This window comes from Carya illinoinensis, chromosome 8 (assembly GCF_018687715.1).
Source record: "Carya illinoinensis cultivar Pawnee chromosome 8, C.illinoinensisPawnee_v1, whole genome shotgun sequence".
NCBI lineage: Eukaryota > Viridiplantae > Streptophyta > Magnoliopsida > Fagales > Juglandaceae > Carya > Carya illinoinensis.
This window is the reverse complement of record NC_056759.1, coordinates 38,094,528-38,166,356: the sequence shown is the minus strand read 5'-3', so window position 1 is coordinate 38,166,356 and position 71,829 is coordinate 38,094,528. Positions and strand designations below refer to the sequence as shown.

At 37.2% G+C, this 71,829-nt stretch overlaps 4 protein-coding genes across 10 annotated transcripts; 1 reads left to right on the top strand and 3 right to left on the bottom strand.

The window, feature by feature from the left end:
• The first annotated feature begins 12,897 nt into the window (after nt 1-12,897).
• Nucleotides 12,898-16,482, top strand: LOC122318963 (SRSF protein kinase 1-like). 3 transcript variants are annotated; one of them, XM_043136761.1, is made up of 5 exons: nt 12,898-13,102; nt 13,204-13,498; nt 14,140-14,934; nt 15,883-15,930; nt 16,012-16,482. In XM_043136761.1, the coding sequence occupies exons 2-5, from the start codon at nt 13,316-13,318 to the stop codon at nt 16,327-16,329; spliced, it is 1,344 nt and encodes a 447-aa protein (XP_042992695.1). In that variant the 5' UTR covers nt 12,898-13,102; nt 13,204-13,315; the 3' UTR covers nt 16,330-16,482. The 3 variants fall into 3 exon arrangements, with proteins under 3 accessions (XP_042992695.1, XP_042992694.1, XP_042992697.1); XM_043136763.1 differs by having other exon boundaries at nt 12,934-12,952; XM_043136760.1 differs by having other exon boundaries at nt 12,898-13,498.
• Nucleotides 16,483-33,071: 16,589 nt separating this feature from the next.
• LOC122318038 lies at nt 33,072-35,526 on the bottom strand. 2 transcript variants are annotated; one of them, XM_043135166.1, is made up of 3 exons: nt 35,331-35,526; nt 34,855-34,931; nt 33,072-34,620 (listed from the first exon to the last, which is right to left on the bottom strand). In XM_043135166.1, the coding sequence occupies exon 3, from the start codon at nt 34,531-34,533 to the stop codon at nt 33,415-33,417; it is 1,119 nt and encodes a 372-aa protein (XP_042991100.1). In that variant the 5' UTR covers nt 34,534-34,620; nt 34,855-34,931; nt 35,331-35,526; the 3' UTR covers nt 33,072-33,414. The 2 variants fall into 2 exon arrangements, with proteins under 2 accessions (XP_042991100.1, XP_042991099.1); XM_043135165.1 differs by lacking the exon at nt 34,855-34,931 and having other exon boundaries at nt 35,331-35,525.
• Nucleotides 35,527-49,416: 13,890 nt separating this feature from the next.
• LOC122318037 lies at nt 49,417-53,031 on the bottom strand. Of its 4 annotated transcripts, none has more exons than XM_043135164.1 (7): nt 52,712-53,031; nt 51,983-52,199; nt 51,540-51,766; nt 50,825-50,906; nt 50,628-50,670; nt 49,943-50,078; nt 49,417-49,830 (listed from the first exon to the last, which is right to left on the bottom strand). In XM_043135164.1, the coding sequence occupies exons 3-7, from the start codon at nt 51,714-51,716 to the stop codon at nt 49,726-49,728; spliced, it is 543 nt and encodes a 180-aa protein (XP_042991098.1). In that variant the 5' UTR covers nt 51,717-51,766; nt 51,983-52,199; nt 52,712-53,031; the 3' UTR covers nt 49,417-49,725. The 4 variants fall into 4 exon arrangements, with proteins under 4 accessions (XP_042991098.1, XP_042991097.1, XP_042991095.1 ...); XM_043135163.1 differs by having other exon boundaries at nt 50,628-50,682; nt 51,987-52,199; nt 52,712-53,030; XM_043135161.1 differs by having other exon boundaries at nt 50,628-50,682; nt 52,712-53,028.
• A 2,586-nt stretch (nt 53,032-55,617) lies between these two features.
• LOC122318036 (WUSCHEL-related homeobox 13-like) lies at nt 55,618-59,428 on the bottom strand. Its single transcript, XM_043135160.1, has 3 exons — nt 58,816-59,428; nt 56,497-57,027; nt 55,618-56,027 (listed from the first exon to the last, which is right to left on the bottom strand). The coding sequence occupies exons 1-3, from the start codon at nt 59,093-59,095 to the stop codon at nt 55,948-55,950; spliced, it is 891 nt and encodes a 296-aa protein (XP_042991094.1). The 5' UTR covers nt 59,096-59,428; the 3' UTR covers nt 55,618-55,947.
• Between the last annotated feature and the right edge of the window lie 12,401 nt (nt 59,429-71,829).

Below are 71,829 nucleotides of genomic sequence, written 5' to 3'. Positions count from 1 at the left end.
TCAGTTATTTTATTTTAATTTGTTTGCGTTTTTAAAATTGGTTTTTAATTTAATTTAATTTATTTGATGTTGTGTTTTATTTCTTTAAGTTGTTTTGTAGTTTTAATCTTTTCCGGCAGTTTGTTCGTTTTCCCGGAGTGAGGATTGGACCTCATCTCTTTTCACATCTTTTTCCTTTTTCCTCTTTTTCCTTTTTTTCTTTTTCCTTTCTTTTTCTTTTCTTCTTTTTCTTTTTTTCTTTCTTTCTTTCCTTCTTCTCCCACTCGACCGAACCCCCCCTGTGCTCTCTCTCTCTCCTCCCTCTCCCTCACGCCGGCGTCACCTTCCCCAGCCCCTACCGCCGCCGTCCGGCCACCGTTCGGCCTCCCACCGGTCCCATTCTCTTCCTCTCCCTCCGGTGCACCACCCCTCCAAAACCCACCCCCAACCGGCCGGCCGTTTGGCCGGAAAAGCTCCAAGAAGGGCGCACGAATTTTACTCCGATCCGCCGCCGTCGCTCCACCTCCGGCCACCATTTCTTCACCACTTCATCACCGACTCCTTGCCGTCCTAACCCACCCATTTCCGGCCTCCAACAACCACCGGAACAGCTCCCACGAGCTTAGTTTCCGTTTTGGGTAATCCGGCCATTCTACCGCCACCCACGGCCAACCGTCACTTCCAATAGCTTCACAACCATCCCTAGACCATTCCCTATCAATCTCGTGCCCTAGTTTGTCCCCGTTCAAAAGTGGGTTTTTCAAACCCACGGCCACAGTGAATTTTCACTGTGACGTTGCTGTTTTTCCGCCGTTTTCAACACCGCTTGTTTTCTAAAATTGCCATATAGCGCTGTAAGTAATTTCCAAACCCTATTTGCAGATTTTAATATATATTGCTCATTCAATTATTTACTGTTGTTGGTTGTTGATTCCGGACTGAGTCCGAGGAGTTTCGGGGGTCGGATGGATGGAGGACGGAGTTGCCTGTTTATTTGTTTTATGTTGTTGGATTATTTTATTATGCATTGTTATGACATTACATGGTGCATGCACGTGTATTTTTGTTTATGTGTGAAAAGCCTGTGTTTTGGCGTGAGTGGTTTTGCGGGTGCGTGTGTATCACGAGCCCAAGCCGGGATGCGGAATAAACTGAGTGATGTCCCATGAGTTGTCGAGAGAGATGACGGGAGCGGGGCTAGGGGGTGCTTGGCCCTTCGCTGGCGAGGGCTAGAGGATGCTTGGCTACGCACGCGCGGGGTGCGGAACTGGGCATCGCTCGTTAGGTGTCACATGCGTGGTGGTACTCTACGGTGTGACACTGGAGCCAGGGTGTGCGGATGACCCCTAGGGTAGGTCATGGTGCATACGGTTAAAATTGGATAATGGTTTATGAGGCCAAATGGGACTTTTGGCGTGTTTTTCAGAAAGGATATGCTTTTGGGCCAAATGGGTTTTTGGCGTGTGTGGAAAACTTGGGTTTTATGGGCTTTGTGCATTGGGCATGTTTCATGCATCTTGTTTGAGTTTTATGTGTTTTTATCTGGTAGTGTTTGGGTTTTACTTACCTGCGGTACCATTCGTGGTCCCGTAGCTTTTGGTTCAGAGTTAGAAGACGAAGAGGAGGAGGCTGAGCCCGAGGATGCGGCTCCGCCGGGTTGCTGATGCTATCTTTTATATTTGTTTAAAACTGTATTTGTGTTTTGTAATATTTATCTATGTACGTTTTAAACAGCTTGTATTACGTTAAGAAAAATTCTGGTACTTAGTTATGACTTTCGTTATCCGCTGCGTGTTTCTCTGTACACATCCGCTGCCTTACACACACTCGGCACCCGTCGATGGGATGGTGACCCGGGTTGTCACCATCCGAACCTCTCAATTTCCCCGTGTTCGGGCGTGGGGATTTGGGGGCGTCACAGGTGGTATCAGAGCGGTTTGGCTCTGGGTAAAACCACATGTCCCGTAGGTAGTACCAGAATGTTTTTTTTTTAAGTTGTGTTTTGAAAATTATGTTAAGTATAGTTGTTTTATTTGTTTTATTTGTGTGAGCTTGTTTGTTTGTTTTTATTTATTTAGTTATGTTTTGGCATGCTGGTTTCTTTTGTTTCTTGCTGTGTAGTGCTGTTTTGTTTTGATGGTTTTATTTGTTTTCTTAAAGGAGGGTCAAGAGTAGTGTTGTGACAGGAGTATGGGGAGACCAGGGAGACCAAGGAAAAATACTCAGGAACCGCAAGAAAATACCTCCAGAGATGACTCCATAGCCGAAGCAATTCGGCAGATGACGGAGTTTATGCAACAGAGTGCGAGGTCCCAACAGGTAGGGCCTTGGCCACCACAAGGACCTTGGCCACCACAAGGGGGTCCTTGGCCACCATCAGGAGGGCCTTGTCCACCATCAGGAGGACCTTATCCACCGTCAGGAGAACCTTGTTCGCAACAAGGAGGGTATTGGCCACAACCAGGAGGTCCTTGGCCATATCAGGGAGGGCCTTGGATGTATCCAGGAGGGTCCAGTAGCATGGTGCAAGCCGGATGCACCTATGAGCGCTTCCTAGCGCATCGGACTCCACACTTCACGGGAAATGAGGATCCAATTCAGGCTGGAAAATGGATCAAAGATCTGGAGAAGACTTTTGAGGTGTGTGGGTGCACTGAGGCACAGCAAGTACTTTACGCCAGCTACCTCTTGCAAGGCACTGCTTCTGATTGGTGGGATACCAAGAGGGTGCTGTTGGAATCTGAATTGGGATCTTTCGCTGCGGTGACTTGGCAGCGTTTCAAGAAAGAGTTCAATGACCGCTTCTTTCCCGCATCGGTAAGGAAGCAAAAGGCAAGAGAGTTCTCCAATCTGGTCCAAGGGGGCGCGACAGTGGAGCTATACGCCCGGAGAGGTGGACGATGAGGCACCAGCGACCCATGATGCTGGAGTAATCACAGGTATGGATTAATTTAATTTTTAAGTTGGATTTAATTTTTGGTGCATTTGGTTTCTTCGTTGTTTTTTTGGATTTCATGGGTTGTGTGTTTGGTTCAGGAAGAGTCCGTTTGTATGAGTTTTATGCTTGTACTTTGTTTGATTCCGGTGCTTCACGATCGTTTGTGTCTTCCACGTTTGCTCGGGTGTGTAACTTGGTCACGGAACCGTTGCCGAAGGCTATGGTAGTGGCTCTACCCGATGGCGAGATGGTGTGGTGTTCCAAGGTTGCTTTGGGATGCCCGTTAAATTTTGAGGGAAGATTCTTGGATGCTGATTTGGTGGTGTTCAAGCTGTTGGGTTTTGATATTATCCTCGGAATGGATTGGCTATACCAATATTCTGTGAGTATTAATTGCAGAAGTCGGATAATTAGCTTTCAGCTTCCAGATGGTGATTGTCTGGAATTTGTGGGGAGTAGGTTAAAAGAGAAACAGATAATTATATCGGCGATTCAGGCAAGACGAGAGATTGCATGGGGAGCGGATGCATTCTTGGTGCAGATGGTGTCCACGCCGTCTGAGAAGAAGTCTTTGGCAGACATTCCAGTTGTGGAAGAGTTCCCTGATGTATTTGTGGATGACTTGCCCGGACTACCCCCTGTTCGGGAGATGGAGTTTGTCATAGATTTGGAACCTGGAGCGGCTCCTGTGCATAAAGCTCCTTATCGCATGGCACCGGCTGAATTGAAAGAGTTGAAGACTCAGTTGCAAGAACTGGTAGAGAAGGGATTTATTCAGCCTAGTACGTCGCCGTGGGGTGCACCAGTTTTATTTGTTAAGAAGAAAGATGGAACCCTCCGTATGTGCATTGACTATCGGGAATTGAACAAGGTGACCATCAAAAATAAATACCCTCTCCCGCAGATTGATGATTTGTTTGACCAACTTCAAGGAGCAGCCGTGTTCTCTAAGATTGATCTGAGGTCGGGATATTACCAGCTGAGAATCAGAGACCAAGATGTGCCTAAAACTGCTTTCAGGTCGAGGTATGGGCATTATGAATTTAAGGTGATGCCGTTTGGGTTAGCTAATGCCCCTGCAGCGTTCATGGATTTGATGAATAGGGTGTTTCAACCTTACCTGGATTCCTTTGTGGTAGTATTTATCGATGATATACTGATTTATTCCAGAGATGTTGAAGAGCATGTGTATCATCTTAGCCTGGTACTAGAGAGATTGAGAGAACACCAGCTATACGCCAAGCTCAGCAAGTGTGAGTTCTGGTTGGAAGAAGTTAAATTTCTTGGGCATGTAATTTCCCGGGGTGGAGTGGCAGTTGATCCTAGTAAGGTAGAAGCCATTTTGTCATGGCCACGCCCAACTACAGTACGCGAGATCAGGAGTTTCTTGGGACTCGCCGGTTACTACCGAAGGTTTGTAGAGGGTTTTGCTCGCCTATCCGGACCTCTCACAGCTTTGACTCGGAAGAATACAGACTTTGTTTGGTCAGAGAAATGTGAGAGAAGCTTCCAGGAATTGAAGAACAGGTTGACAACGGCACCAGTGTTAGCACTCCCAGAACCGCATAAGCCATTCGTAGTCTTCAGTGATGCGTCTAAGTTCGGTTTGGGTTGTGTCCTTATGCAGGAAGGACGGGTTGTAGCCTATGCATCTCGTCAGCTTAAGGACCATGAGAAGAATTATCCGACGCATGATCTAGAATTGGCTGCGATTGTTTTTGCACTCAAGATCTGACGGCATTTCTTGTATGGGGAAGCTTGCGAGGTATTTACCGACCATAAGAGTTTGAAGCATTTGTTTTTCCAGAAAAATCTGAATATGAGGCAGAGGCGTTGGCTGGAGCTAATCAATGACTATCAGTGTGAGATCAAGTACCACCCGGGGAAGGCTAATATAGTTGCTGATGCTTTGAGCCGGAAGTCTCATTTGGAGGATGAAGCCGAACCGTCAGAAATGGATTCGTTACTTTATGGGATGAGAAGACTCCTTATAGAGAGTTCGCAGCAAGTAGAGATTTTGTCTTCAGTTCTTGACATTCGGGTAATAGATTTTGAAGAATTGAAGGCTCTTCAAAGAAAGGATCCGAAGCTGTTGAACATCAGGAAAAGAGTCCGAAAATCTTGAGGGCCGTTGCACTATAGCATGGATAGTGATGGGGTACTTCGGTTCCGAGATCGCAGAGTGGTCCCGAAGGACTCAGATTTCAAAGAACGAATCATGGCGGAAGCTCATGCGGCCCCGTATTCAGTTCATCCCGGCAGTACAAAGATGTATCGTGACTTGAAGAAAAATTACTGGTGGGATGGAATGAAGAAGGACGTTGCCTTATATGTGGAGAAATGTCACACGTGTCGTCAGGTAAAGGCCGAGCATCAGAGACCTGCAGGCATGCTCCAACCCCTCCCTATTCCTGAGTGGGATGACATCACGATGGACTTCGTAGTGGGTTTGCCGAGAACGCCTAGTGGGAAGAATTCTGTTTGGGTGATCGTGGACCGGTTAACGAAGAGTGCTCATTTTCTGTCTGTTAACAACACCGACTCTTTGGGTAAGTTGACCCGTTTGTATGTCAAGGAGATAGTGCGGCTACATGGCATACCAAAGAGTATAGTGTCGGATCGAGACCCGAGGTTCACATCGCAGTTCTGGAAGAGTTTGCAGGCAGCTTTGGGTACTAAGTTGAAGTTCAGCACTGCTTATCACCCGCAGACAGACGGCCAGTCAGAGCGCACCATACAGACCCTGGAAGACATGCTGCGAGCATGTGCCCTGGAATTCCAAGGAAGCTGGGAAAATCACTTGCCGCTCATTGAGTTTGCCTACAATAACAGCTACCATGCGACCATTCAGATGGCTCCATATGAAGCTCTTTATGGGAGAAAGTGTAGGTCGCCCTTGTGTTGGGATGAAATTGGGGAGAGTAGGGTATTTGGACCCGAAATAATTCAAGAAATGCAAAGCCAAGTCCGGATCATTAAAGATAAAATGGCGGCAGCTCAGAGTCGCCAGAAAAGCTACGCTGATACCAGGAGGAGAGAATTGTCATTTGAAGTGGGTGATTGGGTTTATCTTAAAGTCTCTCCCATGAGAGGTGTTAAGCGTTTTGGTAAGAAAAGGAAGCTAGATCCGAGGTACGTCGGCCATTTTCAGATTCTGGAGAGAGTAGGGTCCGTCGCCTATAGAGTTGCTTTGCCAGATTATTTTGGGGATGTTCATGATGTCTTCCACGTATCATCCCTGAAGAAGAGCTTTGGGCAGCAAGAGCCACGTTTCGTCGACCCGGCAGGTATTCAGTTGCAACCGGATCTCACTTACGAAGTTGTTCCGTCGCAGATTTTGGATTGGAAGGAGCAACAGTTGAGGTCCAAGACGATACCTTTAGTTAAAGTGGCTTAGGGAGATCCGTTAGCTCAAGACTTCTCTTGGGAGCGAGCAGCGGACATGAGGGAGCAGTACCCGTATCTGTTCGAATGATGAAGGTATGTATTTTAATCTTGATCTCAGTTGGATTATGGGCGTTTATGTGGTTTGCTTTAAGTTGGTGGTTGATTTGCAATTTCGAGGACGAAATTGTTTTTAAGGAGGGGAGGATGTGATGACCCGCTTTTAAGTGTATTTTTGCTGAAATAATTGTTTTTATTTTAATTAATATATCAGTTATTTTATTTTAATTTGTTTGCGTTTTTAAAATTGATTTTTAATTTAATTTAATTTATTTGATGTTGTGTTTTATTTTTTTAAGTTGTTTTGTAGTTTTAATCTTTTTCGGTGGTTTGTTCGTTTTCCCGGAGTGAGGATTGGACCTCATCTCTTTTCACATCTTTTTCCTTTTTCCTCTTTTTCCTTTTTTTCTTTTTCCTTTCTTTTTCTTTTCTTCTTTTTCTTTTTTTCTTTCTTTCTTTCCTTCTTCTCCCGCTCGACCGAACCCCCCCCCGTGCTCTCTCTCTCTCCTCCCTCTCCCTCACGCCGGCGTCATCTTCCCCAGCCCCTACCGCCGCCGTCCGGCCACCGTTCGGCCTCCCACCGGTCCCATTCTCTTCCTCTCCCTCCGGTGCACCACCCCTCCAAAACCCACCCCCAACCGGCCGGCCGTTTGGCCGGAAAAGCTCCAAGAAGGGCGCACGGATTTTGCTCCGATCCGCCGCCGTCGCTCCACCTCCGGCCACCATTTCTTCACCACTTCATCACCGACTCCTTGCCGTCCTAACCCACCCATTTCCGGCCTCCAACGACCACCGGAACAGCTCCCACGAGCTTAGTTTCCGTTTTGGGTAATCCGGCCATTTCCGGCCATTCCGCCGCCACCCACGGCCAACCGTCACTTCTAATAGCTTCACAACCATCCCTAGACCATTCCCTATCAATCTCGTGCCCTAGTTTGTCCCCGTTCAAAAGTGGGTTTTTCAAACCCACGGCCACAGTGAATTTTCACTGTGACGTTGCTGTTTTTCCGCCGTTTGCAACGCCGCTTGTTTTCTAAAATTGCCATATAGCGCTGTAAGTAATTTCCAAACCCTATTTGCAGATTTTAATATATATTGCTCATTCAATTATTTACTGTTGTTGGTTGTTGATTCCGGACTGAGTCCGAGGAGTTTCGGGGGTCGGATGGATGGAGGACGGAGTTGCCTGTTTATTTGTTTTATGTTGTTGGATTATTTTATTATGCATTGTTATGGCATTACATGGTGCATGCACGTGTGTTTTTGTTTATGTGTGAAAAGCCTGTGTTTTGGCGTGAGTGGTTTTGCGGGTGCGTGTGTATCACGAGCCCAAGCCGGGATGGGTTATTATCTCGGTGGAGCTCCTCTGGTCACTCGGGAGCGGAATAAACTGAGTGATGTCCCCTGAGTTGTCGAGAGAGATGACGGGAGCGGGGCTAGGGGGTGCTTGGCTACGAACGCGCCGGGCGCGGAACCGGGCATCGCCCTATTCACCGACTCTGTGGCCCTTCGCTGGCGAGGGCTAGAGGATGCTTGGCTACCCACGCGCGAGGCGCGGAACTGGGCATCGCTCGTTAGGTGTCACATGCGTGGTGGTACTCTACGGTGTGACACTGGAGCCAGGGTGTGCGGATGACCCCTAGGGGAGGTCATGGTGCATACGGTTAAAATTGGATAATGGTTTATGAGGCCAAATGGGACTTTTGGCGTGTTTTTCAGAAAGGATATGCTTTTGGGCCAAATGGGTTTTTGGCGTGTGTGGAAAACTTGGGTTTTATGGGCTTTGTGCATTGGGCATGTTTCATGCATCTTGTTTGAGTTTTATGTGTTTTTATCTGGTAGTGTTTGGGTTTTACTTACCTGCGGTACCATTCGTGGTCCCGTAGCTTTTGGTGCAGAGTTAGAAGACGAAGAGGAGGAGGCTGAGCCCGAGGATGCGGCTCCGCCGGGTTGCTGATGCTATCTTTTATATTTGTTTAAAACTGTATTTGTGTTTTGTAATATTTATCTATGTACGTTTTAAACAGCTTGTATTACGTTAAGAAAAATTCTGGTACTTAGTTATGACTTTCGTTATCCGCTGCGTGTTTCTCTGTACACATCCGCTGCCTTACACACACTCGGCACCCGTCGATGGGATGGTGACCCGGGTTGTCACCATCCGGACGTCTCAATTTCCCCGTGTTCGGGTGTGGGGATTTGGGGGCGTCACATTTCTAACCTGAAGTTCTAAAAGATATTATGTACACATGCATTAACTTGCACAATATAATCATTGAAGATAAGCGTCATCATCTATATCTTGGAGCTGACCACTTCAATTATGAAGCCAACGATGATATTCCATCTGAACCTATTTCATAGGATAGTATTCCTGAATTCATGGAGTTCATTGTGCAACATCATCATATTAGAGATAGAGGTACTCATTCTCAACTCCATGCCGACCTTATCGAGCATTTATGAAATATACATGGTCGAGCATAATTTATGAGCTAGAATATGGAAACACCTTGTGGTGTATTGTAGTTCTCATCAAAATGTGGTCATATTTTTTATTTCCTTTTTGATTGTTTTAATGGGAATGAATTTACCTTGTTAATTTTCAGATTTAGGATGATAAAAAGTTCAACTCATAGTTTAGCAAGAAGTGGCATACCGAAGAGAGAGAGAGAGAGATAAAAGTGGCATGACTGGATTTAGGATTGATAAGCAGTTCAGACCATATGATAGATAGAACCTCTATTAAATTAATATGAATTAAGAGAGGGATGATTTTATAAATTGAAATTCACAAAAATTATCCTTTTTTATGGTTTTGAAAAGCAAAGAAAATAAGGGAAATGCTACCAAGAACCCAATTCATAGAACTTTTAGAGACATCCTAACGCCCACAAAGATGTAATATATAATAAAACTAACAATAGATTTTTTTTACTGCAATAATATGTAATTGTTGTGTTCTATGTTGGTACAAGTCAAGCCTTCTGTAATTGGTTCAATAGCTCAGGTAAATCCAAAGTCAAGTAAAAGGAAAATCCAAAATCAACGCATGCGTAAAAGTTGCTTGCTAAAAGAACATGTAATTATTTGTTATATATTGCTAAAATTCAAGCCCTCCTTCATTGGCTCAATAGTAAGGTTACCACAAATTCAAAGCATAGTTGCATAAAAGGTGCCAACATCTAGGAATCCAGAGTTGCTAAAATCTTATGTATGATGTATTGTTGTTTCAGAACTACCATATATTACATATATTTATTTTGTCCGGCATATGCTAGCTTTCAAATAGTATCCCTTATTGTATGTACATAAGGTTTTTTTTTTTTTTTTTTTTTTTTTAATGGGAACTTTGTTTTGAAAATTCTCCCCTCATATTCCAGGTGTTTTTACAGAACTTATTCAGCAGATGTAAGCAAAAGGTGTACAGGTAAGTGTTTTGCATTTCTATGATATCTTTGGTTATAGCTCAATTATCTAGAGGCAATAAAAGGTATTAATGTCCCATCAAGCTCATCTCACCGAGTGTCTAAATTGATTTAACCAAGCATGCACAATCAAGCATGCATGAGAGAACATAACCAAGTATAGAAAAGAAAATTGCTATAGACACAAAAAAATTATATAAAGTAAACTCATAAATTGATGTAGGTTTATGGAATCCGTTAGATCTACTTTAAAATAAAAGTAACTTTATAATCTAACGTATCACATCAAGTCACATATATTTATGAGTTTATTTTTATATAATCCTTTTGTGGCCAAAGTATTTTCCACAAAAAAATCGTTTGTATATTTGTGTCCCTATTTTCTTTTCTTTCTCATATATATTAAAACTTCATAACCAAGCATATAGTGGCAACATAGTCTCACAACAAAGTTTATTTAGCAACTAATTTGCGTAACCTCTACTCCTATTTTGCATATACATTACAGTCTGCTCAATCTTATACAATCTATGTTTATATGCTCAATCCAATACACTGAGGATGCAAATCATGAAATATACAAACAATATATTCATATAAATTATCACACACTAGGAATGCAAATCACACACATATACCATCAAAAAGTGGTTCAATCCAACACAATACCCCTTATTGAAAAATGGTTTACTAAGAGCAAAAGTCCCTTGCATTTCTTCTTAAAACTAGGGTTGCAGGAGATTTGGAAATGAGACGAACCTGAAAGGATGCAAAGGTCGTGCCAAGTTGAAATAATACACCAGTATGGAGCTCTAATTTTGTGTGAAGAAAAGAGGAGAGCACCAATCGGTGCACTACCATTATAGAAAGAAAGAGAGAAAGGGGGAGAGCAAAAATTGCGGGGAGGAAAATGAGAAGAAGCTCGATGAATCTGAAAGGAGAGAAACTGATTATTTCCACTATGATGCGTGAAGGATTTGAGAGATGAAGAATTAGTGCATTGCGAAAACAAGAGAACGAGAGAAAAGATGCTGGGAGGAAAATGAGAGATGGAAATGAAAAATAAAAGCTCATTCGGTTAAATTGGAATAAAATATATGGTTGATGAGTGTACAGTAGCTTTTTAAATTTAAAGTAAGACTAATATTCATTGTAGCTCAAAACTTGTCATAGATGTGTTTAGCTAATCCAATGCATGTGTATTTAAATAAATTTATCAAATTTTACATTTGGCTGGTCTTTTGATGAACCTAATGACAATGCTCTAATATAATACTTGAATTAAAAATAATGATTGAAAGAATTAAAGATCTTAATAAAAAAACAACAATTAATGAAACAAGATAAGAAGCAATGATTAATAAATATTTAGTCTTTTTTAGTAACAAATGGCAATAGATGAATGGAATGATCATTGTAATTTCTTAAGAGATAAGATTAAAAGAATACATAATCATTTGAGTATCCTTGTTTTATAAATAAAAGAAGGGTAAAGATTCAGTTATACAACTTTTTAACAAAGAAAGGCTATAAAATAAATAAATAAATAAAAGAGTATATTGAGAATCTTGTGTTGTTAAGTTAAGAAAAATCTGTTATTTAGCTCGTTAATGCTAGGAAGCTCTAAGGGTGATCCCAATGGTATTCCTTCAATATCTTAATCTACTAATTCAATCTTAAAAGGAAATCCTTGTTTAGAAATTCTATCTTAATGAATTCCTTATTCAGATCTGATTCATCCAAATCATCAGCTAGTATACCTATAGAACCTAATAATATCAATCAAGAAAATTATAATATATTAAATATAAAAATAAATTTACAAGATTAAAAAATGATTATGAATCAATATAATTATTAATAAAAGATACTATTAAACATCATAATGATTGAATAGGCAAATGGTGAGAATTTTTTTATATTAATCAAAAGACAAGAATAAGAGTTTAAAAAAAAAATCGAGTTCAAGATGGAGTCGTTTTTTAATTTTAAGTTGAGCAAGAGTCAAATTTGAACAACATTAATAATTAATGAGTTAAGTTCAAACAATATTCAAATTTATTCCAACTCTAGTCAAATTCAAATAAGTAAGCATGCTAATCGAATTTGAATAGAATTCAGATATCCTCGTTAAGCTCCACTTGATTGGTTTACAACCATATTCCAAAATGTAAAAAATAGAATAATACTACTAAAAAAAAATCTGTAGACCAACGATCTTTTTTAAAAGAAAATTGGAACCCATCGTCACGAAAAATAATATATTTCGTATTTGATGGCTTTGCTACTTTCACAAAATCTTTTAGCTTCATTCAATCATAGTTTGTCTCATACTAATGCCTTTCAATCATCTTTGTAAGTTGTGCGCTATTTTTTATCTGATGCGAGTGTGGTTGGAAGCTAGCCCTAGATGATCCATCTGTTGAACTTCTTTGATACGTGATATATAGCTCAATACGGAACGGGAGGGAGTATGGCCACTTTGATTTGGTACATGAACTTGATTTAGTTAAAGAGATAAGATTAAAGGAGCACCGACAAGGGACCGCTTGTGAAACACAGACCATCAAATCACTTTATAATAGAATTAGATGGATGTGAGAAAAAACAACAACGATCATCTCTACCTATTGTGTTGTCAATTAATAATCTTGTTTTGATAACTGTTCCTAAATTTTGCCTTCAGAATACCATTACCTCTGGTTTGACATCTTATCTCAATTCAATTTATTTTATTTTATTTAATTATTATAATTTTTTTAAATTTTTAAATAAAATAAAATAAATAATTTAATTTTTTTAATTTTAAAACAAAAATAATTTTAATAAAATTTTATTTAATTTTTAATTTTAATCTCAACTAACCTTACCTGAAAATAGTCAGTAACATAAGTGAATTATTTTTTTGTGTTACCTTTGAGAAATATTAAACAAGAGATGGGATATCCTGCATTGAAATTCAAAGTATTTAATTGCCAATAAGCAATTAGGAAACATAGAAGATTTTGGATCATTTTCTTTTTCAAAGTAAAATAAAAATAAAAAATAAAGAAAAAGGTGAGAATAAAAGAGAGAGAAGCAAAGAAATAGGCAAATAGACCCACCGGCTATAAGAAGGCAAAGAGGAAAGGGGAAGGAAGGAAGAGGAGAAAAAGGTGGAGAGGTAGAAAAAGTCCCTCAGTTCCCATGGAAGGCCACAAACACAAAAAGAAATATCAATAAAAATTATTCGTAACATTGAAAATCCAATAACAAAGAAAGGAAAGAGTATCCACATAAACATACATCATCACCTGCAAGTTTGCAACTGCAAGTTACATAGACGACTCCCACCTTGTTTTCTTTACCTTTTCGTTTTGGTCGACTACTCTTCTCCGTATCTCATATCTATCCATTTCCTTTCTCCTCGCCCAGGATTTTTTTTGTTACTGTAGAACCGGAAAGAAAAGGAAGGGTGTAGAATTGGATCAAAGCCAGACAATTAATCAATTATATATCAGATCACACGGTTCAGAGAAAAAGAGAGATGTCGTGTTCATCGTCGTCAGGTTCGGAGGAAGATGATGAGGGAATGGAGTCGTACAGGAAAGGAGGGTACCACGCCGTCAGAGTTGGGGATCAGTTCGCGGGTGGCCGCTACATCGCTCAGAGAAAGTTGGGTTGGGGTCAGTTCTCCACCGTCTGGCTCGCCTACGACACTCGAACCTCTGTACGTTCCCTTTTCTTTTCTTTCTTTGTTTTTGTTTCTTCTTATTCAAATTCGTGATTTTTAATGGGTTTGGAATGTTTCCATCCTTTCGTTATTGATTTCCCTTGGCATCTCTATGTCTTACCTTGTTTTTGTATTCAATATACGTTATCGATGGCTGTGTGAATCTTTTATCGGTTGATCAAAATTGTTGGAATATTATGATTCATGGATCATGTTTGCTGTTTTTATGGACCGGATTATTGCAAGAGATTCGTTCCTTACCCTTTTTCGCCCTACGACAATGCAAATTGCAATCTTAATTGGTATGATGAGTGACACGACACGACACGAAACGAACCTGGGTTTTAAGTTTCGAAGGAGATACGAGGATTTGAGCGGTTAAAATGATCAATCTTGTAGGGATACCAATTGATCTGAATTACGCAACTTAGCACGGTCACAGCTCTTAGTCCAGTGGTATCCCAGATAGTTTCTTCACACACACATACCGGCGCAAGCATTGTTTTGTTCGATCATGCAATATGTAGCAATATCATTTTTTGACGAGTCAGAGACACTGCGTCTTTTCCTTCTGTGGCAAGCTTCACTCTTTGCATTTATTTGTAGTCTCATTTACCTTTTTATTTTCCATTGGTCAGGAATATGTGGCTCTCAAGATCCAGAAAAGTGCAGCACAATTTGCTCAAGCTGCTCTTCATGAGATTGAAATCCTCTCAGCTAGTGCCAATGGTGATCCTTCAAATTCCAGCTGCATTGTGCGACTCATCGACCACTTCAAGCATACTGGCCCAAACGGGCAGCATGTATGCATGGTCCTTGAGTTTCTTGGTGATAGCTTACTCCGGCTGATCAGGCATAACCGATACAAAGGCCTTGGATTGAATAAAGTTAGGGAGATCTGCAAGTGCATTTTGATAGGTCTGGATTACTTGCATAGAGAACTTGGTATAATCCACACTGACCTAAAACTTGAAAATATTCTTCTCTTTTCCACCATTGATCCTACCAAAGACCCAGTTAGGTCTGGGCTAGCACCAATTCTTGAAAGACCTGAAGGGAATCCAAATGGTGGAAATACAATGAATATCATTGAAAAAAAGTTGAAGAGGAGGGCTAGGAGAGCCGTTGCAAAGATATCAGAAAGAAAAGCTTCCATGGGAGGAGTGGTATTCGAAGGAGCTGAAAAATCACAGAAAAACCTGGATGGGATTGATGCGAGATGCAAGGTTGTGGATTTTGGAAGTGCATGTTGGGCCGATAAGCAGTTTGCAGAAGAAATCCAAACTAGGCAGTATAGAGCTCCTGAAGTTATACTACGAGCAGGCTATTCCTTCTCTGTTGATATCTGGTCATTTGCTTGCACTGCCTTCGAACTTGCAACTGGGGACATGATGTTTGCTCCCAAGGGTGGAGAGGGCTTCAGCGAGGATGAGGTAAGGTGGTTTTTTGTGGTCTTCAGAGCTTGATCCATTACAATATGATGCACCATAGAAATTAGGAGCAGATTAGTTCAACTAGATAACTTCACAATTTATCTTGGAGGTTATGAGTGGAAATGGGAAGTTAAGGGAACAATAAGGTGAAGGATAGGAAAAAATATGTGATACCATTACTATCTGTACATATTTGTGCGGGCACACGTCTGTTCACATGTGTCTAACCTCTACCTTATATCCAGTTAGTTTAATTTTTGGTATTGTCTGTCACCCACTTTAGTTAGGCAGCATGCTTTTGTTTTGAGTAATGAGCACATAATAAACTTCACATGCTCTTCCCCCGGCCCCCCTTCTCTTTTTAATATCCCTTGCTTCTTGTATGGAAGAGCAGCCAAGGACATAGTTGGTGTGGTGGATGGGAACAGAAATATCAAAGAAAAAACAAATTTCATATATGCACAGTAGCTATTTATGCCAAACAGAGTCATAAAGAAATGTCAAACAGGACTTTTAACATTATTTTCTAGGCATGGCATAATGTTTGAATTACCAATTTTATAGCATGTCACAGTGAACCAATTTTGAAGTTTCATGTTTTTTCGTGGGTGGGTGGAAAGATAAGCAGCGTAAAGTTTCGTACTGTTCTTTTGTTGTACACTTGTGAAATTAGATTGTTTGATGATCTATATTGATGATTGTGCTGGAGTTGGGATTTAGTCTAGAAGCAGTGTATGCAAAGAGTTAGTATAACACATGACCTTTTTTTGTGTTGTTGGTACTTGGTACGCACGTAATAACTTGCACTGAATGATCTAAAAATACACATTTCCATATCAACAATACCATATTAGTCATCTAAATGGTAACTCCAATGTCAGCTATTGCTATTATCTCTCTATGGTTTATATAGCAAGGTAATCGAACTTTTCATTTCATTTGTTTCAGGACCACCTTGCTCTAATGATGGAACTCCTTGGAAAGATGCCTCGAAAGGCGAGCACATTATTCTGCCACTACCCTCACATAGTTGTCCAGTAACTTTGTTTTTTATTTGTCTTGTGCTTTGATTGACAGGTAGCCATTGGAGGAGCACAATCCAAGGATTACTTTGATAGACATGGTGATCTAAAGAGGATTCGGAGGCTGAAATTTTGGCCACTTGATCGGTTGCTGGTTGAGAAGTACAATTTTTCAGAGAATGATGCTGGGGAGTTTGCAGAGTTTCTTTGCCCCCTTCTCGATTTTGCACCAGAGAAGCGACCAACTGCTCAGCAGTGTCTGCAACACCCATGGCTCAATCTCAGGAATTCAACAGAGGATGAGATGAAAAATGAAGCTAATCTGGGAAACGTGAATATTGGGATGAGCAACCTGGAGATTAAGATGGGTTGAGTGAACTGGGCATGAAAAATATTGGTACAGCCACACTTTTTTTTTCCAGAGTCCCTCCCTTCATCTGTATGACTGACTATTGATTGTATTTTTTTTTTTTGGTTACACTTCTAATAAGATTTATTTTTCTAATAAGATATATTTTTTGATTTACTCTATAAGATGAAAAAGCGGTGATGATTCTTTAAAGGGTATGAGAGATTTGACTGCAACTGTAAATGCCCTCTGGGAGCTAACCGGAACTAGATATTTATGTTATTCACGTGTTTAAGTCGATACGACAATCATGGATGATTGTTTTATTTTATTTTTTGCACTATAATGCGATACGATCTATTGGTGTTGTGTACGCAAGAAGAAAAGAAAAAAATAAAAATATAACTGGCTTGGTTTGTGTGTAAGAGGTAGCTTGATTCGGATCAGAGATAGTGTGGACTGAGAGGAGATGGTAGTTATTTGCTTTGATTCATATTGGCTTGGTTGCATTGCGTGTGGTGGCCGACCGTGCTATATGGGTGTCCGTGTGCTTGGTGCTTCTTCAGGTTTGGCCATTATCAGGAATTTATATCAATTGCTGTGCGAGTCAGGCTTAGCTGAAATGTCTTGGCCATGCACGCATTTATAGAGAGTTGATCGTCCCCAATAGTTTATTGCTACGTTCAGATCAACGGGTCCATTTGGGTTGGTGTCGTTTTCCTACCTTTTAGATTCCTGCTTGTGCGCTTAGTGAGGTAAAAAATAACTTAGAATGAAGTTGCTATGCCAACAAACCAACCATAAACAAACTTGGTAGTCTAAAATCACAGCCAGTACCTTAAAAAGAATTTTTGCCATGAAGATGATCTCAATTTGGTTGATTCTACTTGGATGTCATCTGTCAAAGAATCCAAAGTCCAGGTGATAACTTTCTTCAATACAAGAGCGTGGTAGAGGATTAGATGGATTGCGAAAGAAAGAAGCTAACTCGTTTGATTTCACTCTCATAAATTATGCTTGTTCAGCCAACCATGGTAGTACCATATCTTAGTCTAGCACATCTTATCAAAGTGAGAACTGGGCCCACGTATAATCAACGAATTGACTCGATCAATTATTGGAAATTTCCTTTTCTTCCAAGTCAATTATACTAAAATACTTAAGAACCAACCGAACCCAACCTCCAAAACAATATCACAACTCTAAAACGTATATGGTGCGCCACGCTGCCTTCTAGTACATCGTTATAATATCCTAATAAAACTCAGAACCCGAGCAACAAAGAAGATTTTAAATGCATTTCAATGGAAGGTCAAAGCTTTGTTAATTTCATCTTTTCTTAGAAGGTAATGAAAACTGGACCAGCACTTCCAGCTAACAAACGGTATATAAGCTATAATTTTTGTAGTGGCCAATATCTTCAATTAATAGCCAAGTGATATCATTTCAATGTCATGGATTGGTCGTACCAGCTTTGGAACTGGCTATGAAGTATTTATTTATATGCGAATGAATTGAATTGGGTAGGGATAGATCAACTACCAACAAAGCAGCACTCCACCATACAGCTCCCCTATCACTCTGCATTTGTCACATGGATCAGCATATTGATGTTTGAACAACTTTGTACTACACTTCATTGATTTTTATTTCTTCTTCCAGCAATAAAAAGAAGTAAACATGGAACAATCCGTACAGTGCGTTTGGTGCATAATCAGTGAGTAATTCATAGAAACCGATTTTAGCGATCCCACGTCCGAGGGAGATGACACTACTCTGAGCTTTTTGTGAATAGGCTCTAATATTTTGCCTCTCTATTCAACCAATGATAGATCCTCATATGCTCTATCTCCATTGTTATCTTCAACATATTACTGAGAGGATTGTTGAAGCTTGCAGAATCATATAGAAGGTCTGGAGTTAAAGTCTCAAGAAGCTAAACAGCAACAAAAAGGCTTGCATGTAATTGGTAGTTAAGTTAGTCATCCAATCATGAATATTAGTGGTCCAGATGGCAAGTTGTAAATAGTCCTTGTGTCTATTTAAATGAATTGATTGTATAGCACTGTAATTCAATTTCATACAATAATGAGAAGCACTGATTTTCTTCTTCTCTGATCTCTCTGTTTTCAAGATCGCTATATACAATTTTCTATACATTTTACATTGTATCATCGTGTATAATTCATTTTTTGTTGTCCTCTTAAGTTTTTTTTTCTTCAATCTTTCTATTTCTTTTTCACTTCTGTGGTGGATTCTAACTCTTCTGCACATTTTGAGTCTTCTGCGCATTCTGCTTATATGGCAAATGCTGATAGTTCTTCGAGAAACCCATCGGATGATTCTTCAAGTTCTTATTACTTGCATCCATCTGATAATCCTAGAGCACTCTTGGTTTCCGAGATCTTTACTGGTGAAAATTATATTGCATGGAGTAGATCCATCTCCATAGCTCTTACAATAAAGAACAAGATTGCATTCATAGATGGTACTCAGCCTCAATCCAATCTTGATGACTCTCGGACTCGAACTGCTTGGTTGAGAGCAAATAATCTTATTCTATCTTGGCTAATGAATTCTATAGCCAAAGAGATTCAAGGGAGTCTGTGATGACCCGCTTTTAAGTGTATTTTCGCTGAAATAATTGTTTTTATTTTAATTAATATATCAGATATTTTATTTTATTTTAACTGCGGTTTTAAAGTCGGTTTTTAATTTATTTTAATTTATTTGAGGTTGTGTTTTATTTCTTTTAGTTGTTTTTGTGGTTTTAATCTTTTTGGCGGTTTGTTTCTTTTCCCGGAATGAGGACTGGACCTCATTTCTTTTCACATCTTTTTTTCTTTTTCTCTTTTTCCTTTTTTCTTTTTCCCTTCTTTTCTTTTTTCTTCTTTTTCTTTTTTTTCTCTTTCTTTTCTCTCTCCTCTCTCCCCCGACTCGGACCCCCCCCCCCGTGCACTCTCTCTCTTCTCTCTCTCTCCCTCACGCCGGCGTCAACCTTCCCCAGCCCCTACCGCCGCCGTCCGGCCACCGTTCGGCCTCCCACCGGTCCCATTCTCTTCCTCTCCTTCCGGTCTACCTTCCCTCCAAAACCCACCCCCAACCGGCCGGCCATTTGGCTGGAAAAAGCCCAACAAGCACCCACGGTTTTCACTTCGATCCGCCGCCGTCGCTCCACCTCCGGCCACCATTTCTTCACCACTTCATCACCGGTCCCTTGCCGTCCTAACCCACCCATTTCCGGCCTCCATCGACCACCGGAACAGCTCCTACGAGCTTAGTTTCCGTTTTGGGTAATCCGGCCATTTCCGGCCATTCCGCCGCCACCCACGGCCGTCCGTCACTTCCAATAGCTTCACAACCATCCCTAGACCATTCCCTATCAATTTCGTGACCTAGTTTGTCCCCGTTCAAAAGTGGGTTTTTCGGACCCACGGCCACAGTGAATTTTCACTGTGACGTTGCTGTTTTTCCGCCGTTTGCAACGCCTCGTGTTTTCTAAAATTGCCGTATAGCGCTGTAAGTATTTTCCAAACCCTATTTTCAGATTTAAATATATATTGCTCATTCAATTTATTTATTATCTGTTGTTGGTTGTTGATTCCGGACTGAGTCCGAGGAGTTTCGGGGGTCGGATGGATGGAGGACGGAGTTGCTTGTTTATTTGATTTATGATTGTTGGATTATTTTATTGTGCATTGTTATGGCATTACATGGTGCATGCACGTGTGTTGTGGGTTTATGAGAAAAGCCTGTGTTTTGGCATGAGTGTGTTGCGGGTGCGTGGGTATCACGAGCCCAAGCCGGGATGGGTTATTATCTCGGTGGAGCTCCTCTGGTCACTCGGGAGCGGAATAAACTGAGTGATGTCCCCTGAGTTATCGAAAGCGATAATGGGAGCGGGACTAGGGGGTGCTTGGCTACGAACGCGCCGGGCGCGGAACCGGGCATCGGCCTACTCACCGACTCCGTGGCCCTTCGCTGGCGAGGGCTAGAGGATGCTTGGCTACGCACGCGCGGGGCGCGGAACTGGGCATCGCTCGTTGGGTGTCACATGCGTGGCGGTACTCTGCGGTGTGACACTGGAGCCAGGGTGTGCGGATGACCCCTAGGGGAGGTCATGGTGCATACGGTTAAAATTGGATAATGGTTTGAGATGTCAAATGTGTCTTTTGGCGTGCGTGGAAAACTTGTGTTTTACGGGTTTGTGCATTGGGCATGTTTCATGCATCTTGTTTGAGTTATATGTGTTTTTATCTGGTAGTGTTTGGGTTTTACTTACCTGCGGTACCATTCGTGGTTCCGTAGCTTTTGGTGCAGGAGATGAGGTTGAGGAGGAAGAGGCTGAGCCCGAGGATGCGGCTCCGCCGGGTTGCTGATGTTATCTTTTTATTTGTTTAAAACTGTATTTGTGGTATATGTAATATTTTATCTATGTACGTTTTAAACAGCTTGTATTATGTTAAGAAAAATTCTGGTACTTAGTTATGACTTTCTTATCCGCTGCGTGTTTCTCTGTACACTTTTGCTGCCTTGCACACACTCGGCACCCGTCGTTGGGGTGGTGACCCGGGTTGTCACCATCCGGACGTCTCAATTTCCCCCTGTTCGGGCGTGGGGATTTTGGGGGCGTCACAGGTGGTATCAGAGCGGTTTGGCTCTGGGTAAAACCACAAGTCCCGTAGGTAGTACCAGAATGTTTTTAAAGTTGTGTTTTAAAATTATGTTAAGTATAGTTGTTTTATTTGTTTTATTTGTTTATGTTTGTTTGCTTGTTTTATTTAGTTATGTTTTGGCATGCGGGTTTCTTTTGTTTCTTGTTGCGTGGTGCTGTTTTGTTTTGTTGGTTTTATGATGGTTTTATTTGTTTTCTTAAAGGAGGGTCAAGAGTGGTATTGGGACAGGAATATGGGGAGACCAGGTAGACCAAGGAAAAATACTCAGGAACCGCAAGACAATACATCCAGGGATGACTCCATAGCCGAAGCAATTCGGCAGATGACGGAGTTCATGCAACAGAATATTAGGCCACAACAGGCAGGGCCTTGGCCACCACAAGGACCTTGGCCACCACAAGGGGGTCCTTGGCCACCATCAGGAGGGCCTTATCCACCATCAGGAGGGCCCTATCCACCGTCAGGAGAGCCTTGTCCGCCACAGGGAATGTATTGGCCACAACCAGGAGGTCCCTGGCCATATCAGGGAGGGCCTTGGATGTATCAAGGAGGGTCCAGTAGCATGGTGCAAGCCGGATGCACCTATGAGCGCTTCTTGGCGCATAGGACTCCACACTTCAATGGGAATGAGGATCCACTTCAGGCTGGGAAATGGATCAAGGATCTGGAGAAAACCTTTGAGGTGTGTGGATGCACTGAAGCACAACAAGTACTCTATGCCAGCTACCTCTTACAAGGTATCGCTTCTGATTGGTGGGATACCAGGAGGGTGATGTTGGAAGCTGAACTGGGATCTTTCGCTGCGGTGACCTGGCAGCGTTTCAAGAAGGAATTCAATGACCGCTTCTTTCCCGCATCGGTAAGGAAGCAAAAGGCAAGAGAGTTCTCCAATCTGGTCCAAGGGGGCGCAACAGTGGAACAATACGCCCGGAGGTTCATAGAACTTGAGCGGTTTGCTCCTCATCTTGTTGCCACAGAGGAGCTGCGAGCTGAGCGTTTTCAGGAGGGACTACGCCCTGATATACGCCGTTTGGTGGTCAGCCATCGGATATCCACTTTTCAGGAGTTAGTGGATGTGGCCACCCTTATAGAGCGGGAAAATAATCTGTGTATGGGATCCCCTTCAGGGCAAAAGAGGCGAAGTTTTTCTGGTGAAGGAAGCAGCTCGGGTTCGCCTCAGAAGTTTGTTCAGCGAACTGGAACCCGATCTCAAGCATCCTCCAGTGTTCGCATGGGAGGACATATGCCTGTTTGTGGGGTTTGTAATAGAGCTCATGAGGGCGAGTGTCGCACGAGTAGCGGACCCCAGTGTTATCGGTGCGGCCAAGTGGGGCATATTGCTCGGGATTGCCCCGTTAGAGCTCAAGGAAGCCGTGGAGGTAGACACGGTGGAAGAACCAACCCGAGACAAGCAGTGCAAGCCCGGGTTTATGCTGTCACGCCCGGAGAGGTGGATGATGAGGCACCAGCGACCCATGATGCTGGAGTAATCACAGGTATGGATTAATTTAATCTTTTAAGTTGGATTTATTTTTGGTATATTTGGTTTCTTCGTTGTTTTTTTTTGGATTTCATGGGTTGTGTGTTTGGTTCAGGAAGAGTCCGTTTGTATGAGTTTTATGCTTGTACTTTGTTTGATTCTGGTGCTTCACGATCGTTTGTGTCTTCCACATTTGCTCGGGTGTGTAACTTGGTCACGGAACCGTTGCCGAAGGCTATGGTAGTGGCGCTACCCGACGGCGAGATGGTGTGGTGTTCCAAGGTTGCTTTGGGATGCCCGTTAAATTTTGAGGGAAGGTTTTTGGACGCTGATCTGGTGGTATTCAAGCTGTTGGGTTTCGATATCATCCTCGGGATGGATTGGCTATACCGATATTCTGCGACTATTAATTGCAGAAGTCGGACAATTAGCTTTCAGCTTCCGGATGGTGATTGTCTGGAATTTGCGGGGAGTAGATTAAAAGAAAAGCCGATGATTATATCGGCGATACAGGCAAGAAGAGAGATTGCATGGGGAGCGGATGCATTCTTGGTCCAGATGGTGTCCACGCCGTCTGAGAAGAAGTCCTTGGCAGACATTCCAGTTGTGGAAGAGTTCCCCGATGTGTTTGTGGATGACTTGCCCGGACTACCCCCCGTGCGAGAGATGGAGTTTGTTATAGACTTGGAACCTGGAGCGGCTCCTGTGCATAAGGCTCCTTACCGCATGGCACCGGCTGAATTGAAAGAGTTGAAGACTCAGTTGCAAGAATTAGTAGAGAAGGGGTTTATTCAGCCTAGTACGTCGCCGTGGGGTGCTCCAGTTTTATTTGTTAAAAAGAAAGATGGAACCCTTCGTATGTGCATTGACTATAGGGAGTTGAACAAGGTGACCATCAAAAATAAATACCCTCTCCCGCGGATTGATGACTTGTTTGACCAACTTCAGGGGGCAGCGGTGTTCTCTAAAATTGATCTGAGGTCGGGATACTACCAGCTGAGAATCAGAGAGCAGGATGTGCCGAAAACTGCCTTCAGGTCGAGGTATGGACACTATGAATTTAAAGTGATGCCGTTTGGGCTAGCTAATGCTCCTGCCGCTTTCATGGATTTGATGAATCGGGTGTTCCAACCTTATCTGGATTCCTTCGTGGTAGTATTTATTGATGATATACTGATTTATTCCCGAGATATTGAAGAGCATGTGTATCATCTTAGTCTGGTACTTGAGAAATTGAGAGAGCACCAGTTGTACGCCAAGCTCAGCAAGTGTGAGTTCTGGTTGGAAGAAGTTAAATTTCTTGGGCATGTAATTTCCCAGGGTGGAGTGGCAGTTGATCCCAGTAAGGTAGAAGCCATTTTGTCATGGCCACGCCCAACTACAGTACGCGAGATCAGGAGTTTCTTGGGGCTCGCCGGTTACTACCGAAGGTTTGTAGAGGGTTTTGCTCGCTTATCCGGACCTCTCACAGCTTTGACTCGGAAGAATACAGAATTTGTTTGGTCAGAGAAATGTGAGAGAAGCTTCCAGGAATTGAAGAACAGGCTGACGACGGCACCAGTGTTAGCACTCCCAGAACCGCATAAGCCGTTTGTAGTCTTCAGTGATGCGTCTAAGTTCGGTTTGGGTTGTGTCCTTATGCAGGAAGGACGGGTTGTAGCCTATGCATCTCGTCAGCTTAAGGACCATGAGAAGAATTATCCGACGCATGATCTAGAGTTGGCTGCGATTGTTTTTGCACTCAAGATCTGGCGGCATTTCTTGTATTGGGAAGCTTGTGAGGTATTTACTGATCATAAGAGCTTGAAGCATTTGTTTTCCCAGAAAAATTTGAATATGAGGCAGAGGCGTTGGCTAGAGCTAATCAGTGACTATCAGTGTGAGATCAAGTACCACCCGGGGAAGGCTAACATAGTTGCTGATGCTTTGAGCCGGAAGTCTCATTTGGAGGATGAAGCCGAACCGTCAGAAATGGATTCGTTACTTTATGGGATGAGAAGGCTCCTTATAGAGAGTTCGCAGCAAGTAGAGATTTTGTCTTCGGTTCTGGACATTCGGGTAATAGATTTTGAAGAATTGAAAGTTCTCCAAAGAAAGGATCCGAAGCTGCTGAACATCAGGAAAAGAGTCCGAAAATCTCGAGGGCCGTTGCACTATAGCATGGATAGTGATGGGGTACTTCGGTTCCGAGATCGCAGAGTGATCCCGAAGGACTCAGATTTCAAAGAACGAATCATGGCGGAAGCTCATGCGGCCCCGTATTCAGTTCATCCCGGCAGTACAAAGATGTATCGAGACTTGAAGAAAAATTACTGGTGGGATGGAATGAAGAAGGACGTTGCCTTATATGTGGAGAAATGCCACACGTGTCGTCAGGTAAAGGCCGAGCATCAGAGACCTGCAGGTATGCTCCAACCCCTCCCTATTCCTGAGTGGAAGTGGGATGACATCACGATGGATTTCGTAGTGGGTTTGCCGAGAACACCTAGTGGGAAGAACTCTGTTTGGGTGATCGTGGACCGGTTAACGAAGAGTGCTCATTTTCTGCCTGTTAACAACACCGACTCTTTGGGTAAGTTGACCCGTTTGTATGTTAAGGAGATAGTGAGGCTACACGGCATACCAAAGAGTATAGTGTCGGATCGGGACCCGAGGTTCACATCGCAGTTCTGGAAGAGTCTGCAGGCAGCTTTGGGTACTAAGTTGAAGTTCAGCACTGCTTATCACCCGCAGACAGACGGCCAGTCAGAGCGCACCATACAGACCCTAGAAGACATGTTGCGAGCATGTGCCCTGGAATTCCAAGGGAGTTGGGAAAATCATTTGCCGCTCATTGAGTTTGCCTACAATAACAGCTACCATGCGACTATTCAGATGGCTCCCTATGAAGCTCTTTATGGAAGAAAGTGTAGGTCGCCCTTGTGTTAGGATGAAGTTGGGGAGAGTAGAATTATTGGACCTGAAATAATTCAAGAAATGCAAAGCCAAGTCCGGATCATTAGAGATATAATGGCGGCAGCTCAGAGTCGCCAGAAAAGCTACGCTGATACCAGGAGGAGAGAATTGTCATTTGAAGTTGGTGATTGGGTTTATCTTAAAGTCTCTCCCATGAGAGGTGTTAAGCGTTTTGGTAAGAAAAGGAAACTAGATCCGAGGTACGTCGGCCCTTTTCAGATTCTGGAGAGAGTAGGGTCCGTTGCCTATAGAGTTGCTTTGCCGGATTATTTTGGGGATGTTCATGATGTCTTCCACGTATCATCCCTGAAGAAGAGCTTTGGACAGCAAGAGCCACGCTTCGTCGACCCAACGAGTATTCAGTTGCAACCGGATCTCACTTACGAGGTTGTTCCGTCGCAGATTTTGGATTGGAAGGAGCAACAATTGAGGTCCAAAACGATACCGTTGGTTAAAGTGGCTTGGGGAGATCCGTTAGCTCAAGACTTCTCTTGGGAGCGCGCAGCGGATATGAGGGAGCAGTACCCGTATCTGTTCGAATGATGAAGGTATGCATTTTAATCTTGATCTCTGTTAGTTTGTGAGCGTTTATGTGGCTTGCTTTAAGTTGGTAGTTGATTTGCAATTTCGAGGACGAAATTGTTTTTAAGGAGGGGAGGATGTGATGACCCGCTTTTAAGTGTATTTTCGCTGAAATAATTGTTTTTATTTTAATTAATATATCAGATATTTTATTTTATTTTAACTGCGGTTTTAAAGTCGGTTTTTAATTTATTTTAATTTATTTGAGGTTGTGTTTTATTTCTTTTAGTTGTTTTTGTGGTTTTAATCTTTTTGGCGGTTTGTTTCTTTTCCCGGAATGAGGACTGGACCTCATTTCTTTTCACATCTTTTTTTCTTTTTCTCTTTTTCCTTTTTTCCTTTTCCCTTCTTTTCTTTTTTCTTCTTTTTCTTTTTTTTCTCTTTCTTTTCTCTCTCCTCTCTCCCCCGACTCGGACCCCCCCCCGTGCACTCTCTCTCTTCTCTCTCTCTCCCTCACGCCGGCGTCAACCTTCCCCAGCCCCTACCGCCGCCGTCCGGCCACCGTTCGGCCTCCCACCGGTCCCATTCTCTTCCTCTCCTTCCGGTCTACCTTCCCTCCAAAACCCACCCCCAACCGGCCGGCCATTTGGCTGGAAAAAGCCCAACAAGCACCCACGGTTTTCACTCCGATCCGCCGCCGTCGCTCCACCTCCGGCCACCATTTCTTCACCACTTCATCACCGGTCCCTTGCCGTCCTAACCCACCCATTTCCGGCCTCCATCGACCACCGGAACAGCTCCTACGAGCTTAGTTTCCGTTTTGGGTAATCCGGCCATTTCCGGCCATTCCGCCGCCACCCACGGCCGTCTGTCACTTCCAATAGCTTCACAACCATCCCTAGACCATTCCCTATCAATTTCGTGACCTAGTTTGTCCCCGTTCAAAAGTGGGTTTTTCAGACCCACGGCCACAGTGAATTTTCACTGTGACGTTGCTGTTTTTCCGCCGTTTGCAACGCCTCGTGTTTTCTAAAATTGCCGTATAGCGCTGTAAGTATTTTCCAAACCCTATTTTCAGATTTAAATATATATTGCTCATTCAATTTATTTATTATCTGTTGTTGGTTGTTGATTCCGGACTGAGTCCGAGGAGTTTCGGGGGTCGGATGGATGGAGGACGGAGTTGCTTGTTTATTTGATTTATGATTGTTGGATTATTTTATTGTGCATTGTTATGGCATTACATGGTGCATGCACGTGTGTTGTGGGTTTATGAGAAAAGCCTGTGTTTTGGCGTGAGTGTGTTGCGGGTGCGTGGGTATCACGAGCCCAAGCCGGGATGGGTTATTATCTCGGTGGAGCTCCTCTGGTCACTCGGGAGCAGAATAAACTGAGTGATGTCCCCTGAGTTATCGAAAGCGATAATGGGAGCGGGACTAGGGGGTGCTTGGCTACGAACGCGCCGGGCGCGGAACCGGGCATCGGCCTACTCACCGACTCCGTGGCCCTTCGCTGGCGAGGGCTAGAGGATGCTTGGCTACGCACGCGCGGGGCGCGGAACTGGGCATCGCTCGTTGGGTGTCACATGCGTGGCGGTATTCTGCGGTGTGACACTGGAGCCAGGGTGTGCGGATGACCCCTAGGGGAGGTCATGGTGCATACGGTTAAAATTGGATAATGGTTTGAGATGTCAAATGTGTCTTTTGGCGTGCGTGGAAAACTTGTGTTTTACGGGTTTGTGCATTGGGCATGTTTCATGCATCTTGTTTGAGTTATATGTGTTTTTATCTGGTAGTGTTTGGGTTTTACTTACCTGCGGTACCATTCGTGGTTCCGTAGCTTTTAGTGCAGGAGATGAGGTTGAGGAGGAAGAGGCTGAGCCCGAGGATGCGGCTCCGCCGGGTTGCTGATGTTATCTTTTTATTTGTTTAAAACTGTATTTGTGGTATATGTAATATTTTATCTATGTACGTTTTAAACAGTTTGTATTATGTTAAGAAAAATTCTGGTACTTAGTTATGACTTTCTTATCCGCTGCGTGTTTCTCTGTACACTTTTGCTGCCTTGCACACACTCGGCACCCGTCGTTGGGGTGGTGACCCGGGTTGTCACCATCCGGACGTCTCAATTTCCCCCTGTTCGGGCGTGGGGATTTTGGGGGCGTCACAGAGTCTGCTATACTTCACAATTGCATATGACATTTGGGAAGAACTCAAGATAAGGTATCTTCGAAGTAATGGTCCAAGAGTCTTTACTCTAGAAAAGTCTCTTAGTTCAATTTCTCAGGGCTCAAGATCAATTACTGAGTACTTTAATGAATTCAAGACCCTTTAAGATGAATACATCAGTTATAGGCCAATTCCAAGTTGTAGATGTGGAATGCTCGACAGATGTTCTTGCAATCTTTTAAAGAACTTCACAGACAATCAACAATCAGATTATGTCATGAAATTTTTCACTGGCTTGCATGATTCTTAGTCTATGATGCGAAGTCAATTACTTTTCCAATCACCTTTGCCTTCTATGAGCAAAGTATTTTCTTTACTAATGCAAGAAGAAAGCCAAATATCATTATCAAATGCTGTTGGCATTTCTGTAGACTCTCATGCAAAGGTTGCTGCACAAACACATAAAATTGTTGCTACAAATGGTACTCAGTTCACAAAAGCAAAAGCATATGTCACTTGTTCCCATTGTGGATATACTGGACATCTTGCAGACAAATGCTTCTAATTGATTGGATACCCACCTGGATAGAAAGGCCCACGAGGCAAGAGGATTTTTCCTGCTCAACATGGAAATGTGAACACAAGATTGCCCACTGCAAATGTTGCTTCTTCTTTGGAGTCAAATTCAAGCATCTCAAACATATTTTCTCAAGGGCAAATTCAAAACTTGTTGTCACTTGCAAATAGCTTATCTCATACACAAATAAATTCCAACTCCACAACAAACACTGCTTCTACATCAGGTATTATATCATGTCACATTGTTTTTATTGACAAAAATAATTCTCCATGGATCCTAGATACAGGAGCAACAGATCTTATGATCTGTTTTCCTCAGTTTTTCAATACAATTCATTTACCAAGTCAACCATCTAGGTCCATTTACCAAATGGCCAATCTGTTCCTATTGTCTTTATTGGAGATGTAAATTTCTCAACTAATATCACCTTACATAATGCCGTTTATATTCCTCCATTCAATGCTAATATCATATCTGCTTCAAAACTCACTAAAGATAATTCTATTGGGTTGTTGTTCTTTCAATCCAAGTGCATTTTGCAGAACCTAATCAGTTGGAAGATGTTTGGTCTTGCTAAAGTAAAATTTGGCCTATACCATCTGCAACAACCTTCTGTTCAAGCAAGGAGTATACCAGATTTTAATTATGTACCTTCTATTTCTCTAGCAAATAATTGTAACATCAATGCTGATATGTGGCATCTTCAACTAGGACATATTCCATGTACCAAATTAAAAATCATTAGTGAGATAGATTCCAATGTATCAGCAAATCACAATAATATATGGGAGATCTGTCCTTTAGCCAAACAAAAAAGGCTTTCATTCCCTGTATCAAATAGTTGTTCTAATAAAGCTTTTCATTTAGTCCATTGTGACATTTGGGGCCCTTTCTCGACTAGTTCATACTCTGGTTTTAACTACTTCATAACAATTATAGATAACTATACAAGATTCACTTGACTTTATCTCATAAAAACCAAAACAGAAACTCGAACCATTCTTACAAAATTTGTATCTTACATTCATACTCAGTTTAACACTACTATTCAAACTCTTAGGACTGATAATGGCCAAGAGTTTAACATGCCTAATTTCTACAATGATCATGGCATAATACACCAATGGTCTTGTATTGAAACACCCCAACAAAATGGTAGGGCTGAAAGAAAACGTCAACATCTACTTAATGTTGCTAGAGCTTTGCTTTTTCAATCAAAGTTGCCACTTTCTTATTGGACAGAATGTGTGTTAACAGCCACACATCTTATAAATCGAACCCCTTCTTCCATTCTAAAAAATTAGACACCATATTTCCTTTTATTTCAAAAACATCTAGATTACAACTATCTTATAGTCTTTGGGTGTTTGTGTTTTGCTAGCACACTCACAGCTCATAGAGAAAAATTTCAACCAAGAGCTTCCAAATGCCTTTTTCTAGGTTACCCACCAAATATCAAAGGATATAAGCTTTTGGATCTTATTACACTCAAAACATTTGTTTCCAGAAATGTAATTTTTCATGAATCTATATTCCCTTCCATACCAAACACAGTTCATACACCTTTTGTCTCTCCCAACTTTCCTCAGTTTTTTTAATCTCCAGAACCCAATTCTTCTTCACTTCCTATTACATAAAATACTCAGATTGACAACATTCAAATTGAAACTCTCATAAGGCCCCAAAGGATCAGAAATCCTCCTACATACTTACATAATTTCTATTCTGGTCATATGGCACAGACAACTTCAGTTACTCAATCATTTCCCAGCTACAATCCAACTTCAAATGAAGGTAAGCCTCATTCTATATTTCCTTACCTTTCTACTTCTCAATCATCCCCTAAATATAAAAGCTTTTGTTGCTGCCATTACTTCAACCTTCAAACCCAAAACCTTCAAACAAGCTATTTCTCATCCTCAATGGCAAGCTACCATGGCAGAAGAAATAAAGGTTCTTGAATTAAACAAAACTTGGAATCTAGCTATTTTACCTCCAAACAAGATTGCAATAGGTTGTAAATGGGTTTATCGTGTCAAGTTTAAGGCTAATGGTACAGTTGAAATGTATAAAGCAAAGCTAGTGGCAAAGGATTATACTCAAGAAAAGGGACTAGATTTTTTTTGACACTTATTCTCCTGTTGCTAAGATGACAACTGTGAGAGTCCTACTTGCTATTGCTGTAATAAAACGGTGGCATTTACATCAATTAGATGTAAACAATGCCTTCTTGCATGAAAATCTCAATGAAGAAGTATATATGCAATTGCCACCAGGCTATTCCTCAACCAATGAACCTCGAGTATGCAAGCTCAAAAAGAGTCTCTATGGGCTGAAACAGGCATCAAGACAATGGTTTTCCAAATTGTCTCATTCTTTGATGCAAATTGGCTTCACTCAAGGTAAATCAGACTCTTCCTTATTCATTAAACAAACCCCCTCAGCTTTCATAGCCCTACTCATTTATGTTGATGATGTAATCCTTGCATCTAATAGCATTGATCAAATTAATATAGTGAAGAAGTTTCTACATGATTCTTTTACCATCAAGGATCTTAGTGAACTCAAATACATTTTGGGTTTGGAAATAACCAAATCAACTAAAGGCATTACTGTCTCTCAAAGAAAATATGCCCTGGATATTCTACAAGATAGTGGCTTTTCTGGTTGTAAACCAGTAGCTTTTCCTATGGAGTCCAATCTGAAACTAAGTGCAAATGATTCTTCACCTTCTCTTACTGATCCTGCATCTTATAGAAGACTTGTTGGTCGACTGTTGTACTTAACTATAACTCGATCTGACATAGCTTATTCTGTTCAAGCATTGAGTCAATTTATGGCCAATCCAAGTACCTTACATCTTCAAGCTACTGAAATGGTACTTAGATACATTAAAGCTACACCAGGTCAGGGACTTTTCATGTCTGCAAACTCATCTCTACATCTAAAAGCATACTCAGATAGTGAATGGGGTGGCTGCTTGGACACTAGAAGAAGTGTAACTTGGTTCACAATGTTTCTAGGAGATTCTCTTGTCTCATGGAAATCGAAGAAACAACCCACTGTTAACAGATCATCTGCTAAATCTGAGTACAGGGCCTTAGCAACAACTACACGTGAAATTCAATGGCTCCTCTATCTGCTAGCTGATCTAAATGTTCAACATTCTCAAGCTGCCTTATTATATACTGATAGCAAATCAGCATCAGAAATTGCTTCTAATCTTGTGCATCACAAAAGGACTAAACACATTCAGCTGGATTGCCACTTAGTTCGAGAAAAATTACAAGAAGACCTCATTAAAATCATACACATCCCCTCTAAACATCAGTTAGCTGATATATTAACCAAACCCCTTGGTTCACTCAGTTTTCATCATCTTATACACAAGATGGGAATGATTAACATTCATTCTCATCTTGACAGGGGGTGTTGGAGCTTGCAGAATCATATAGAAGGTCTGGAGTTAAAGTCTCAAGAAGCTAAACAGAAACAAAAAGGCTTGCATGTAATTGGTAGTTAAGTTAGTTATCCAATCATGAATATTAGTGGTCCAGATGGCAAGTTGTAAATAGTCCTTGTGTCTATTTAAATGAATTGATTGTATAGCACTATAATTCAATTTCGTACAATAATGAGAAGCACTGATTTTCGTCTTCTCTGATCTCTCTGTTTTCAAGATCGTTATATACAATTTTCTATACATTTTACAAGGATCTCCAACATCAGCTCATTAATATCATTTCTAATAAAAAAAAAAAAGATTTCAAAACACCTCAAATTCATTGCTATAAATTCTTTTTAGAGTAGATAAAATTTGGGTACAAGCAGTAGATATACACTGAACTTGTCCTAAAATTGCAATTGAAAGTGTAGAAGTGCAGGCCAATCTAAAAACAATCACAATAAAGACTTTTTAAGATGCGATCAAGACAATCAATGAGGAAGGCAATGCAAAAAAAAATTACGCACAAATAATTCTACAAACTGATATGATTTCATTTAATTCGTTAAATCTACTTTACAATAAAAATAACTTTATAATCTAACGAACAACATCAAACCATATCAATTCATGAGATTGCTTTTATAAAATCTTTTCGTGGTTAAAGTATTTCCATATGAAAATGAAACAAAAAATTGAAGGCTTTCAAGTGTATCCGTTCGGTCATAGAAGTCAAAGTTAAAAGTTCAACTGTTATGCTCTCCTCGCAAAGTCCACACGTGGGAGCAGCCTTTTACCACCCAATATCCCTCTTCATTAAATTTAAATTTAACGTTATTTCCATTTCTGATAATACTGTATTTACGAAAGCAGCAACAAGTAACATATATATGTCACTTTGATAAGTAGCGACACTGCATATAAAAATAAAACAATCAACTTGAAAAAAAAAATTTATATAACCAATGACACTCAGCATTCTATTGTTCATTTCTCATCGATTCTATGAGCAGGACGAATATGCAACATGATAACAAATACTATTCAATTTATTCCATCACTTGAATCCTAGCTTGAAGCTTTGTTATTCTGTAAAGCACGGATGCAAGCAATTAAATATCTAAATTTACATTCAGTCAGTTTATCTTCATTACAAAGCCGGAAAAAATGAGCAAAACAGATAAATCAAAGAAAGCCGTTTCTGTAAAAAAGAGCACCATGAACCTACCTCAGCTATCAACTTCTATCACAGTAGCCACCTGTCACCACATTACATTTCAACATCACGACTGCAGTACTTTATTTTGTTCGACACAAGCTGGAACTTTGAACTCTTGGCATTTCCACACCGGTGTAGCCCCAATTGGCATCACACCATCAGCTGAAGGCTGCATTGAGAATAAGGGTATACTGCCAGCAGTGGGGCTGCCTACGTTATTCTCAGTCATTGGGGTGTTTCTCCCATTCGTCTCCTCCTTGGGGTTTGATCGATCCCTAAAAGTACAAATGCTTAGCGGCAACCTTTTTAGCTTCACTCTTCCCCTTTTTTTACCAGTTGTACACACATCTTCCCCAGTTTTATCCTTTGGCTGACTTGATTCTTCTTCTTCATTATCCACCTCTAGTTGGCTGACTTTATCAGACTTGGAGTCCCTTTCATCTGCTTTGTGTGTGTATAATTCTCGGATGGAACCCTCAGAATTGACCTTGCCTGTTACAGCATGACCATTGGACATAGATGGGAGGTGTCCTTCCAACAAGGTACCCCCATTGGATACCCTAATTTTCTCAGAACTCACTGAGCTTTTAGGCTTCTTGTGTTTATGACCCTTCCAGTCAGAACTTGAAGCGTTCTTCGAGATTCTGGGGGAGCTGTTAATAGCTCGATGCAACTTGCGGGCCAACTCTTCATCTGTCTTGTTGTTCTCAATCGGTTGGTATTTTTTGTACAAAAGCCGAACTGGAAGATGCTTCTTCAGCCTATTCTTTTTCAGATATTTTTCCTTAGAGGCTGCCTCTTCAGAAAATGAGGCAACCAAATCTAAGGCGCTCTTGGCAGCAGCCATTGCCTTTGATGCTTTTGCAGCCTTCTCTTCAGAGGCAGCTCTTGCAGCCTCTGCAGCCTCAGCTGCAGCAATAGCTGCTGATTTTGAAGCCTCTACTATTTCCTCTGGTGTAAGGTTAGGATTATTCGAATGAGAGCTTAACAGGTTGTTAAGACGAGTTTCAAAGTCGCTTAAAGTAGCAGCAGATGAAGCAGAAGCAGAAGAAGCAATTAAAGGGAGACCCAGAGCACCATCAGCTTCCGAGCTTTGCTTTTTCAATCCAGCAAGCAGGCGCTTTCGAGGAGGCAAAAGGACATCCGCATCCAAGTGATTGACATCACAGATATTAGCCTCCATTATTCCTATTATTTATTAATTTTCTTCACACCCAAATGTTGAACAATTCTCCACATGTATAACTTGGTGTCTCCATTTACATTCAGGCTAAAACAAACATACGAAAAACTAAACGTTCAGTATGAGTCCAATATGAAATCTGTAGTGATTTGAAAATTTTGAAAACCCAGATAAGCTTCTGCATTCTTCATCCAGATCCAAAATTAATTCAACCCATTTTTGAGACTGAGTTGACATACAGACATGCTTTGATTGGTAATGACGAATATCAAAGAAATAATAAAAAAAGAAACAAAATTCATATCCTCATGATTTCCACACCTTAGCTTCCAAAGGTAACAGAAAAACAATAGAGCCGACAAAATTTCACGCAAGTATTTGAGCTGAATTTAGTCCTCCTGGGAAAACAAAAATGAAAGCCCACAGGACCTCAATTTTCTCGGCAAACAAAACAAAAGTAGCAACGCATCGAATTCACCCAAACAAAATTCAAAATTTCGAAAGCACAGAAGAATTAAGCGCCCAAAACATGCACAGATTCATCCATACACCAACTCTTAAGCAAAGCATCGAATTCCCAACGTCTGAATAAGAATACGGTCGAAAACAAATAATCGGATCAGAATCAGCATTAATCTGGAACGCCAGGAGCTCGATTTCTCAGAATTATGCAAATCAATGGCAGTTGGAGAGCAATTACATTGAATTTTCGTATTAAGAAAACTTTTGAGGAAAAAATGAAGAGAAAAAAACAGAAATAGAATTGAAGCACGAGGAAGGGAAGGTTGCATAAATACCTGGCGATCTCGTTTGTTAATCAGAAAGAAATGAGGTAGAATAGAGAAAGAGACTTTGAATTAGGGTTTTCACAGAGGGAGAGAGAGAGAGAGACAGACAGACAGAAGGATGAGGAAGAAAAGACGTCATGAGAAAAATCGAAGATGAGCTTATATATAATGTCGGAAAGTAATATCGATTGGTTCTGGTTTTTCTCTGTTCAACGTTACAGAATAATATTTTACATTGTATCCTCTCCCAAACCCGAAATGTTTACCCCTCAACTCGAGAGAGAAATGTTTTGCTTTGAAGAGAAAATTACAAATTAAGAAAAAATAATTATTTTAATTTATAAATTTATTTTAATTTATTTTTTACTTTTTGGTACACATAACACTTCTCTTTATTATTACTTTAATAGAAAGTAGATGCAAGTAAAAAACTATTTGATATTAAGTATTTTGTTGGATTTTTATTTTCTTGTCGGCGTTTTTAAGCATTTGGAATAATCCAGTTTTTATGGTTTTTATTATTGCATTTAAGTGGTTAAAAAGGTAATTTTGTCAGTTAGGCAGGAAAAAGAAGAGAAAATTGGGTTGTTTAGTGAGAAGTGAATAAATTAATGTCAGATTTATTTTCACACACGAGCAGCCCCAACTTCAACCTCATGTATAGATTATCATACCATTTGATATGATTATTTTCTTCGTAAGAAATCTTAAAAATTAATATTGATATGGGTTTAATTATTTACATGCTAGAGGACTTAGAAAAAAGAGCCGTCGCTCCAACTAATTAATACCTTAATTAGCCGTCAAAACTAATTTTAAAATATATATAAATTATTATTTGAATTTAGGAACAAAAGGAAAATAAGATACGCAAAATAGGCAGTCAGTCAGGTCTATTCTATACAAAGTTTTGCTATTCATTATTTCATACACTACACATTCTATTTTTTTTTTTTTATTCCAACTGAATTAATTGAATTCTTTTACTCATCATCTATATATTATATCATTGTTAAAATAAATAAATAAATAAATAGTAGAATTTTTCTTCCTATCTTACTTACAAGCTGGTTAGTAGTGGTTTAGATCCTAACAAAATTGAAAGAAGAAAGAGGGATACACGTAAGTGAGGATGTTGTACGTTACAAAAAGAGTATTCAAATGAGTTGATCAGTTACTTGTATTCCTGATATTAAATTATTTGCATGCTAGAGGACTTAAAATATATATATATTTATATATATAAATTTTAAAATTAAGATTCAAACTTTGAAATTATTATTTGAATTTAGGAGTAAGAGAAAGGAAATAAGATATGCAAGGTAGGCAACCAGCCAGGTCTATTCTATACAGAGTTTTGCTATTCATGATTTCATACACTATATACTATAATTTTTTTTTACTGAATTATTTAAATTTTTTTACTCATCATCAATACATTATATAATTGTTAAGATAAAAATAATAATAATAATAAATAAATAGTAGAATTTTTCTTCCTATCTTACTTACTAGCTGGTTAGTAGTGGTTTAGATCCTAACAAAATTGAAAGAAGAAAGAGGGATACACGTAAGTGAGGCTGTTGTACGTTACAAAAAGAGTATTCAAATGAGTTGATCAGTTACTTGTATTCCTGATGTTAAATTATCAGCTTTAACTGATTTGAGCTCAAATAATGTTTTAGTTTCATTATTTTTATATGAGCAGATACGTTTCAAACTTGAAGGCTCCAAGCCAGTTTGGCTTTAGCTTTGATAATTGTGGCCTTGAGATCTTAATTGTCAACTTGGAGGGCTTTTATTTTTTATTTTTTTGCACATGCAAGCTAGCTAGGATTTATGGGTGATTCTCGCGATCAAACCCCTGGAATCACCCATTGGTAAACGCCTTATTTCATATTAAACCCATTTGCTCCCTTCTTTGCCACCCAGTCCGCCACCTTGATTTGCTTCTCTGAACACGTGATAGATATACGTATTTCAAGAGGAGAACATATTAACCAGGGCACCATGCACAGTCGTCCTTGCTTCTAGTTCCAGCCGGCCAATTCACAACTTGTTCCAAGTATAGTTTAGTTTCACACACAACAACTCTAACCCATCCAAACAAATCTAGCTCGCACTTCAGCTGAAGTGTTTTGTCTCCTTGCCATCGTGATCAGTTGCCTTTGGTGTTTTGACCGGGATAGCAGGAAAACCGAGCTGACTTATGATTTGCATGTTCTGAGGATTTAGTGACAAAAGTTGAATTCTGCCGTGAAGAATTTTGGAGATGAAACTACAAAGGAATGAAAGTAAAGCTTTGAGAAACGGAGAGCTAGGGATTGAAAGAAAATCCTTTTCTGTACTATCTGAAAAATTGAAATGTCAAAATAACAAGTGCAAAAGTATTTATATGTACTTCTTATGTAAAAGGGCACAAAAGTAAATGTACAACTTATATATTTCTAATAGTCCCCCTCAAGATGGAGTGTATATATTCACTACAGCATCTTGCTAAGTAAAGAATGAAATTGATGAAATCTAAGTGCTTTGGTAAAGATATCACTGAGTTGAGAATGAGAAGCTACAGGAGTATTTTGATCATATTGGCTTGTATCTTTTCCCTCACAATGTGGCAATCTATTTCGATGTGCTTTGTTCTTTCATAGAATACGGGATTGGCAGCAAGGTGAAGAGTTGCTTTGCTAGCACAAAAAACCAGTGCTGGCTTTGAATACTGAATCTGAAAATCTTTCAAAAAGGAAATCAGCCAAGACAGCTCACAAGTAGTAGAGGTCATAGCCCTATATTTTGCTTTAGCTCAAGATTTGGAGACAGTTTGTTGCTTCTTGGACTTCCAAGAAATTAAAAAATCTCTAAGGAAGATACAAAAACCTGTAACTGATCTTCTGGTATCCACATACTCAGACCAGTCCGAATCACAAAAAGCCTTGAGATGAAAATCAGAAGTAGCAGGAAAGAAAAGACCCCGTCCAGGTGCACCCTTTAAGTACTTAAGTATTCTGTGTACTACATCTAGATGTGGTTTCCTTGGTTTGTTCATATATTGACTCAAAACTTGCATAGAATAAGACATATCTGAGCGAGATATAGTGAGGTAAAAGAGTCTTCCAATCAATCTTCTATAGATAGAAGGATCCTCTAAAATATCACCATCTGATTCAGAAAATTTCACATTCTGTTCCATAGGAAATGCCATTGATTTGGCAGCCAAGAAACCTGAATCTTGTAAGATATCCAAAACATATTTTCTTTGGAACAATGTAATGCCTTTGGAGGATCTAGCAACTTCCAAACCAAGGAAATACTTCAAATTATCCAAATCTTTAATTCTAAATTTGTTATCCATAAATGCTTTCAATTCCGAAATTGAATTCAAATCATTGCTAGCTAGAAGTATATCATCAACATAAATTGGCAATACAACGAAAGAACCATTTTCTGATTTGACAAACAATGAATGATCTGACTTTGCTTGTTGAAAACCATAATCAATAATGGTTGTAGACAATTTTGAAAACCATTGTCTAGAAGCTTGCCGCAGTCCATAAAGAGACTTTTGTAATTTACAAACTCTAGAGTCCCCCTGCTGTGCAAATCCAAGTGAAATAACCATATAAACTTCCTCATTTAAATCTCCATGTAAGAGATTTTTGGCAGCTGCTCTTGCCAACAAACATCTCACTTTTGTCATCTTAGCAATTGGAGAAAAAGTCTCATGAAAATCAAGACCCTCAATTTGGTTGTACCCCTTAGCAACCAAACGAGCTTTGTACCTTTCAATGGTACCATCAACTTTGTACTTAACTCGGTAAACCCATTTACAGCCTATTGGTTTCTTACCTACAAGTAAAGTTGTGAGAGTCCATGGTTGATTTGCCTCAAGGGCTTTGATTTCAGCATTCATTATTGCTTGCCATTCATGAATTTGTATTACTTGAGAAAAGGTTTGAGGTTCAGAAATATATGAAATGGTTGAAGCAAAATGCTTGTAGGAATTAGAGAGTTGATGATAAGAAATGACATCAGAAAGTGGAAATTTGATACCTGAGGACTTATCTGTCAAGCAAATAGATTAAGATGGGAGATGAGAAGCTAGTTGACAATGATAATCCTGCAAGTAGCTTGGTTATTTTCTTGTCCTTGTCAATTGTCGAATAAGAGGAGCTGAATCTATAGTTTGTGGAGAAATAGCAGAAGAGGAAGGCAAATCTAATGAAGAAGGAGGAAATGAATCTGTAGAATTCTTAGAAGAAAATTCTGATGAAGTTGAAGGTGAATAGAAAACTAAATCTAGAAGGTCAGAAACTGATTTTGGAAAAACAAATGAGTTACAAGGTGTGGTGAAAGAAGAAGGAGAAGAGAAAGGAAATATATGTTCATGAAACACCACAACACAAGATATGAAAGTTTTATGTGTTTCAAGATCATATAATTTGTATCCTTTGATAGCAAATGGATAATCAATGAAGATGCATTTTCTTGCTCTTGGATCAAATTTTGATCTATAACGAGTCAAAGTAGATGCAAAGCAAATACAACCAAAAACTTTGAGATGATTATAGGAAGGAGGTGTGGAGTACAAAACTTCATGTGGATATTTATGGGAGAGTAATAGAGTTGGTATAAGATTGATTAAATGAGTAGCAACAAGAATACAATCACCCCAAAAATTGAGTGGTAATGAAACTTTGAATCTTACGGAACAAGTAGCATTGAGTAAGTGTTGGTGTTTTCTTTCAACTACACCATTTTGTTTTAGCCTTTCAACACAACTTTTTTGTTGTATGACACATTGAGAAGAAAAAAATTCTGATAGGTGAAATTCAATCCCATTGTCAGTTCTAATCTTCTTGATTTTAGAATGAAACTGAGTTTCAACTAATTTGAAGAAAGACTATAAATAAGGTCTAGTTTGAGATTTTTTGTGTAGAAGATATACCCAAGTGGACTTGGAATAATCATCTACAATTGTGAGAAAGTATTTTGAACCATCTAAAGCAGAAATTGAGAAAGGCCCCCACAAATCACAATGAATGAGCTTAAATGCAAAAGCTGAAACAAATTCACTATAATCAAATGGTAAACATTTATGTTTAGCTAATTGACAGATTGTACAAACACAAGAATCAGGAAATTTTGGTACATTCAGATTTGATACACAATTATCGAGAAATTTTAACTTGGAAAAGGGAATGTGACCTAGCCAATAATGCCACAAACTAAAATTCTGATTTATAAAAGAAGAAGATGAAACAGAACAACCAACCAAGTGTCTTTGCAGCAATTGATATAGGCCAGCCTTCTCCTCACCCATTCCAATTGTTGTCAATGTTGATAGGTCCTAGATGAAACAAAGGTTGGAAACAAAAACAATACAACATGAAGAATCATAGGTAGGGGGGAGTTTTGTTCGGCCCGGTCTCGAGAGGTTTTGTGGACCGGACCGGACCTATTCGGTCAAGGGTTTTCTCACCCTGGACCAGACTAAACTCTATAAGGACCGGGCAGGTATGGTCCCATTCAGGTCAGTCCGATCTGGTCGGTCCAAATGGGCCAATGTTTTTCTTCCATAATTTTCGGCCCAATAGTCTTATTTTTCTTCCATAATTTCCAACCCAATGGCCCAATAAATTTGAATAAAAGATTTTATTACAAAAAAAAAAATCAAAATTTTCTATATTCATCTAAATATTTTAAACAAAGTTATCAATCACTAGTATGTAATGTGTACATCATGTAAGTAACATACATCAAATCTGGCTTCTAAAAGAAATAAATAAATAAATAAATCTTTCCCAAGCATAGATAATGAAAAGCTCTTCAAATAAATAATAGTAGAAGACTAAAACTAAATGTCTATAAGAGTAGGAGTCATATTTAGTAATTTACATCAAAAGCTCTAAATAAAAACATAACTCTCAAATATGAAATTCAAATAACACTATAACAATAGCATAAATTACTTACCAAAAAAAAAAAAAAACTATAACAGTGGCATAAAGCATTTACATCAATACAAACAAAAACAATTATCTCCTGAGCTTGGCAGCTGCTACATCATTTGGTTTGGCATACTTTTCACTTTTCACAATATTTTATAATATGTAAACAAAGGAATTATTAGCCAAAAGTTCTCATCACCAAACACATGAACATAGTAATCATTCTCAATAAAAATATAGTAATCAAGTTATCAACCTTTAGTTTCAAACTCTTAAGATTTAATTAATATAGAAGTGGAGAGACTCATGAATATAATGACCTCCTCGTGTGTATTCAAGTATACAACATTTGAAAGTACGCTAACTAAATTCACCTTCCACCAATTTAGAAGGTCAAAACTGTCACATTGATCATCACATTTTTCAGTTAGATATCTATCAACCTCTGACTTGCTTTCCAAAGAGTCTTCTGATTGTAACTCTGCTGAAATTGGGCCATCAATGCAACCTGTGATGCCTGTCTATTCGCAGACTAATCTGTTGAAGGACTTGCATCTTCATGTGGGGAACTTGTGCGCTGATAAGAACTCCCTTCTTCATTTTGGATGTATGCCTCATATATGCGGATAAACCCCCCAACTCAAATCAATGGTTTTTGTAGGATCATTTGCATACATTTTTCTCAACCCAAAGTCAAGATATCGCATCTTGTAGCGAGGATCAGGAACAATCCCAACGTATAGCAACATATTCTGCTTATCTATGTTCTCACAATACTTTTCAAACTTTCGCTTTATATTTGTGGCCATTAATCCCACCACGGTGCTTCCTTTTCCACACTCTATGTTAATGACATTTTTAGTAGTAATCAACTCCGTAAAAAAAGTACTGCAAGTTATATATTCACCCCCCGAGAAGCGTAAAGTTGTATCATAAAATAATCTAAGAAGTATATAAAACAACTATACCTTGTCCCAATCAGAATCATTGGGAGGCCCTAACTTCTTTGACTTTCTCATATTCACCACATCACATTCATCATCGTCATCATCATCATCTCTAATACTACCCAAAAAGCCCACATCTTCCTCCTCCAACCGATCAAAAGCCTTTCTAAATTTCTCAGCCCTCTCCAACATAAGATAGGTGGAGTTCCACCTAGTCGGTACATATAGGCAAACATGACTTTTGGATTGAATCTCTTCCAACCCCACACATTTCTTAAATATACTCCACCTTTGAGGAGAGGATTTAACATACTTTATAACATCCCTCACCTTCGCAATAGACTCCTCATATTCTTTCAATCCCTCACGGACGATTAAATTTAAAATGTGAGCACAACATCGAACATGCAAGAATTCATATTCTAAGACCGTGTCCCTCCTATACTTCATTTTTTTTTTTCAAATAAAAAATAGCCTCATTATTAGAACTTGCATTATCAAGAGTGATTGCAAGTATTTTCGGTCGCTCCCAATCATGCAAACACAACTCTATCCCTTTACCAAGTGTATCACCCTTGTGATTTTCAACCAAAGAAAATGAAAGAATCCTCTTATGTAGCTTCCATTTATCATCAATAAAATGTGATGTGAGACACATATAGTTGAGGTTTTGGACGAATGTCCATGTATCCCTCGTGAGGAAAATTCATTGCCCTCGAAGAGCACTTTTCAATTTATTTATTTTTCCTTATAAACAGATTAAAACAATCATTGGCAATTGTGCAACGGGATGGAATCCCTACCCACTTTGGGCAAACCACAAGTATAAACTTCTTGAAACCCTCACCTTCAACAAACCTAAAGGGCAACTCATCAACAATAATCATCTCTGTTAAGACTTGTCGGCAAGCCTCAACACTAAATACAATGGGCACAAGTCCCCCACTACCACTACCTCCCTTCATCTTCCAACCAAAAGTAGTCTGGGACTTATCTGTATTCTTAAATGGATCTTTCTTACATTACTTCTCAATGCGATACTTCATGGGCTCCGTACCGTTGATCTTTGTATCACATGCATATGAAGTACCACAATAATTACATACAGCCCTAGGTTTAGTGGAATCACCTTTTGGTATTCTTGAAAAGTGATCCCAAACCATTAACCTAACTCACCACTTTGTGACCCACCAATATTAAATTTATCACTTACATTGGATGGGGGTGCGGGTGGAGGCATATCTAGACTTTTTATTGACTCTTGCATATCATTGGTTGAAGTTGAAGAGTCCATCTAGAAAAATAAACAACCAAGTACCAACAATTAGATTAGATATAAAGTCAACCACTACAAAAATAAGCAAATCACAGAATACGTGGTTAGAATAAACAAATTACTGAATAAACAAATCACACTTGTAAAGGATATTAACTAAATTATATATAAGAACCTAAAAATTATATATATCATCTCATGTTGGGCTTGGCATCAAGGAATAACTTTAATAAATAATTTTAGAGAAATCCCAATTGGCTAAGCTGATTTGAATTTCGTGCAAATAAGTTAATAACCCAAACTGTGCATACATGAATCAAGCTGTGAATAAAGCCCATATCCGTAGGTTCATTTTGCCATTAACTTTCCTACCATATTGATAAAAGGATTCAACACATGTGCCGAGTTTTACAATATATTGAAGCAGAATTTTCACAACTTAGCTTCTATATAGGTGTTTGAATTTTTTTTATATATAATTTTTTGTCTGATTATCAGCAGCTAGTTTAAATTTGGCAAGCCTCCCCAATCCCCACTATGTTCCATAAGGTTAAAAAGTACATAATGCATGTGAAGTAAAAAAAAAAAAAAAGTACAAAGTGCACCCACGAAAAGCTTTTCCTTAAATAATTAATCATCTTTTCACATGTTAATTGAAAGTGCTCCTGGCAAACCCACATTATCAGTTGAAAGCAAGTTGTCATTTTTGACTTCCTGAAGGTCCCAGACTCCCAAGACTCCTTTTTTTTATGTATATATCAACCCAATTAAGGCACATAATAAAATAATATTTGTAATGAGGTGTTATAGATATATAGCATATTTATGTTCAATTAACTTCAACTATAACAAAGACATGATATATATTCTTGAAATTTATAACAAATTTATAAATTCTGTTTTACATTATGCCCTTGAAATCACTATAACAAAGACATGATTTCACTAAATAGTCGACATTATATATAGATGCTTTATATATAAAGACATTATATAAAGCAGAGTCGCAGGCACAAATTTAGCCCATATTTGTTTTCAACTATACAAAATCCGTTTCTGGTCAAAGACATTTAGTGATTTCAACAAAGACATTATATATAAATGCTTTATATAACTTCAACTATTACAGATGCCCTTGAAAAATCCCTGAAAATAAAAACCTAAACCCAAAAAATAACCCTACCTATTACCAAATTTACATACCTAAATCAGTGGGAGAGACGACTGCCGCAGGGCTGAGAGACAACCGAGAGAGGGCTGGGGCGCTGCTGCGAGCCTACGTGAGAGAGAGCTGCAGATACTAAGGGAATGGCTAAGAATCTTAAAGGGGCTGCGTGAGGTAAGTGGGAAACGAAGAAAGCAAAGAAGCTATGACGGAGGGGCTAGGTTTGGAGGGGATTCGACCGACGGAGGGGCTATAGATGACAGCCTGGCAGCAACGGAGGGGCTAGGGTTCCGATTTGCTTGAGAAAGTGAGAGAGCCGAGAGGTCTAGGGGGGGATTCGGAAATGGGTTCAGATTTCTGGGAAGGGAAATTTGGGAGGGAATCGCGGGGGGAAAGGGGGGAATGGCTTACCGTATGTTGAAATAGCGCCATTTCAACATATGGTAAGCTGAGAAAAAAAAAAAAGAAGAAGAAGAAGAATAAGAAGAAGAAGAAGAAGAAACTGGGTTGCGTGAAACGCAAGCCAATTTTAAATTCCCTCTAAAACTAGACCTAAACGGTGCCGTTTAGCTCCAATTTTATACTAAATGGCGTTGTTTTCTCTACTACCTAAGATATGATTTTCACTTCTAAAAAGTAAAAAAATTAATAAGTTAGTAAAAAAATATTTAAGTTAGTAAAATTAAAATTAAGTAAACTATTTAATGTATATTATTTAATTGACTCATTAAAAAAATCACTAATTAAAATTATATTGATGATGTTAATTATTACTTTATTACTAACTTAGAGAGTGAGAGACTAGAGTATATCAATTGACAATTTGTTTTTTTTTTATATATCCAATGGAATTTTGTTTAATACTTATGTAATTATATTGTGATATATAAAATTATTAATAATTTAATATATATATAGCTAATAGTATACTATTATATATATTAATATATTATATATATATATTAGTAATACACTAATACTATTAGTCTATTAGTATACAGTAAATTAGTAATAGTTATTAACTTATTTACTATAACTAATAATACACTAGTACTAATAATCTAATATTATAATTAATAACTATATGTCATAACTAATAACTAATAATATGTAATAACACTAGTACTAATAACTAGTAACTAGTATTACTATATCTCTTCAAACCCAACACATTTACTAATACTCTATGTAATACTATATAATTATATTAAATAAGAGTAATACTCTTATAATCTTATTACTAATACTAGCATATTAGATATTAACTTAACTAATACTAATACTAATACTAATACTATTAGATATAGTTATAGATTTATAATGGTTTAGTTATTATGAATTTATGAATACTAATACTATATAATAGTATATTAGTATTAGTATTAGACTATTAATAATTTAGTATAGCTAGTCTATATATTAGTAAATTAGTAATATTAGTTATGTTGAAACTTGAATCAGTCAGTTTCTAATATAACTACTATATATTAATATTACTTGTAGTGATTAGTATAACTCTTAAAATGGTATTAATAGTAGACTATTAGTAATTTAGTATAGCTATATATTAGTATTAGACTATTAGTTATATTGTTATAGTGATTTAGTATAACCAGATTGATATTATTATAAGTATTATAAGTTGTATAACTATAATCTATGTTAGACTATTAGTATTTTTTATTTTTTTGATACCATAGGTCCATATTAGACTATTAGTAATTTAGTCTTAGTATAAATATTAGTATTAGTATAAAATTATAAATATTAGTATTAGTTAATAATTACTTAATGGTGAGTTAGTGATAGGATTAGGCTATTAGCCTATTAGGTTAGATAAAAATTATAATTAATTATATACAATTATAAATATTATATAAATAATAAAAATTAAAAATATATATTATATATATTTATTCATTCGGTCAGGTCCAATTCGGTCTGGGGTGAAAAACCCCTGGACCGGGACCGGACCGAAATTGGTCAGTCCACCAAATTTCGAACCGAGATCGACTGGACATAGTTTCGGTCTGGTCTGGTCTGGACCAAACTGACCGGTCCAGTTGGTTTTTCCTGTCCGGACTGGCCGATTCTCCCCCCTAATCACGAGTCAATTTACTGGCAGAAATTAGGTTAAGGGAAAAAGAGGGAACACAAATGACATTGTGTAAAATAAGATTATCTAGTAAATGAACAATATCAATATGTGTTACTAGAACTGAATGACCATTTGGTAGTTTAACAATAGAAGTAACATTAGAAGTTATGGAGGAAAAAAAGCAATGGAATTGATTATATAGTTTGTAGCTCCAGTATCAATAATTCAGAGAACAAGATTACCTTCAACATTAGCAGTAGAGGACAATTGTGGAGTTGGCAGAATACTAGAAGTGGCTTGATTTACTGAGTGTGGACTGGATTGTGGTTTGAGCATGGCAAGTAGCTACTGGTATTGATCTTGAGACAAAGGAAATTGTGAAGCATCATCACTTGATTTACCCATGGAAGAAGAAGTTTGATTGGCTGAATGAGTAGTTCCTCTTAAAACCAGGAGGAAAGCCATGAATCCGATAACACTTTTCAGAAGTGTGACCTATGTATCCACAATGACTGCACACAGGTTTTTCCTTGAGAAAATTAGTTTGTTTTGAGGCAACATGTCTAATTTTTGCAGGCTTTGTTGTCAAGGCAACAATGCATTCAAGGCTAGGTACAGATATATCCAAATTGATTTCTCTCTGTTTCTCTTCTTGTAATACCAAAGAAATAACTTTGTTTATGGAGGGAAAATGATCAAGTAATAAAATCTAACTCTGTATACTATTAAAAGAGTCACTCAACCCCATTAGAAACTGCATTACATATTCTTCCTGCTGGATTTCTTAAAAAAAAAATTAGTGTTTCCATAGAACAATGTGGCAAATTACGTCCATAATTTGCTAATTCATCCCAATAAGACTTCAATTTTGTGTAATAATCACTCACAGATTTCTGATCTTGTTTCAATGAACTAAGTACTTTTCTCAATTGAAAAATTCGTGGACGATTACATTTTGAGAAATGATCTTGCAAATACTTCCACTTGTCGGCAGCATTATCAATGTAGAGAATACTTGATCCTATGTTCTTTGCAATTGAATTGAGGATCCACGAGACAACCATATCACTACATCGAATCCATGACAAATACAAAGGATCAATTTCAATTTTTGGCTTCTTGAGGATTCCATTGATGAATTCACTTTTGTTTTTAGCATCGATGGCTTTGGACATTGATCTGGACCAAGAGTGATAATTGTCACCAGTTAACCGATTGGTAACAAGCATTATGCCTGGATTTTCACCATGATGTAAGAAATCGAGGCTTGAAAAATCTTCAAGTGAGGTGTTAGCGGAAGGAGAAGAAGAAGCAACAATGGAATCCATGACAAAATTCTAGAGTATTGATAATTCTATGATATCATGACAAAAGTTGAATTCTGCCATGAAGAATTTTGGAGATGAAACTACAAAGGAATTAGAGTAAAGCTTCGAGAAACAGAGAGCTAGGGATTGAAAGAAAATCATTTTCTGTATTATCTAAAAAATTGAAATGTCAAAATACAAGTGCAAAAGTATTTATATGTACTTCTTATGTAAAAGGGCACAAAAGTAAATGTACAACTTTTATATTTCTAATATTTAGCATCTTCACCCGATCCCTAGTGACTTAAGTAGCATGTGTTTTATCTTTACGTTGTTAGCCAGATTGTCCTCCTTGTGGTTCATCCAAACTTGGCACCCGACCATCTATTATTTTCTATGTTTTGATTCTTTAGAGCATTGGCAATGTTATAGCCATTTGCCATTGCAAGTCCAAGTTTTAACTAAATGTGAGAAAAAATATCTACACTGGCCTAGTTAAACTTCCAAAGTTTGACATTTGTGCTATAGTATTTCTTAAATCCTCTCCATGTCTGGTGAGGTACTGTTCCCGGACCAAACTGATATTTTATTATTTCTCTGCTTCCCTCTCACTCTTTCCCTTGGTTTTTTTTCTGTCTTCATTCTGAAAACTACCATTTCATCTTTCTTTTCTTTCTTTCTCCTGAAACTCCATTCTCTTCTTCGACCCAGGTAATCCCCCCTTCTCTCCATCATTTTTTTCCTCTTCAACCCGCAAGTCTCATTCTCTTCAACCCGCAAGCCCCCATTCTCTTACAAATTTTCGATCAACCTATATAAAACACACGCCCCGGCCATTCAAACCATCTTTCATTGAAGCTTTTCCTTTCATACCACGAGATCCAAGAAACGTGGACTAGTACTCTCTCCCTCTCTGATTTTAGCTTTTTTTATACGGACCAAATCTGTCAGTTTGAACTCGTGTTTGTGTCATGGAAAATTTGTGGTTTTCTTTGTTCCTGCAATTCTCTGTTTGCTAAGAGGCAGAGTTTCGGGTTGTTATATGTTGTCATAAAGAATCCTGATTTCGTTTTTATTATAAACCAGAAAAGGGCATTCCTATCCCTCTATTTTTTTTCTTCTGAGTTTTCTCGTATATATCTATTTATTCCTTTGTCTCCCACCTTCTTTTTTTTTTTTTGTTGGTGACTTCACAAGTCTTCGAATATCTTTTTCCCAAGTTAGTTTGATTAGATCTACATATGATCGTTGCTTTTGTTGCTGTGGATCTTCGGCTAAATTTTTTGGTTTTAGACTAATTTAGACTGGTTTATTGACATCACATTGCTGTGGTTTATTGGCAATGGAATGAAAATGGGTATAAATTTGATCTTCGTAAGAATTGATTCAAGCTGTGAACCTTCTTCCCTTCAATATGTGTATGGTACTAATGCATCTAAAATTTGGACTTGGCAATGGCTTGAAAATGGGTATAAATTTGATCTTCACAAGAATTGATTCATGCTGTGAACCTTCTTCCCTTCAATATGTGTATGGTACGAATGCATTAATTGATCTTCAAAAGCATGCATCCACTCAACCACAATGTGGATATATATTCCTCTGTCCACCGTGCGGTGCCTCTTAGTTCAAGTCCACTGCTCTCGATAAAAATCGATCAACACTATGGGGCATCAGCAGTAGGCGTGCCAAGGATTCCTTCACTACCAATGGCGGCACACAAGGCCTTCCAGATGGGGACTAGCACTTTCACAGGCGGACATACTTCCTGGATAATGGATCAAGATTCAGGAGCCAGAATATTTGGAATAGGTGATTAATCACCTTTATTCCTCGAACAAATGAACTCCAGGATATTGAAACCAAAAAGACTCGTTTACCTTAAAAACTAACATCAGTTCTGCTTCTCCTCGTATAATGAAAGACAGGCTCCAGTAACAAGTAACAGGGGTCACACATTCTGATAGCACCGGTTTTAATATCTTGTCAATGGGTACAAAGCGGCGGACAATTTTACTGCTAAATGGAAAATAACAGTGTCAGACAAAATACTATGTTAGGTAAACCCGGGACTGTATGTCATAATATAAACTGCCTGTTTATTGCTAGATTCACATTTTCATGCCTTGAAGAATGCACTACAGTCAAAGAATTGGGTTACAAATAAAGAACATAAGGCACAATGGTGAAAGATATAAATAAAGAGGAAAAAAAAAAAACAAGATATTCTCCTTCTTAAATCCAATGGCATTGCGAATCTTACACATAGTAACAAGTATAAAATCCACTCTTTTCAAAGTTTTAGTATAGCAGGTACGAACTCTAATCAAACTAGTTTTGCACTCCATGTATGAACTGTCTAAAATGAATGAACGTTGTGCATCCAATCATTGGCTTAGAGGTTTTCTAATAATGAAATTGTAATAACATTGAATATCAAGGTAATAGATTGTGAAAAAAATTGTGGTTAAACTGGTAGGCATCCAAAAACAAAGAGTCATTTTATACAGTCCCTCTCAAAGACAGCAAATATCTTTCTCTGAACGGATCAAAAATAAAAATTACCTTCCGCGGTGAGTTTCTAGTTGAACTCCAAAAGCTGGCATAACTATAACAGACTCTTGAGTCATCAAACATTAAACCAATTAGGTAGGTAATAAGAGTGATTCTAGAAACGAATTTCTCATCCAAAAAAAAATGATTCTATAATAGATAAGACAAACTTCAGAGCACCTAAAAAAAGCCATTTCTCCGGTTCTCACCTTTCTCTACAGGCTTCTGAAGTAAGAGTTTGACAAGGAATGCAATCAAAAGAGAGTTCCAGAAAGTAATTGTGATATTATCCTGTTATATTTAAGGCCATCACATTAGATCCTGACAAGCTTAATAAAGAAAAATCAAGTTTAATCGATTTTCAATGACAAGTTTAGAATTGAACAGATGCTGTACAGACTCATCAATAAAATATTTACTAGATATGTTAAACATCCAGAAATTGAAATCACTATAATTTCACAAACATTCTTGCAAAAGCTGAGATAGAAATGTATAGAGACAGCTTAAGAAAAAACTTGCGACAAGTACAATATGAAGAAGATTAATGACAAATACCAAGCAAAAACCAATGAGCTCATGCTCCCGAATCTCAGATGCATTCAATAAAAAAATATAAAATAATGGGTACTAGGAAAATAAGCCACTAAGGAAATAACCTAGTGAGGCTAAACAACTGGAAGAGAGAAACTATATTTAGCCAAAAGGAAAAGGTTTACTCTAAGGTTTTGGGCCGAACAACCAACCACTCTTGCCATTACTACCTGACATAAGATATATCCCACAAGCCAGTCTCACCACACATAAGCGTAACAGTATTATATATACATGTACACACAGAAACTTGAAACCCTGATGGTGGAGCAACGTAATAAAAAGGAAATGAAGAGTTTAGAGACAAGGAGATAAATAAGAAGAGCATACCTTGAAGAGGAAAAGGTGGAATGCACTTGCTAAAAGAAGAATGGGCGACAAGTATACAAGGAAACCCTTTGCGTGGCTCTTCCGAACAATGATGTGGTGCGCGTCAGCCGCTTCAGAACCCCATTTACGGTCATGTATATAACTATATTTCTTATCAAATATACCACACTCCGCCATTATCTCGTTACACTAAAAGGATCTTAACAAATCATTGGTTCTTACTGTACCTGTAAAAAAAAATGTATATTTATATTAATTTATAACTCAAAACACGAAAATTGCTTGAAGGAAATTCGGTTGTTGGATAGACCAAAAGAAAGGTTAATTAATATGTTAAATTTAGATTACAAGGATTTTTTTTTTTTTTTAAATGAAGCGAATAGAAACTGATAAGAGGGCTCAAAAGATGAGAAGAATAGAAGGAGCAAGACGATAGAAATTACTTGCATAATTTGCCTGCTCTGCTTGATGTCTTTGGCTTTTGCATCAGAGATTAGCCAGCAAATGTGTGAAACCGACTCATTGCCAGCATCGGAATGGAAAATTATAGATCAATCAATCTCAGAATCTTACAGTCGAAACGCACCGTCTTTGTCGTTGGATGCAAAAGCATTGCTTCAACAAGATTGCCCTCCATCGTGCAAGCATAAACAAGTGAAACTAAGGTAACAAAGTCCAGCATATCAATAAGTAAAACACCACACAAAAAAATGAGGATCAATAATGAATTATCCCAACGGCAGTATGCAGATAAATCGAAAAAAAAAAATCAAGTTGCATGGTGCTTGCATAAACACAATCATCAACTTTAGAGCACCAAAGTAGAGAACATAAATGGGCATGCCAGAGTACACATGTATTCTATACGAGAGAGATGCCAACCCAAAAAATATCAAAAAAAAGATGCCAACCCAAAACAAAAATCAAAACCTCTGTCCAATGAGACGTTTCATCAAATACAGAGAATGCCCAATATGAAACCAAACATCAAAACGGTGAATATTTACCACCAAGATCGATATTCCACAACAAACCAGCAATACCCAATAAAAAACCTGAGGAAAGCCGACAATTTTTTTCTTTTATAAACGGAGACTGAGAGAGAATTTTTCAGAGAGAGGGACGGAAAGGGTTGGGAGAGAACCGAAGGCATAAAAGTAGAGAGCGGTTACCGGAAGGCGTTCGGCGGAGACGGTGGGATTCCTGAACGGTGGCTGCGGCTGCTGATGGCTGATGGCTGCTTGTTAAGGATCTCACGGCGCAAGAAGAAGATAAAAACCAAAGGGGAAGATGAAGAACAGAAGTGAACCAAACTGGAGATAGGGGTCGTGCGAAACGAAGTGAAGATATGTTGAAGAAGAAACGGCGCCGTCTGATTCAGTTAAGGGCAGCTGAGGAAGTGTAAATAAAACTTGGCTCGGTAAAAATTCGAAAATCCGACCCTGCCTTTCAAGTCCGCCCTGGCTCCCCTCCAACTCCAATAAGTCTTGAAGTCGGGGGGGGGGGCGGGGATGTGTACCGACTCCAACTTTAATATTATACATATTTTATAAAAATATATGAATTTTTTATATATTAATTATATTTTTTATATAACTATAATTTATATAATTACTTAAATTTAATAATATATTAGTATGAGCAACTTATTATAAAATAATATATTTATACTATAATATAAATTGACTAAATTGACTAATAATAGTTTAGTATATCTAAACAACATACTATTAACTATTACTATCATATAACACTAATGTATAATAACATTTAATACTAATGTATTTTATATAAACACAATTATAAAAATTTATAATAACATATAATACTAGTATATAATAACTAAAGTATAATAACATGTTGATAATCAATGTATAATAACATTTAATACTAATTTATAAACATTACCATATAATAACATATAATACTAATGTAAAATAACATTAATTTGTACAATGATTTTTTAATAAATTGAAATTGAAAAAATATTTTTTTAATAAAAAAAAGCGAAATTTGGAAGCCCAAATCCGATTAGTGAGAACTCAAAATTGTCAAATTGAAAGTTCAAATAGGTTAAGAAAAAAAACCTAATACAAAAGCCCAAATCCAACTCCACTCCGTCAAGTCGAAGTTAGATCAAAGGTTATGCAAATTAAAATCGAAGGTCGGATTTGACCTCCGACAAAGTCAGAGTCAGAGTTAGAGGTAGGGTACTCCGACTCCGACATTGTCGATACTCAGCCCTACCATTTAAGCACGTAGTGGAGTCTGTTATTTAGTACTAAGTGGTGCTACGCAATGTTTTATTAAATTGTTATCTGTGGTTTTGGGTAAGTGTTGTAATACGCAGCTTTTGGGATTGAATATACCAAACGATGCGATCTGGGTCAATCATTTACTTTCAAGCTCTGTTTGAATGTTAAGCTGAGTTAAGTTATTTATAAATAATAGTGAGTTGAGATTTTAGAGTAAATTTTGTAGGGCCCACTTAATATGAGTTTAAATGTGTTTATATATTAAAATAAGTTTAGATATATTTATAGAAAATTGAAGAAGGTTGTGGGTTTCGCGTGTAAAGAGATTTTGCATTAAGATGAATTTAGTGATTTGAGAGTTGAGTATTTGAATGTTATACTCAGTTTAAAATTAGATTGATATCAATTTAATCCAAATTCCAAATGGAATCCCGGTAATTTATCATTTTCTCACGTAGTCTGTTACAGAGGGTGTGCGTTGACCTTAAGGGGAGGAAAAGGTACAAAAGGGAATTATCTGCTTTGGGAATCCCTCAAAGCATCCCTATTATCAATATAACGTGTGACCCTCTTAAGCCTTTCCACAAACACTTTTCATACATTCCTTTATTTCATCACTGCAACTTCCATTTTCAATTCCATTCGATTCCTGGTTACATCACAGCAATCACAACAGGTTTCTAACACTACTCTGGATTGTATGGGAGACGTTGAAAATGTTGGTGTTTCTTTTGTTTCTCTTTTTGGATTTTTCGTGTGCTTTGGCATGCGATAAATACAAGCGGGAAGGAATATTTTAGGGCCAAAATATGATTTGGCCAGCAACTTAGATTGGCCAGTGAGTTTGGCGTTGGTTAAAAATACTATACATTTGTAGAGTTTGGTGTAAATATAATTTATGCAACTTAGCTAAATTTTGGCCAAATTTTGATTATAGCTATTTCACTACAAGTGCTCTAAGTCATGTCAATTTGTGATTTACTCTGTAATATTTTTCATTATATCTGCTCCCAATTCCGAAATGTTTACTCATTAACTCAAAAGAAATGATTAGCAATAAATAGATTTTTAAAAATAAATAATAAATTTAATTTGATGTGATACGTTAGATCATAAAATTATTTCTACAGTAAAATAAATCTAAAACATAAAATAAAATCACGTCAATTTATAAATTTACTTCAAAATAGTTGTCAAAATGCCTCAATGAGTTAGTAGGTGAAGGCAGACTGCATTTAACAAAATCTTGCTTTCCAGAGGGTATAATTTTCATTAGCCAAAGAATTAATTCGACCACCCCAAAACAATTTGCACAACATTATGGCTTTTCCCTACAATCCAACTATATGTTTTACATTAACTTTATCAAGCACGTTTTATTTTCTCCATTTTACAAATAAGTGGGGCAGATCATGAAGCAAGGTTGGGGTTTGGTAGGGGAGATAATAATAGAGCATAAACAGCTACATGAATCTACATGGTATCTAAGTAGTCAGTGCGAGGGTCGTTTCAGTAAGATTGCTTCCCTAGCAATCAACTGAAAATTAGAGGTCCTGTACTCAATTCTACAGAAACCGCTCACTGCTTTTACCACTTTAATAACCACTCCCTGCGCTGCTTTCTCCTAATTACATCAATACCAATGCTAGTGATTGCAATGATTATCATTATCAGCAACTTTGATTGCGCATAGCTGCTCCCTCTAAACCATCACTCGATGCCCATGCCAGGATCCAAACTGTCAAAAAGTGAAATAGGCAAAACCCCAAATCTCTTTCCTTGCAAACAAAGCTATCACACTTCCAAAACAAGACATTTTGACATCATCCTCGACACCCATTACACTTCTCATAAAAATATCAAAAGCTCACTACTCTGTCGACAAAAGACTGAAGCAACCTAAAAAGATTAATCATTCAAACGCAAAAACCAATTCCAAATTATGATGTCATATTGGTATATCTACACTCCAGCTTAATTCAGTTCATTTGTGTCTTTGCACTTTTAAGTATAATATGACTATTACGTTAGGCATGGTAATATCAATATCAATTGGACTGGATCACTATGCTCTGATCGCTGCTTGCTAGCTCAACAACCTCAATCTATCATCTGTATAAGACAAAATAACTCTGGAAAAAACAAGTATCAAACTATATGCCATAGTCTTCCGTGTGCTGATAAAGACTATAGTTCCCCGGTACCTCCATCTTTCCAGTCAGGCCATCATTTCCTGCAAAACAAACAAGAAAAAGAAAAAAAGAAAAAATACATTGCTATTAGGAATTTACAGTCAAAAAATAAATGCAGACCTCTGTGTGTGTGTAGCAAGATACTTTGTGCTCATACAAAAATGTAAGGAGATAATTCTTCATTTCTAGCAATGATCAACTTGGTAGGAATCAAGTACATCCTCTGGCAATACCAGTCAAGCGATCCTTTTAACATGAAAGGAAGTAGAGGATGGCAGCAATGAGCAACGACTGAGCTAGTACACACTAATTACGTCTAAGAAACAGGTGCTATATATTTTCTTGATCGATTAAAGTAACCTACTAAATTATTTGATAAATATGATAAAGCACTGATATGACCTCTTACAATCCCCACTGGAGCAAGAAAAAGTGTCAGCTTCCAGTAAGATGGTCAGCGGTCAGCCCAAAGAAAAAACATAAAGCAAGAACGTTGAAGAACATACATACTTGGATTTGATTGCAAACCATCGTAAAAAGAGATTTCGTCTAAACCTCTAGCAATTTTTAAACTGCCATCTGATGGGAACATGCTCTCTTCTTTACTGCTCTGTGGATCTAAGAAATGCAGATCAGAGCTTATCTCAGGGTTCTGGAAGCACAAATCTTCAGCCCTGGGACCTGAGTTTTGTTGGGAGTGAAAGTCCTCAGGTTTTGTCTTCTTATCCTTGGGTGAATCAACTTCTGTCTCTACTTCTGAGTCAGCAGTGTTTGGTGCTGCATTTTGTTGTTTACGTTTTGAACGAGCACGCCTGTTCTGGAACCAATTATAGACATTTGTTTCTGAAATTTGGCCATGCTGACCAAGTTCAGAGGTTATCTCTTTGATCTTATTCTTGCTTGGAGTTCCAGTCCCTTGTTCAAATATGCGCTCCAGAATTTGAAGCTGCACGGGTGTTGGAGTCCACCTCTGTCTGGAAGTAATTTTGTGCACAGCAGATGTCATTAAAGGATCACAGTATAAATTGCCCAGCCTTACTCCTGAGAAAGCAAGGGTGGAGATTTTGTTTGAGCAAATATGGAATCTTGAAGGATATTGTTAACTAATAGGCGAATTGAATAGGCATAAAAGAGAGCAATACGTAGATTCCAACTTGGATGCCACTACATGTATGTATCTAGAACACATTAAAATTTAAATCCACGGTTTATATCTTCAAAATGGGGAGATTCATTCAGTTGCCTTTTCAGATCAGCTTAGCTCTAGCAAAGGCTAAGCAAAAGCTTGACAAGATCAACTACAATTGAATAGACATAAGGACAACATAGCTCATAACTGCTGCATGCTGTCAAATTCCAGACACGATACACCATTCCGTTATTAGACACCAACAACAGATTATTCTGGCCTTTGCCTCTCTCTAGTAAGGTAGAGCAAGCAAAAGAAACCAGTCAAAGAATAGCCATCTGATCGTAATGAAAATGATGAAACTTTGATGAAAATTCCTGGAAGGGTAACAAGGTTTTGATAGCTATATATACTCGTCAAGTACTAAGGCCCCACAGATTGGGGAAGCAGAGACTATTGTGAATGTTTCCACTCTATTCATATTGCATGGCCAATTGCTTCTTTCAGAATCATATCCACACACACACAGGAAGAAGGCAGGCAATGCAATAGACAGGTGATAAAATGATCAACTGATATGCACCCACGACTAGAGTGAACCTATACAACAACCAACTGCAAAAAAACTGTAAATTTGAAGTCTCTTAATGCAAATGACACCAATTAACTACCCAAATTGAGAACAAGAAGACGGCCAAAAGTTGCAAAGAAAATGCATCAGAGAATAGTTTCTCTAGCAATTTAGAGTCAGGTCTAACCGTCTGATTACGGATCAATTACAATAAAGCAATAAACTCAGGAAGCATATACCTAGAGTCTGGTGGTCCAGGCAAAATATTTTTTATGGGTTAATAGAACATGGTAAATCTCCTGCTTTATTAAACCGATTACAATTTCAAGCTAATTAATCTATCCTGGACTAAATTAACTTATCCCAACTGAGAAAAAAGGTGGGAAAGTCGGTTGGATTTCACACAATCACTTTCACCCCAGTTAACTCACTTGTACCCAAAGCATTTATCAGAATTCAAAAATGATTTGGTGAGACATAAAGCACCAAGTTATCAGGTTTCTCCCCCAAAATGCCCATAGGACTTTTCTAAACATACAAAACCATAGATCAATGGTTAGAGAAAAGATGTATGAGATGAGACCTCATCAAAACAAAGAAACACAAAGAATTATCCAAAATGATATTTACCAATTAATGAGAAAACCACAAGGCACAGTAGAAACAATGTAATCTAGCAAGGACAATCTCGGCCCAATTTATTTGGAATTGAAAAAGGAAAGGAAATCCAAATTTTTTTGGGGGACACATGTTTAAAGACGCATATTGGAAGCGTGTATTATTAGAACGGAAGAAAACAACCCATATAGAAAATGACAGAAGTATAGCAGGATTATCATAAACCGAACCAATATATAATAGATTGGCTATAAAGAGAGACTGAAAATTCCCAATAAAATTAGCATTAATACCTGTATGATCACAATCTACTAAACCATAAGGAAAAAAGTATTGAATCAAAAGCCAAAGTCTCAAGAGTATAATTCCGTAGGTATATATCAAAAGAAGAGTACAAATGAATGCCGTAACAAACTAGAAAGAAAGCAAAGCAACACATCAGATAATATTGGCACAGAGAGAGAGAGAGAGAGAGAGAGAGAGAGAGAGAGAGAGAGAGAGAGAGAGAGACCTGCAAGATCTTGTTGGGCGGTAAGGTTTTTGTGCATCTCGACGAGTTCCTCGCAAATGGTGGCGTAAACAGCAATCTGCTTGCGGAGAATTTCCAACTGGTCATCAGTCATGACTTTCACATACAACATCCCTCCATTATTCCCATTCTCATTGACTTCAATATTACCAACACTCCCATTCTGCACTTGCTCCTCCCTCTCTTGCTGTTGTTGATGATGATGATGATGGTGGTCATTATTTCCTTGTTTCTCCCAGTCCATCATGCTAAACTCAGTCATCAAAAGTTCTCTCTCTCCCTCTCTCTCTCTCTCTCTCTCTCTCTTACACACACACAGAGGAGAAAAAAGCAGTCAGTGTGGTCTTAGCAGGGAAAGGATAACGAGAAAGTAAAGAAAAAGACAAAACGGGGCAGAGACCGAAAGGGAGAAAAATGCGCTGAAGAAAAAGTGCGGTTCATTGGTTGCTTGGATTGGAGGCGCAGTACCCTAAATCGCGTATTTTGACAATCTTTGTTACCATTATAACTCGTACGACTGAGTCTCCCAACACCAATTTACAAGTACGCGGTCGGAACTCGGAGTCGGTACAGCTTACAGCTACAGAATGTTTTCGTCTTCTGGGTTTATTGCTCATTATTTGCGTCACGAGTACTACTACTCTTTATAAAAGTTGATTAGTGTTAATGTGTCCATTAATTTTATTATTAATTTAAATTCTTGAATTATTTGTTTACAACTAATTAGAAAAAAATTTATTATTTTATCTATTTTGAACTGTTGCAAGTATAAAAATTTCCAATTAAAATAAAAAAATATTAATATTTAAATATATAATAATAATTAAATTATAATATTATTGATGATGTATGTGGGAGTTTGACCGATTGATGGAGAGGAAACACAGTTGTGTGTGTTAAAAAGAGTGTGAGTTAATGTTGTCAGTGCCAAATCTATCTATGAATCCTTAAATAACTAACTAACAAGTCGAGTAGTACTAGTACTCTCACTCTGGTAGATTAACTAACTAACAAGCGCAGCCTGCTCAAGCTCAACTGAACTCTAGAGCCCATCCCCTCCCCGGCTGTGCCTGACACCTTCGTCTGTGTCTGTGTCTGTGTCTGTCCATGTTGGGACATTAGATTTCGAGGTTATTATTTTTTGAAAAAATATAATTGTAAATATAATTATGCACTAATCTGTATATTAATATAATGTGATTAGTCAAAAAGTAAATTTTATTGAAAATAGTGTTAATTTAAATTTTAAGTATGAATAAATCAGTATTAGTATACAGATTAGTGCGTGACTGTGTTTGTATGTAACAAAACTCTTATTTTTTTGATTTTCAAGGGTAATAATAGTGTAGTGGTTATTATTTTTTTTATTTTCAAGGATAGTTACCTATCACTATCTATTTACTATTTATAAAAAAATTTAAAATTTAAAATTTTTTTATTATTTTCTTTTAAATTTTTTTTTTACATCTTTAATTATTAAGAAAAAATTAAAAAATATATAATTTTATTAATAATTACTTCCTTAATCATTAAGTAAAATAAAAAGTTAAAAAAAATCAAATACAAAAAGAGTAGTAAATAAGTAGTAGGATAGTTGTAACTCTACAATTTTCCTTTCTTTAAGGGTAAAATTGCATCTTAATTGGTGCAGTTAAATAAATAATGTTATATATATAGTTACTTTTATATATTTTTTTATATATAATAGCTAATATAATAGATATATTAATAGATTATAGAATATATAATAATAAACAAATAAATGAAGTGCAGGAAGTAAAGGCATGAATAAAAGTAAAGATCAAAATAAGATAAACTCAATTTTATTGAAAACATAATACTTACAAGGAGATTAATTTTCAGAAGTTTGAAAGGCAGGAGACATGGAAAGGAGTTTACAAGAGAGAAGTTTTGAGAGTGACGAGGGACTAGGATTGACTTCAGATGAGAATTTCTGAATGCCTTTCCTCACTTACAGACTGCCTATTTATAGACTCCAAAACAGTACCTTACAATAATATTACTGACATGTACAGTGACTCATACACAGTAAATAGGCGGCTACATTTATTAAACATGGGCGGCTAAACAGTAACTAGACAGCTGGATGATTCTTGACTGACAGGCATCTTGAACAGTGACGAGCATCTTAAACAGTGTTCTGATAATGGAAGAAAAGGACGATAATCTTTTGGAATTACATAATCTGAGGGTCATAATTTACCAGTTCCAATTCATACGGATCTTGAGAATCCATCATCTGTGAGGGATAATATGGTGAGTTGTCATGAGAATGAGAGGCCTGTTGGGATGGAGAGGCCTGCTGTAGTGGCGATGATGTTGTCTGCTGTGCTGGAGATAATCTGACTTGATGGTCTTCTTCTTCATCACTGTCTGATACTTGTGACATTGCTTCTGCTAATTTTTTCAAGTCTTTTTTATTGGTAATTGTTGCTAATTGAGCTTGGAATCTGCTTCTCTGAACAAGAACCTCAGGAGCCTTGGTAATTTTTGAGAACATTTTTACAACATGATCATAATTATACTTTTCCCACCATTTTACAGAGACTTGGCGGGCCAAGAACATAATATTTTTGAGAGAAGGATGAGATTTGATGACATATTCCCACTTCATGATCCAATTTAATTTTGTTTTAAGAAAGAAAAGGAGAAGTGGTGAACAGTGTGATAATGAAGGTGGACAATCATTCTGTAATGTGAAAGCCTGAAGACTCTCCTGGAGAGGTGGAGGAAGAATGAGAGATTCTGGTCCAAATTGATCCCACCATAATAGGAACCATCGCGGTAGAGTCTTAATTTCCTGTAATTTATCAAAATGGAGAAACCAGGAATGGCGCAAATTCTTATTCTGTCGTAAGAACGTTTTGTTCCATGCTTGTTGATAATCGTAGTAATCGAAATAAGGAGGATCATATGGCTGAGAAAATCTTCTCGTCAAGTACGGGCTTTTTCCCCACTGTTCTAAGGTAAGAACCTGTTTAATAGTAACTTTGTGGAATGCAATGATCGGAGTTGCAGGTGGAGAAGGTTGAGACTGTAGAGAGCAGGGGATTTCAGAGATAATAATAGAATCAGTGTCTACTAAAATAAATTCATAAAAGTTTTGAGTCTTGGTAATGTTCTGGGGAACATAATGCCAATCTGGTAATAGAAAAGCTTCAAGTAATTTTTGAGGTTCAGATAGATGCTGTAATTCTGATTCAATAGGAAAGACTGGATGCCAATGGGATTTAAAGATAATAGGAGTTACAGAGGGCTGAGATAAAGGTGGAGGATTAATAATTTGAGAAGGAGAAGAACTAGTAGAAGAAACAACTTTTGAGTATGTGGGTAATTTTGAAGAGGATAATGGTGAAAATGGATTATAGGATGGCCTAATGTTTTGTGGTAATGTCCCTAATACTGTATAGGGTTTTGGTGTGACGGAAGGACAGGGTGAAGGATAAGGAGGAGAAGGTGTTTTGGCATAGGAGGATTTGGTTTTCACTATGGACTTTGAGGAAGACATGATTTTCCCTGTAAGAATTCTCGGGATAGAAAATCAGGAAGAGAATTAGAATCTCCTTTAATATGCTCAATATCAAAATCAAAAATACTTAAAATAGCTTGCCATCTTGCAAAAATTTGTTTAGCAGCCAAGTTTTTAACATCTTTTACTAAAACTTCCTTGGCTGATTTGCAATCAATTCTAAGTAAAAACTTTTGATTCAAAAGATCATCTTGAAATTTAGAAATGCATAATACAATAGCTAAAATTTCTTTTTTAATAGTACTGTAATTCTTTTGAGCAGGATTCCAGCATCCTGAATGGAATCGAGTAATCTGTTCTTTTCCATCTGATAATTTTTGTTTCAAAATTCCTCCATAACCAAGATCAGAGGCATCTGTTTCAACAATTTTAAAGGCATCAGGTGATGGGAGTCCTAAGCATGGTAATTTCTTAACATGGGCCTTTATTTGTTTTATAATATTTGTATGTTCCTCTGTCCATGGAGGTGGATTCTTTTTTAATCTCTTGAATAATGGTTCACATAAAGGTCTAAGTGCTTGATAAAAATCAGCAACATAATTTAAACTTCTTAGAAATCTTTGTAGTTGTTGCTTATCTTTTATTTCATCAGGGAATTTATTAGCAAATTCTATGGCCCTACTTATTGGGGTAATAGTTCCTTGATAAATATCATGTCCAAGAAATCTAATCTTATCTTGGAATAATTTGACTTTAGATGATGAAACTACTAATCCATTTTGTTTAATGATTTGAACAAAGGTATTTAAATGTTTCCAATGTTGTTCAATTGATGAAGAGAATATTAATACATCATCTATATAAACTATAGAAAAATGGGTGAAATGTGTAAATATTTCGTTCATAATATTTTGAAATTCACTAGGAGCATTTTTTAATCCGAAAGGCATAACATTCCATTCATAATGTCCAAAAGGGACTGTAAATGCAGTTTTGTATCTATCTTTTTCAGCAATCTGGATTTGCCAAAATCCGCTTTTCATGTCAAATTTTGAAAATATAGTAGCAGCATAAAGTCGGGATAATAAATCTTTTTTATTAGGAATAGGGTATCTAATCCATTGTAAAACTTTATTTAAAGGCTTATAATTTATAACTAATCTAGGAACACCTCTTTCTAATTCTGCTTGTTTTTGTACATAAAAAGCAGCACAGCTCCATGGTGATTTGCTCTTTCTAATAAGTCCTTTAGTTAATAGATCATTAATTTCTTGTTTACAGAATTCTAATAATTCTTTATTCATTTGAATGGGTCTGGCCTTAGTAGGAATATTCTTTTCAGAAAATTCTTTTTCATAAGGTAATTCGACTATATGTTGTTTTCTACTCCAAAAAGCATTAGGTAAATTAGAGCATACTTCGTTTTCAATTATATTTTTGAAATTATTAATTTTTTGGATTAATAAAGGATCTTTTAATTGTTCTTCAATTCTTTTGTATTTTAATTCTTGTTTTAAGAAATTTATTTGTTTTTCTTTTCTTTTGATTTTGACTTTTGTTAAAAAATTAATTTCTTTAGTCAATTATGCTTCTTTTAAGGAATTAATCTCTCTTGAGACTGGAGGGAATAAAAATTTAAATTGAATTTCTTTTCCTAATATTTTAGTAGAAATTCCTTCTTCTGTTACAGAAAAAGGGTAAAGTAAAGCAAGAAATGGGTTTCCTAATATTACTTTGGTGTTGATATTTTTTACTAGAATGAATGTTGTTTTAAAGCAAATTCCATTATTACATATATGCGCATTTGATAATTTATAATTTATATTTAATTTTGCTCCATTAGCTTGAGATAATGTCTCTTTTGTTTTTTCAAAATATTTAGAGGGTATTATTCCTTCTTGTATGCAGTTTAAATCTGCACCTGTATCTAATAAGGCTATTGCAGAAAAAGAGAATTCTTCATTAATGGAAATAGTTACTTCAGTATACCATATTTGAAAATTCATTTTATTAAGTATGTTTATAAAATTATCTGATTCTTCTTTTGTAATTTTTACTGAGCTTTCTCCTTGTTCTTTTTTATGAGTGTCATTATTTTTATCTATTTTTAATAGTATAATTTCTTGTAATAATTGTTCATTAGAAACTTCAAGTTTGGTGTTAGAAGCTTTCAAATTTCTAATTTCTTTCTTTATTTCATTAATTTCTTGATGTAAATCTTTTAAAGTAATATTTTGTTTTTCTGATTGAAATCTATTTACTATTTCCATAAAATCATATGATGAGGGGGTTGAATTGAGTTCAAAAGTCTTGGGATTACTAAAAGTATCTTTTAATTTTTCTAAATATTCTTTTCTTTCTTGTGGATTATTAATTTTATCTATTAATTCTAATATAATATTTTCATGTGACGATAATACGTTAATAGTTTTATTACAGATACAATTTTTTCTATCTAAACAATTACAAACATGAATTTCATCTTCTTCTGACTTGTTATCAGAAGATTGTTCTGAAAAACTTGATTCTTTTAATTGGTAAATTTCATCTTCTTCTGAAGAAATTTCATCTTCTTCACTTGATTGTATAAAGATATTTAATAATTTTTCTTTTACTTCTTCAGGTATATCTAATTCATTAATTTCTTTTTTAACCTTACAATTTGATGCATAATGTCCAACCTTTCCACATTTATAACATACAATTTGTTTTTTCTTTTTATTAAACTTTTTTGTATTCTTTACTGGTTTCTTATATACGGATTTTTCATTGGGTTTTTTATAAGGTTTCTTATAATTTCTTTTCTTAGTTGGATAAGTTTTATAAATTCTTTTTCCTTTTTTGTGTCTTGTAGAAGGAGCTAATAATGGAGAATAACCAAACTGTTCACAAAAGGTACCTAATTCTTTTGTAGCAAATTTCTTTTCTTTTTCCATTTGCTTTTTTAATCTTATATCATTACACATAGTCAGACTAGTTCTATTAATAGAAGATATTATATCTCCATACGTAAGATTAATAAAATCAATAGTACCATCTGATTTTACTAAAGATTCTCGTACCTTTTGGGCGAAGTAATATGGAAGTCCGGCTATGAACTTTTCCTTCCAGTATGGTTGTTGGCAATCATCTCTGATCATAACTTTAGTTAGAAAGACATCTTTATACCATCTAAAATCAGATAATCTAGGACATCTTAAATTGATTAATAAATCACTAGTTCTTTCTTTAAATTGGGAAGGATCACCTACAAAATGTTTTGTTAATATAAATATTAGAGTATTAACAGCATCTTCTATAGGTTGACCATCTTCTGTCTTAATCTCCTGCAGATTTTCATCATGCTTATAGGCACTTAATATTCTTATTCTTTGTTCTTGTGTAAGATAATGATCCCACCAGCCTTTTAATTGGCCAGTGAATCCTGTAACTAGAACATGTGCTACTTGATGATCTGATCTTCTACTGGCTTTATAAACATTAGCTACCATAATCATTTCTTGAAAATGATTTAATATTTCATATTCAGATAATCCATCTATATTCCATTCATATAATGCATCTGATGCAAAAGCAGATCTCACTATATGTTCTCTTTCCTCGAATTGTATATCCGGAGGGGTAGGCCTTGGATACCAATTTCGAGTAGTAAAAGTATGCGTTGCTGATTCCCTAGGATAAAATTGCCCACTATGATTTCCTTTAATTTTGTTTATCTGTAATTCTTTAAATTGATTTTCAAGATTATTAATTTCAGAATCAGATAGATCAGGTGAATCTGTCTTACTTAATACATTAATATGAGATTGTCTTGAAGTGGATGCATTATTATCAATATTTAATTTTTTTAATTTACTAGAGATCTGTTCTAGTAAATCTTCTTTAGTCTTGGAAAAACTAGATTTTAAGTGAGCAGGTATTTCATGGGGAATAAACAAAGGAATTTCTTTAGCTTCTTTAACAGGAGTTTTAATAGGAGATATTAAGTTTTCAATTCTTTCTAATTGTTTACTCATGGTTTTTAAATATAAATTAGTATAATTATTTTGTTGGATTATATTATCAGTATTTTTAGTTTCTGGAGAAGTTAATCTCTTTATTGGTGATGCTAATATTTGTGTATTTCTTTGATTATATTTAATAGCCTCAAAAGGAGGGTATTCTTCATAAATAATTTGATTATTTTCTACTTTAACCCATTGATTAGTGGTCCTATTTATAGTCGACAACTGATTTGATTTATATATTTCAAACCATATGAAGAAAGGTATATTAATTTTTATGCTTTCTAAATATTCATAGTATTTTATTTGGATATAATCTCTTTCTAGTTGTGAGAAAGTAGAGAAAAACAAAAGTCTTTTCTGCTTATTTTCTTCTTTCATATAATCTTGTTTAAGATATTCTTTATTGATTTTGAATTCTTCTTTACTCAGGGTAAATATTTGGAAATCATCTCCAACTACCTGTGAATAGGTTGGAGAAGAAGGTTCAGGTTCTTTATTCTGATGAGGATTAGAAGAGGATGCTGAATCAGGGTGATTGACTGAATATACAGGTGTATCAATAATATTTCCAGGAATAACTCCCCGGACTTGTGTATCTAGATTTTGTATTTTATTTCTAGAGACTGAAGTCATTGCAGATCTATTATCAAAATTTTGAGATCTATTCCTACTAATTGTAGATCGTGGTGTATGGTAACTGGAGGATGCTGGAGAAGAATAATGAGAAAATGATCTCCTAAAAGGTTGGAAGGCAATTTGGACTGTTCCGTCCTGGTTTTGATCTATATAATCTAAATCATCTTTAGAATTATTTTCTACATTCGGTAATAGAATAATATTTTCTAATTGCCATTCATTAGGAAGAGTAACCTGATTCCAATGAATTTGTTTAGGAATTTGTATACTAGAATTTGGTGTACTAGATTGTAATAATAATGTATAGCCCTTTGGACTAATAATGAGAGCTTGTGGCTCTAATGTTGTTTTCATTCATTTATAATGGATTCTATATACTACAGTTAAAGGATGTGATCCTTTCATCATATGATAGCCATTTGTTTTAATATTTAATGTTAAGGCATGTAGAATATTAGAGTCAAATAATGAGAGTGAATAATTAGGATAACAGTTAAAATATACTGGGCCTTGGAATAAACTAGATTCAACCATGCGAAGTAATGAATCATGGAAATTATAATGTCTTCCATCTCTTAAACAGAGTAATACTGAAGCATTTAGTCCATTTCTGGTAAGTGGCTTTACAGCCACTTGTACTAATCCAATATGTATAAATGAATATTTCTGTTCCTTATGGTGTTTAATAGCTTCTTTTGTTAATAGTTGTAATGATTCATAATCATTATTTAGGCTAATAGTCTTTTCTACTGTTTTAATTGTATAATTTGTGAGGAATGATAATTTTGAAGAAAAAGTTGAATATTTATATATTTGGTTTTTAGGTACATTAGGAATTGTCCAATCTTGTAAATTTCTTTCTATGTCTATAATGCTATAATCTTCTTGATTTACATTTTCAGTTTCTAAAGGTGTGTTAACCGTAGATGTTTCAGGTTTGAATAAAGAATTCATTGAAATAGAATTTTTATGCAAAGATTTCCTATATAAAAGAGAAATAAGTAGATTAAGATCTTGAGGGAACACCACCGGGACCACCCTTAAAGCCTCCTTGGCAAGATTGGGCTGACCAACGGATTTTCACGGCTTACCATCACAAGATTCTCAATATACTCTATTTTCTTTTATGTAGGTTACCGTTGATAAAATTCTATACCAACGAATTTTTACTCTTTTTTTTTTTTTTTTTTTTTTTTTTTTTTTTATAAAGCAAGAATACTTAGGTGATTTTTTAAACTTTTAATTTCAGATCTTAAGAAGTTACAGTGATCTTCTAATTCTTCTATTGCAGCTTGCCTACTTCTATATACGTGATATCTTTCCATCATTGAGCAATAATCTAGTTTCATTAATAATTGTTTTTCTTTAAGATGTTTTATCCTTTCTTGTAAATTATTTAATTCAAGTCTCAAATTATATTCTAAACAATTTAATTCATAGCGATCACGGAAACCAACATTATGTGCGTAATAATTCATCATGAAATTAAACATAAACAGAATGAAACAACAATAAAATAAAATAGATATAATAATAACTATATATATATATATAAAAACCGTTGGCTCTGATACCAACTACGTATACCAGGATATATATATATATATATATATAGTATATATATAATAGCTAATATAATAGATATATTAATAGATTATAGAATATATAATAATAAACAAATAAATGAAGTGCAGGAAGTAAAGGCATGAATAAAAGTAAAGATCAAAATAAGATAAACTCAATTTTATTGAAAACATAATACTTACAAGGAGATTAATTCTCAGAAGTTTGAAAGGCAGGAGACATGGAAAGGAGTTTACAAGAGAGAAGTTTTGAGAGTGACGAGGGACTAGGATTGGCTTCAGATGAGAATTTCTGAATGCCTTTCCTCACTTACAGACTGCCTATTTATAGACTCCAAAACAGTACCTTACAATAATATTACTGACATGTACAGTGACTCATATACAGTAAATAGGCGGCTACATTTATTAAACATGGGCGGCTAAACAGTAACTAGACAGCTGGATGATTCTTGACTGACGGGCATCTTGAACAGTGACGAGCATCTTAAACAGTGTTCTGATAATGGAAGAAAAGGACGATAATCTTTTGGAATTACATAATCTGAGGGTCATAATTTGCCAGTTCCAATTCATACGGATCTTGAGAATCCATCATCTGTGAGGGATAATATGGTGAGTTGTCATGAGAATGAGAGGCCTGTTGGGATGGAGAGGCCTGCTGTAGTGGCGATGATGTTGTCTGCTGTGCTGGAGATAGTCTGACTTGATGGTCTTCTTCTTCATCACTGTCTGATACTTGTGACATTGCTTCTGCTAATTTTTTCAAGTCTTTTTTATTGGTAATTGTTGCTAATTGAGCTTGGAATCTGCTTCTCTGAACAAGAACCTCAGGAGCTTTGGTAATTTTTTAGAACATTTTTACAACATGATCATAATTATACTTTTCCCACCATTTTACAGAGACTTGGCGGGCCAAGAACATAATATTTTTGAGAGAAGGATGAGGTTTGATGACATATTCCCACTTCATGATCCAATTTAATTTTGTTTTAAGAAAGAAAAGGAGAAGTGGTGAACAGTGTGATAATGAAGGTGGACAATCATTCTGTAATGTGAAAGCCTGAAGACTCTCCTGGAGAGGTGGAGGAAGAATGAGAGATTCTGGTCCAAATTGATCCCACCATAATAGGAACCATCGCGGTAGAGTCTTAATTTCCTGTAATTTATCAAAATGGAGAAACCAGGAATGGCGCAAATTCTTATTCTGTCGTAAGAACGTTTTGTTCCATGCTTGTTGATAATCGTAGTAATCGAAATAAGGAGGATCATATGGCTGAGAAAATCTTCTCGTCAAGTACGGGCTTTTTCCCCACTGTTCTAAGGTAAGAACCTGTTTAATAGTAACTTTGTGGAATGCAATGATTGGAGTTGCAGGTGGAGAAGATTGAGATTGTAGAGAGCAGGGGATTTCAGAGATAATAATAGAATCAGTGTCTACTAAAATAAATTCATAAAAGTTCTGAGTCTTGGTAATGTTCTGGGGAACATAATGCCAATCTGGTAATAGAAAAGCTTCAAGTAATTTTTGAGGTTCAGATAGATGCTGTAATTCTGATTCAATAGGAAAGACTGGATGCCAATGGGATTTAAAGATAATAGGAGTTACAGAGGGCTGAGATAAAGGTGGAGGATTAATAATTTGAGAAGGAGAAAAACTAGTAGAAGAAACAGCTTTTGAGTATGTGGGTAATTTTGAAGAGGATAATGGTGAAAATGGATTATAGGATGGCCTAATGTTTTGTGGTAATGTCCCTAATACTGTATAGGGTTTTGGTGTGACGGAAGGACAGGGTGAAGGATAAGGAGGAGAAGGTGATTTGGCATAGGAGGATTTGGTTTTCACTCTGGACTTTGAGGAAGACATGATTTTCCCTGTAAGAATTCTCGGGATAGAAAATCAGGAAGAGAATTAGAATCTCCTTTAATATGCTCAATATCAAAATCAAAAATACTTAAAATAGCTTGCCATCTTGCAAAAATTTGTTTAGCAGCCAAGTTTTTAACATCTTTTACTAAAACTTCCTTGGCTGATTTGCAATCAATTCTAAGTAAAAACTTTTGATTCAAAAGATCATCTTGAAATTTAGAAATGCATAATACAATAGCTAAAATTTCTTTTTTAATAGTACTGTAATTCTTTTGAGCAGGATTCCAGCATCCTGAATGGAATCGAGTAATCTGTTCTTTTCCATCTGATAATTTTTGTTTCAAAATTCCTCCATAACCAAGATCAGAGGCATCTGTTTCAACAATTTTAAAGGCATCAGGTGATGGGAGTCCTAAGCATGGTAATTTCTTAACATGGGCCTTTATTTGTTTTATAATATTTGTATGTTCCTCTGTCCATGGAGGTGGATTCTTTTTTAATCTCTTGAATAATGGTTCACATAAAGGTCTAAGTGCTTGATAAAAATCAGCAACATAATTTAAACTTCTTAGAAATCTTTGTAGTTGTTGCTTATCTTTTATTTCATCAGGGAATTTATTAGCAAATTCTATGGCCCTACTTATTGGGGTAATAGTTCCTTGATAAATATCATGTCCAAGAAATCTAATCTTGTCTTGGAATAATTTGACTTTAGATGATGAAACTACTAATCCATTTTGTTTAATGATTTGAACAAAGGTATTTAAATGTTTCCAATGTTGTTCAATTGATGAAGAGAATATTAATACATCATCTATATAAACTATAGAAAAATGGGTGAAAGGTGTAAATATTTCGTTCATAATATTTTGAAATTCACTAGGAGCATTTTTTAATCCGAAAGGCATAACATTCCATTCATAATGTCCAAAAGGGACTGTAAATGCAGTTTTGTATCTATCTTTTTCAGCAATCTGGATTTGCCAAAATTCGCTTTTCATGTCAAATTTTGAAAATATAGTAGCAGCATAAAGTCGGGATAATAAATCTTTTTTATTAGGAATAGGGTATCTAATCCATTGTAAAACTTTATTTAAAGGCTTATAATTTATAACTAATCTAGGAACACCTCTTTCTAATTCTGCTTGTTTTTGTACATAAAAAGCAGCACAGCTCCATAGTGATTTGCTCTTTCTAATAAGTCCTTTAGTTAATAGATCATTAATTTCTTGTTTACAGAATTCTAATAATTCTTTATTCATTTGAATGGGTCTGGCCTTAGTAGGAATATTCTTTTCAAAAAATTCTTTTTCATAAGGTAATTCGACTATATGTTGTTTGAGGCTATTAAATATAATCAAAGAAATACACAAATATTAGCATCACCAATAAAGAGATTAACTTCTCCAG

Bases quoted from the DNA above. Each gene is read 5' to 3' on its own strand.
- LOC122318038 (XM_043135166.1), bottom strand. From the start codon at position 34,533: ATGGAGGCTAATATCTGTGATGTCAATCACTTGGATGCGGATGTCCTT.
- LOC122318036 (XM_043135160.1), bottom strand. From the start codon at position 59,095: ATGACTGAGTTTAGCATGATGGACTGGGAGAAACAAGGAAATAATGAC. The intron at 57,028-58,815 runs GTCTCTCTCTCT...TTGCTTTCTCAG, and splicing joins CGCCCAACAAGATCTTGCAG to GAGTAAGGCTGGGCAATTTA. The intron at 56,028-56,496 runs GTATGTATGTTC...TTTGTTTTGCAG, and splicing joins TGGTTTGCAATCAAATCCAA to GAAATGATGGCCTGACTGGA.
- LOC122318037 (XM_043135163.1), bottom strand. From the start codon at position 51,716: ATGGCGGAGTGTGGTATATTTGATAAGAAATATAGTTATATACATGAC. The intron at 50,079-50,627 runs GTAATTTTTATT...TCCATTTAGCAG, and splicing joins CTAGAAACTCACCGCGGAAG to TAAAATTGTCCGCCGCTTTG. The intron at 49,831-49,942 runs GTAAACGAGTCT...TCCATTATCCAG, and splicing joins AACTGATGTTAGTTTTTAAG to GAAGTATGTCCGCCTGTGAA.
- LOC122318963 (XM_043136761.1), top strand. From the start codon at position 13,316: ATGTCGTGTTCATCGTCGTCAGGTTCGGAGGAAGATGATGAGGGAATG. The intron at 13,499-14,139 runs GTACGTTCCCTT...TCCATTGGTCAG, and splicing joins CCTACGACACTCGAACCTCT to GAATATGTGGCTCTCAAGAT. The intron at 15,931-16,011 runs GCGAGCACATTA...TTTGATTGACAG, and splicing joins TTGGAAAGATGCCTCGAAAG to GTAGCCATTGGAGGAGCACA.